The sequence below is a fragment of the Melanotaenia boesemani genome, chromosome 19 (assembly GCF_017639745.1).
Source record: "Melanotaenia boesemani isolate fMelBoe1 chromosome 19, fMelBoe1.pri, whole genome shotgun sequence".
NCBI lineage: Eukaryota > Metazoa > Chordata > Actinopteri > Atheriniformes > Melanotaeniidae > Melanotaenia > Melanotaenia boesemani.
Genome location: NC_055700.1, coordinates 24,980,049 through 25,051,465, shown reverse-complemented (window position 1 = coordinate 25,051,465; position 71,417 = coordinate 24,980,049). Strand labels below are relative to the sequence as shown.

General features: G+C 39.6%; 4 protein-coding genes across 9 annotated transcripts in view; 2 read left to right on the top strand and 2 right to left on the bottom strand.

Annotated features, from left to right (window-relative positions):
- tjp2a (tight junction protein 2a (zona occludens 2)) overlaps window positions 1-8,764 on the top strand; it is a 47,579-nt gene extending 38,815 nt beyond the window's left edge. For 3 of the 5 annotated variants that reach the window (XM_041969969.1, XM_041969971.1, XM_041969968.1), the window contains 8 exons: window positions 50-260; window positions 1,149-1,249; window positions 1,333-1,557; window positions 1,674-1,778; window positions 3,414-3,626; window positions 3,987-4,064; window positions 5,892-5,977; window positions 6,081-8,764. In XM_041969969.1, the coding sequence (XP_041825903.1) occupies window positions 50-260; window positions 1,149-1,249; window positions 1,333-1,557; window positions 1,674-1,778; window positions 3,414-3,626; window positions 3,987-4,064; window positions 5,892-5,977; window positions 6,081-6,237 (1,176 nt within the window). In that variant the 3' untranslated portion in view covers window positions 6,238-8,764. Of the gene's footprint in view, window positions 1-49; window positions 261-1,148; window positions 1,250-1,332; window positions 1,558-1,673; window positions 1,779-3,413; window positions 3,627-3,781; window positions 3,797-3,986; window positions 4,065-5,891; window positions 5,978-6,080 lie in introns of all 5 variants that reach the window. The other 2 variants (XM_041969967.1, XM_041969966.1) reach the window with 1 other exon arrangement.
- A 1,906-nt stretch (window positions 8,765-10,670) lies between these two features.
- Window positions 10,671-41,489, bottom strand: LOC121629980 (amyloid-beta A4 precursor protein-binding family A member 1-like). 2 transcript variants are annotated; one of them, XM_041969972.1, is made up of 13 exons: window positions 41,197-41,489; window positions 30,572-32,448; window positions 30,155-30,469; window positions 29,943-29,982; window positions 28,915-29,060; window positions 18,776-18,808; window positions 18,504-18,590; window positions 18,161-18,361; window positions 14,980-15,159; window positions 14,427-14,639; window positions 14,210-14,329; window positions 13,988-14,128; window positions 10,671-11,195 (listed from the first exon to the last, which is right to left on the bottom strand). In XM_041969972.1, the coding sequence occupies exons 2-13, from the start codon at window positions 32,375-32,377 to the stop codon at window positions 11,124-11,126; spliced, it is 3,354 nt and encodes a 1,117-aa protein (XP_041825906.1). In that variant the 5' UTR covers window positions 32,378-32,448; window positions 41,197-41,489; the 3' UTR covers window positions 10,671-11,123. The 2 variants fall into 2 exon arrangements, with proteins under 2 accessions (XP_041825906.1, XP_041825907.1); XM_041969973.1 differs by lacking the exon at window positions 41,197-41,489 and adding an exon at window positions 41,022-41,153.
- An 11,986-nt stretch (window positions 41,490-53,475) lies between these two features.
- Window positions 53,476-67,499, top strand: LOC121629982 (MAM domain-containing protein 2-like). The gene is made up of 15 exons (XM_041969976.1): window positions 53,476-53,678; window positions 53,828-53,938; window positions 56,718-57,007; window positions 58,963-59,047; window positions 59,271-59,408; window positions 60,330-60,607; window positions 61,370-61,463; window positions 61,658-61,804; window positions 62,107-62,226; window positions 62,324-62,469; window positions 62,771-62,867; window positions 62,955-63,113; window positions 64,542-64,795; window positions 67,018-67,102; window positions 67,176-67,499. Exons 1-15 carry the CDS (start codon window positions 53,648-53,650, stop codon window positions 67,220-67,222), a joined length of 2,082 nt encoding a protein of 693 aa, XP_041825910.1. The 5' UTR covers window positions 53,476-53,647; the 3' UTR covers window positions 67,223-67,499.
- Window positions 67,500-67,557: 58 nt separating this feature from the next.
- The window catches only part of slc30a5 (solute carrier family 30 member 5), an 11,902-nt gene continuing 8,042 nt past the window's right edge, over window positions 67,558-71,417 (bottom strand). The window contains exons 13-16 of the mRNA XM_041969974.1: window positions 70,475-70,703; window positions 70,171-70,397; window positions 69,920-70,048; window positions 67,558-67,841 (exon numbers count right to left, since the gene is read on the bottom strand). Coding sequence (XP_041825908.1) covers window positions 67,671-67,841; window positions 69,920-70,048; window positions 70,171-70,397; window positions 70,475-70,703 — 756 coding nt within the window. The 3' untranslated portion in view covers window positions 67,558-67,670. The remainder of the gene's footprint in view (window positions 67,842-69,919; window positions 70,049-70,170; window positions 70,398-70,474; window positions 70,704-71,417) is intronic.

The following is a 71,417-nucleotide window of genomic DNA, read 5'->3' as shown; positions in this document are numbered from 1 at the left end:
GATACCGTCACCTCGTCTAACATTTATCATCCTCCCGCTGCTCCTCCAGCACCGCCATGCTCTGCTGGATGTGACTCCCAAAGCCGTAGACACCCTGAACTACACCCAGTGGTATCCCATAGTCATATTCCTGAACCCTGACAGCAAACAAGGGGTCAAGACCATGAGGACCCGCCTCGTTCCAGGATCCACCCGAAGCGCACGCAAGCTGTACGAGCAGGCCGTCAAGCTGAGGAAGACCTGCTCTCACCTTTTCACAGGTAGATGAAGGTTATCGTTGATTCAGATTCAGAGTATAATGAAGCAGAAATAATCTGCCAGTGCAGTAAGATAAGATTTCCAGAAATAAGAAAAATTTCCAGGCTTTAGATAAGTGAGAAAAATCTTAAAACAATTCGTAAAACACTAATTCCAAGTCATTTATCAAATGAGAAAATACTCAAACCCAACCTGGTAATATTTCTAGTAGTTACACTTCATTCCTCAATTTGAGAGGTAGATGAATTCAGGGTTGCTATACTATAAAACATTAACAATGGATTAGATTTATACAGCCCTTTTCAAGACACCCAAAGCACCTTTTTTTTTTACTTTAAATCCATTTTTCATTAACTCTGAGGAGGTTTAACAAGGAGAGACGAGCAATTCTTAAATTTATGTTTAGCTTCTCTGGTTTTTTTTTTTTATTTATTTATAAAAGGACTTGAAATGTTTCACAGTTTTTAAAGATGTTTCTCACTTGTCTAAAGTCTCCATAGTTTTATTTCAGAAAGTGTAATTATCTTCCTGCACTGGCAGATTATTTTACTTAATTATAGTCTGAATTTTCTGTTTGTGTTTAATTCTTTTTCCTCATTTTAAGATTCCTCATTTTTGCCGTGGTTTAAATTAATACCCGAAGGTCTTGGAAGTTGTGTGTAAAAGATGGTGTGTGTCAGTGAGATAATTTACCTTAATATGCATGTAAAATAACCAATTATTAGGTTTTAGTAAATAAGTAAGAAATGAAAGACGTACTCTCAAAACATCATTAATTTACCAAAAAGACTTTTTGGCTGGAAATGAGATTGTAAGACTTGGTTATTTACCTTTTTTGCAGTGTTTCTGTGTTGGGTTATGGCTTATTTTTTGTTTTTGTTTACATCTAGCAACCATCGATCTGAATTCGGCCAATGACGCGTGGTATGGCAGCGTGAAAGAGTCGATCCAGGAGCAGCAGGGCAGAGCTGTGTGGGTGTCTGAGGGCAAGGTGAGTCCATCAACATTCCCGTCAGACTGAAGGAAAAGGATCCGGTTTTGTTTGTACACTTCAGATTTCTTTCCTCCCCTCAGGTGGACGGCTCAGAGGAGGACTTGGATCTCCAAGATGACCACATGTCTTACCTGTCTGCAATGAGTGCCGACTACCTCAGCATGGACAGCCGTCTGACCAGCGACTACGAGGACACGGCGGACGAGGGCGGGGCATACACTGACAACGAGCTGGATGAGACGCTGGACGAGCCTCAGCCGGTATCAGCCATTAGTCGATCATCGGAGCCCGTGATGCCGGACGAGGTGGGCATCTACGCCGATTCAACACACCGCCTTTTCTGTTCTAACATTCCTCACCTGCCGTAGCTGTGTGTGATTTCTTAACCCCTCCCCCCTCCTTTGTCTGTGTGTTGTTGTAGAGGTCCCACCCTGTACCCCAGGTTCGTATAAGGAGGTCAGGGAGCAGAGAGATGCTCAACAGAGAGCCCAGCCCTCCCCCTTCTTTTGTCCCTGAACCCCCAAAGGTGAGAACCTTCCTCTCCTTTCCCCGAACTTTAACAACACTCTGTAGGGCTGGTTTACACTTGCACAAAGGCAGCCATCTTCTTTGATTCTTGCATATCAAATCAGTACAGATGAGGGAACGTTTCATATATGTCATGTGCTGAAGGCTGTAAAGGATAAAGGTCTGATGTTCAGACAACAGCTGCAATTGATAACCTTTTCTAAAACTAACGGGCCAATTATGTCTCCAAAACAACCAAGAATCACCTGCACCTCCGGTTGTTTTACGTGTTTCTGCCCCAAAGTGGCAACAAAATGCAATACCAGGAAAACGTGCATCTTACAGCATCAAGCCATGAAAGTGTTACGATGTTGTGTTTGTAGCCTAGCAACGGCTTAGCTAGCAATGTCACAGACTGCATCTGTGGTGGTACCAGTTATAATATAAACCACTACCAGAATAATACGTTAAAAACTCTCTGGGTAGATAATATGCACGAAAACTCACATCTAACAGGACAATGGCCCTTTACAGAGATATGTCCAGGATGACACCGTCAGCTGTTGACAAGCACAACAATACCTACACCTTTTAGCTTTCTGCTAACTTAAAATAAGAACACTTTTTCTCTTTTAACGGCGCCTCACAAAGATATTTATATCGCCATAGTCAATAACAGGAATAAAGGTTGCTTCCACCAATTTCTGTTTCACATAAAAAGAAAACAAGACTTATTTCTATAGTAAAATCCTACTAAAACTTTCAGCATTTTTCACAACATACTGAATGTGCTCCTTAAAAGACAAGTGGTCATCAATGAAAAATCCTAAATATTTAAAAGTAGATACCAACTTAATATGTTGACTATTTCTTGTTAAAATTTTCTCAGTGTTGATCTTGCAGTTCTTGAAGTGTTAATGAACATACATTTTGCTTTGTCTGCATTTAAAACCAGTTGCAGATGACAAAGTTGTTCTTGTACTTTCTCAAACGCAAGTTGTAAATACTGAAAGGCCTCAGCAGGAGTGGGTGCTGTGTAGTATATGATCATCAGCATAGAAATAAAAAGTTGAATTCGGAATATTCTATTCAAGATTTTTTATGTAAATAATGAATAATAATGGGCCCAGTACTGAACCTTGAGAGTCGCCCTTTTCACTTGCAATACCTCTGAGGATGAACCCTCAATCTTAACAGCTTTCTGTTTGTAAGATAATTTGCAATCAATCCAACTGCTTGCTGAGAAAAGCCAAAAGCTGAAAGACATTTGATTAAAGTAATATGATCAACAGTATCCTTTGAAAAGTCAGAAAAAAGGGACAAACAGCACTACTTTATGTTTATATATATATATATATATATATATATATATATATATATATATATGAGAGAGAGAGAGAGAGAGAGAGATTGTTATATTATTTAAGACCTTCATGGCAGCAGTAATAATACTGAGATTTTTGTCAAAAACCTGACATTAAAGAGTTGGTGGCCAGAAAGTCTTTTACCAAACTGATCTGAAATTTCTCTCTGTGCCGCTCAGTTCAAACTCCTCCACTTTGAGGTGATTTAAAGCTTTTTGTTGTCACCAAAAACCACAAAACGGCTAAATGTAGGTCCAGAAATGGTTTTGAAAAGTCCTTTCCTGTTGCAGGTGCGCGCTCAGACTCGGACTGACTCAACAAGGAGCTATGAGTCGCACTCCAGCAGCACCATCAGCAGCGACGCAGCAGGCGGAAACAAGCCTCTTCCCCCACCAGTAGCCATGAAGCCCGCCATCACCCGTCTGGCCCAGTCATCAGATGACCACAGCCCAGGGAAGGAGGGCGAGGAAGACGACCCCGCTAACAAATCCTTCCTGGGCAAGGTTGGTGTCGGACCAATTAAAACAATATTATGCAACAGATTTTTCTTTTTGTCTGGCTCTTTTTCTCCTGCATTTACATCTCTTTATTCTTTGTTTCACTTGGTGAATTATTTCTATTCCTTTTTCTTTTTCTTTCTTTGCCTAATACGAACTAGAGAATGGGTAATCAGGTAAATGTCTGAATCACCTTGTGTGTTTGCAACCCTCCTTTAAAAACCCATAACAGCTCTTCATCAGTTTTAAGTGTTCTGGCATCTCGTGTCACTTTCATATGAACCGTACCATATGGATGTGCAGCATGTGTTCATTTGTTTTCATCTGAAGTGGAGCATTAATTAACACAGACCTGTCCTCTCCCAGATTAAAGCGTTCGAGAAGATGGACCACCTGGCGCGAGCTCAGAGGCTGCTGGAGCTGCAGGAGGCTGAAAATGCTCGAGTCAGTGATGGTTTTTTATTTTTATGTTTTTTTTCAGCAGTAAAATCAAAACTACTGTCACAGTGTTGTAGTGTTCACCTGAAAACTTCGCTGTAATTAGAAGATGTAAACAAACCGAAAACCTGATGCCAGCAACACATACTGCGAAAGAAACGTTTTTACCATTGCTAACAGCCTGGATGTTGTTTCTCATCACGTCAAAGCAGACATCATTTTTACCAAAAGCTGCTAAAACTTTGGCTGTTTACAAATACCTTCTGCTACATAGTTTGCATATTAGGAAGTACACACATTGTACAGTACATACAGCATATTACATTTGTTACTAGCATGTACTAAGCAGCCTTATTAAGTGCATGTTTAGCCAATTTCTGGTTTAGAAATTCAGAAGTAAACGGTGGTGTAACTTTTTTAATTTTTTTGTTTAATGCTCCTATAAGTAATGTTAAAATACTGTTATATTTATTGCCTATATTTACTACCTGACAGAGCTAGTAAATATATGCATTAGTCACAAGAATAAAAAAATAAACAGACACGGTCAGATTTATGTGATTTAGCTGCAAAACAATAAAACAATTCTTAAATTAAAACCATTTTTCCAGTTTTGAGACTTATGTGGAGCATTGTAAATGGGTTACAGTATACAACATAGGTTGGAAAATTATGTTTTAAATTGGTACACTTTATGGGCACTATATGTTACAGTAGTTTACATATTGTTAGGTACACTTTTCTTTTATGAAATATTTAATTAAGTTCAACCTCATTTGTACAGTGCCAATTCACAACAATCTAGGCACTTTAACAATCCAATTCATTGTTGTCAAATTATAATACCATTAAATCAAATCCATTATATGATCAACATTAGTCAGATTTATAATAACCATGTTCATATAAACCAGTTTATTAAACATTACGTAGCTAAGTAAACCAACAAATTGCACCAAATCTTCTCTTTGATTTAATCCTCCATCCTGAGTTGCACAAGGCGACATTGGGGAGGGAAAACTCCTTTTTAACAAGAAGAAAATCTCCACCAAAATCAGGAGGGTGGTACATCTGTCCCAAACAAGTTGGTGGTGGAGAGCACAGGAAAGAGGGGCCAACAAGCACTATAACTCTGCTACTGATTCCTGCGAAGTACATATTCAGTAGAATCAGTACTTACTGCTTGTGTAATGCTCAGTTTCAAAAGAAAAAGTATTAAAAAAGAAAGTCCTTTTTGAAGGCTGGTGCTTTTATACCCAATCCTGACACCCTCACCTGATATTTTCTGTAGTTTTTCAAAGTGCTTTGCCTCTCTTCCAGCTTTTTGTTGGGTGTGTGGCATCTAAATTTCTAATTATATTGATATAGTGGATTATTATAATAAATGACTAAAAATCATGTCTTTGGATTTGTCTGTTAAATAAATTATCCAAATTACAAGGTCACATTTTTACTGCATTTTATAAACTTCCTAACTTATAAGTGGTCGAGGTTTCTAACAGAAAATGTAGAAGCATCAATGAGGTAGTCACGAAAACTGTTAGAGCAGCACAACTTGCTGCGGAGTTTTTTTCACTTTCTTTTGACCTGAAAAAGGAAGCGATCTTCTCGCCAGCACCTCAGAAAAGGAGCTGGACTACAAGCAGCCTATAACTTGCTTGACGTGCGAGTAAATGCAGACAGGTCATGTTTGAAGGTAGATGGACTGAGCTGCCAACACAAATCTCTCCTATTAGTTGTTCCTATAAGTCAGAATGTCATGCAGTGCTTTGTTTTTCCTTTTCCGAATGTATTAACTGTGACATATCTGGGTCCATTCCTTTCTCTGTGTAGCTGGAAATTGCCCAGAAGCATCCAGACATCTACGCCGTCCCAGTAAAACTGCCAAAACCCAACCTCAACCGCCCTCAGCCAATCGGGTGAGAGCCTCGGTCTCTTCTCTGAAGTTAAACTGTAGAAGATGCTAACTTTCTGTTGGTGCGGCGTTTAACTGCTGCATTGCTGCTGCTTGTGTGTTATCAGTTCAAGCTCCAACGCCGAGCCACAGACTATGTCCAGGCCGCTGTACTCGGAGACGAGAGGACAGGAGGACAGCGAGGCCGATTACCGCCGCCAGCTGGCAGAACAGACCAAGAGAGGATACTACAACCCTCAGAAATACAAAGATACTGAGCTGTAAAGCTCCCAAACCAGGAAGTGATGGCATCACCCTCATTCTCCTGTAATGTTGTTACAAGCAGACAGTGCCCATCACCATGGTTACAGCTTTGGCTGCTTTTGGGTTAATGTTAAACCCTCAGAACTCTTGATTTGTTCTCACATTTCCTGCCATGGCGTCAGTTTCAACTCTGATTTCACACTTTTCAAACTGTCGTCTTACTTAATATTGTATAGACACACACACAAACAGCTATGTCCTAAAGGAAAAATAGCTGATTTCTCTTCCAGATGTTCTTTTTTTTTTATTACTATTATTTAACACAAGTGACGTTCCGATGTACATATTCTGTTTTTGTCTCTGAGGTTTTAGTTTTCCTCCATTACACTTCGGGCCACGTTTGACCCTCATGCATTACCATTAAAATTAAAGAGGGGGGCATCCATCAAAACCTCTCTTAATAAGCCCAACGGTGTTGTTGGGAAGCACATTGTTTAGGTTTAAATGTATTTCCAGAACCCAAAAAGATAAATTTCATCCTCTAAGTTCGTTTTAAGACATTTCTTAACTCAGTAGCATCTAAGTTCGTGCTGGACTGACGGCTTTCCAGGTGGCTCATCCTGTCCGCATCATCTTGACAAATCAAAGCTACATATGTAGTCTTATTCTATTTATTATAGGTCAACCAGGGGAATCTGTACCATTTTTTTTTTTTTTTTTTGCTATTGTTGGCCAAAAACTCCAACTAAACTACTTTTCAATCAAAGTCATTAAGCAATTTGAAGTAGAAAAGACATTTGACCTTCACTCTTGAGTCCTTTTAACTTTCTCAGTCACAGCTCACCCGTAACTTCGGGTCATGATTACGAGTATTCACCAGTTATGGTCACCGAAAGCATATGATAATAATGAAATCCCAGTATGAACACAAAAACCTACGACCAAACTAATTCATCTTTTGAGTTATGATCAAAGTAGGCTAACTCAGGTCTCCACTCAGTAATGATTTTATCAGCTGAGATAAAATAACATTATTAGTGTGTATGCAAGTGGCACGTTATCAGTATTTAATTTGAGTATTCTGATTATTGCCAATCAGCGATATAATGTGACAAAACTGCAAACATGATAAAATGTCAAGTCTCCAATAAATAATGTTTAAATTTATCAGCTGAAATAACGATGATATTGCGATTAACTTGATATCAATATATTTTATTTACCTTCGCAATTATCGTTTATATATCATTAATATATTGTGACAAAACTGCTGTATGATAAAATGTTATATTACCACTCAGTAATATTTAGATCTTACCAGCTGAGATTAAATGATGATATTATTGCACATGCCTTCAACACGATAGTTATTCTTAGTTTACTGTCGTGATTATCGTAGCCGCTGATATATCGTGAGAAAGTTGTAAAGATTCTTTTCCTGTAAGATTAAATGTCAGGTTTCCACTCAGCTGAGAACAAAAAACACCTGCAGTCAGCACAATATTGAAATTTAATTTAATACTGTGATAATCATTGATGCTGATATATTGTGACAAAACTGAGGTTTTGTATAAGTTAAGTTGTGGTTTAGCTACAGTTACCATGACAACAGGCAGTAAAAAGATCCCAGCTAAAAGCTGGCTGCCACAGCTCGGGCAGATTCAGCTCCATGCTCACAAGACGTATGAAGAACGTTTATTAATTCAGATTTCTATAACCGTTTTAAATTCTAAATATCCCAATAAATATAATGATTCCCAGTGTTTGGGAAACTCCTCCGAAAATGCTCTGCCCCCTCATCAAAATATAATAAAGGTCGAAACTGATGCTACTTTCTAACACCTGAATCACGTAGAAATGTTTTGCGTCGGGAGTTAACCAACTCCTGTCTCTGAAATACGACACGCCTCCACATTCCACACCAGACAACCCGAATCCACAGTGCACTGTTTATATAAAAGATGTGTGTTATCTGGGAAACAGCGTATTGTCAAGTGCCTTGTAGCGCTCATATCAGCTTAGGATACAAGACGCGGCTTATCTAAAAGATCCGAAGCTAACTGGAAAACGGTTTTGTAAACAAACCAAACGTTGGGTAATAACTAAGAATGCTAATTTTTGCTGTTACTTTTCTTTTGAGTTCATGATATTGGAGTTTAAAGACAACGTTCTTCCAAAAAACTCCAACTAACTACAAAGTCTTAAGCATCTCTAAATTAAAGTCATGATTTCCTGAAAAGTTATAAATGGGAGGAGGATTTTGCAGTGTGAGTTTTGAGGTGGATTTAAATGGTGCAGCACAGTATGCTTGTCTGTATTAGCTGCTTTCAACCAGAGACAATCACATTTTTATTGCTTATATTTTTATACTGAACACACCCACTTTAGTCAGGTCTTTGTACACCAGAGTTTTGGGAATGTGGTGACAATCATGTTGGTTTGTCTGTCTTAATATCTAGTAGTTTGTGATTTCTATTTTTTAGTTTGTGATCTGAGTGTTTCACAGCTCACTGTTGGAAAATTCTAATAAATCTCTTTTTACACTCTGTGTTCTTCGTTGTGTCAGTTTCTGCTTTAGTCCTCTTATTTTCTTCAGCGGAAGTCGTCTAAATACATGTAGTGCTAACATCACAGCTGAACGAGCTCCTTGAAGTGACGATGAGGAAGGTGATGATGCTGAAGATGTGCTGTACATGTCTGAAGCCCAATGACATCTTGAAGTTAAATAAATGGGTTTTCAAAGGCTGCAAATAGAAAGTTTTAGTTTTTTTCCCTTGTTGATCTCAAAATAACAATTGCAGCAAGGTATTGTGGGAAATGGAGGCAGTTCCATGTGCAAACCTGTAAAATCTGAAAGCTCATTTGGTTTGTCATTATTCTCATGGGCATGGATTTTAATGATCTTTGTTGCCACTTGTTCTTATACTAATGGATTCTTCTATACATGTTTATTCAATGCCAGAATAAACTAAAGTTTTTTTGTGGATGGAAATAAACAAGACAAGAAAAGTGGCCGGGGATCTTGGAAGATTGTGGAAGGTATGTTAGAGACAAGAGGAAGACCCCGTAATACAAAAAGTGATAGGTTTCTTGAAAAACTCTTCAGGCACAATAGTCCATCTGACTCCTGCTGTATGTTTGTTAGGGGACAGATCCCAAACATTGAATGTAAAAAAAAAAAAACAAAACAAAAAAACTTTGTGTTATTATGATTGGTCTAGTTACAGCCTCCTGGATTTTTTTAAGACATGGAAATCAGTTCTGCCCCCGAACTTTAAAGAACAGACAGATGCCACGTGTGGATTATGTGGATTACAGGACATTTCACTGTTGTGGACTAGATCTTCACTCTTGCTTGTCCTAACAGGGGTGCCACTCCTGTCAGCTAAGAACTGGAAACTGAGGCTACAATTCACACAGACTCACCAGAACTGGACAATAGAAGATGGAGAAACGTTGCTGGTCTGATGAGTCTCCATTTCAGCTCCACATTCAGATGCTGGGCTCAGAATTTGGTGGAAACATCATGAAATCAGATCCATCCTGCCTTGGATCAACAGCTCAGGCTGCTGCTGGTGTAATGGTGTGGGGAATATTTTCTTGGCCCACTTTAGTACGTTAGTACAAAAGTGGCCTGGTTTAACCACCACAGCCTACCTGAGTATTGTTGCTGACCATGTCCATCCCTTTATAACCACAGTGGAGCATCTTCTGATGCTACTTCCAGCAGGATAATGCACCATGTCACAAAGCTCAAATCATCTCCACCTGCTTTCTAGAACATGACGATGAGTTCACTGGACTCCAACGGCCTCCACAGTCACCAGATCTCAGTCCAGTAGAGCAGCTTTGGGATGTGGTGGAACGAGAGATTCTCATCATGGATGCAGCCGACAAACCTGCAGCAACTGTGTGATGCTGTCATGTCAATATGGAGCAAAACCTCTGAGGAAGGTTTCCTACACCCTGTTGAATCTATGTCACAAAGAATTAAGACAGTTCTGAAGAAAAAGGGGTCCAACCTGGTAAATTTGGGATTTCATTTGTTAAGCTGTTAAACAATTACAGCCATCCTGTCAATAAAGTTGCATTATGCGATAAATAAAGTCAAGTACAACCTTGTATTTGTAGACATTTGCCTCAAAAAACATCTAACAGCTTCTAAATTGAAGTCATCTTGTGTCCTTGTCCTAGATTGTCTTTGAGGCGACTAGAGGATCCGCAGTAAGGAGCGACATCGCAGTTCTGAATGAAAAAGGAAGGTTAGACCTGATAAAGTGGCAGGTTAATCTACACAGCCTTGCTTTATTAGCTGAACTGTAGATTGTAAATAGTGAAATGTTTCTTACATACCTCAATTCATTTTTTTTTAATTAGCACTGAACCTGTTTCATTATTTTTTGATTTCTCAGATGAAAACTTCTCATTGGAAAAAAACCACAAACCACAGTTTCGCTGCCTTTTCTTCTTTTATTCAGCAGAATAATACATGCATTCCTCTTTACCTTCCCTGCTCCCATTCAAAGGTCTTTATCACTCGAGCCACCCTGACATTTTATAGGTCCATCATGATTAGAGTACATTCAGATATTACAGCTATTTAACCAAAGCTAATATTGACTCTGTTTGCAACCTAAATATGCACAAGAAAAAACCCACAAAAGTCTCTTTGGTCAAACATAAAATGTCACATTAACACTCGGCCTAGTGAGATGATCTGCCTTCAGCTGTCAGACTGGAGATGTACATGTTCACACGACAGTCACCTGTACAGATTTAAGGCAAGTCAAGTGATATCAAAGAGGGCACAGAGAGGAGGAGGAAGAGGGGATTTAAAACAACTGGGGGGGGGGGAGTAGGAGAGACCAACTGAGTGACGAGATGGGAGGAGCGACAACAGTGTGTGTTTAGATGTAGACGGGCTGTTCCTGCGCGGTCAGCAGACGGTACATGGCTGCAGGCATCGTCTTCATGTGGATCTGCAGCAGAAAGAAACAAAGATGTTTTTTTTCTGGACTCATATCCACGTTTATGGTGAGAATTTAGCCGAGTACGGAAGCCCAGAGAGGCCATGTCTACAGTTATTTATTTTTTATACCGTAATCAAGAGTTAATTTTCTTTAAGTCTCGCGGTTCAGACGATTCGTCAACTTTTCTCATTATCTCACAAAATCTATAACCACCGGGTGTAGCTGGTTAGCACGAGATTACCAGCTTCGTTTGCTTGAGATGATCGAGATGAGATGAAGAAAATAAGTGGTAGTTGTAGTTTGTATAGCACAAAGTTAAAACCGTTACCAAAACCATTTTCTTTTCTTGAGATAGTGACATAGTTGTTTTTTTTATACATAAACTTTTTTACATTTTTACAGCTCTATTTTTGGGAAATAACCCAGTCATTTTATAACATATAACATACGTAAAGTAAAAGAATAAAGAAAAAGAAAGAAAAATAAATCTTGTACATACATTATTTTATTAAAGCCTATGGGAATTAGTTTAAAAAAAATCATAGTTAATTCCATCCTTTCTTTGTTTTATATGAAAACCATTTTCCCCAAGTCTTTTCAAAAACTTCTTCTTTCAAATTCAATTTATAGGTCAATTTCTCCATGTTCACAATTTCATCTACAATATTCCTCCATTGTCCACATGTTGGGATTTCAACCTTAAGCCAGTTCTTAGTTATTACTTTTTTTGCTGACACTCGGAGAATTTTTATCATATTTACATCATTTACTTGTACAATACTTTTTGGTATCTCATGTTCATACTGATTGTTGAGCGGATCCCAGAACGGTTGTATTTTCTCACAACTCCAAAAAATATGTGTTTGATTTGAATTCATATGATTGCAGAGTCTCCAGCATAGTTGTTGAATTCTCATTTGTTTAGATTTCATTTGGGGTGTTATAAAATTTCTAAGTTGTTTTTTCCAAGCAAATTCTCCCCATTTCAGTGATTTTGTTGTGGTTTGCTGAACTTCCATCAGTCCATCGTGTATCATCCATATTTCTTCTGGGATGTCCCCACCCAGCTCTCTTTCCTACTTTACTTTAACATACAGAGATGAATTTATTTTTGATTCCATAAGGCATTTATAGAATTTTGACACCATCTTAGGCATAACTTTATCGTAGGCCAATGCGAATATCTTTATTATAGGGTGTATATTTTTTTGTTACCTGTCTTGATTCGCTTCTCATAATACTCACACATTTGTAAATACCTAAATAAGTCTTGATTTGTTAAATCATATGTATCCTCAAGATCTTGGAAACTTCTCATTTCTCCATTATTGATCAAATTGATCAAATGGCTGTTATACTTTTCTCTGTCCATTGTTTAAATCTTAAGTGAAATTAGCCCGGTTGGAATTTATCACCATAGGCCACCACTTCAGGGTTCCAAGTTCTTTTCCCAGTTTCAATTGCTTTACGATCAGCTTTACCACAGTTTGTGGGTGTTTACAGCATTCAGTCGGGTTTCATGCTCGACCTTTATGAACCCAAGAATTTCACCAGAAAGGCTTGGAAGATGAAAGCGCACATCTTCTTAAAATGATGTAATTCTTCTTATAAACATGAGATTTAGGAGTGAGGCAGTAAAAACAGGCTGTAGCAGTTAGTACAAACTACCAGATGTAAGTCCTGAAACCCTGAAGGTCGGGAATACCTTTTATCCTTCTAATATTAAGTTCAGTCTATGAGGAACAAACAACATCTGTAAGAACAAACACTGAACTTCACTGCCTTTCAACAAGTAGTGAAAACATGTCGAACAATAGATTTAAACAAATCATAAAGAATAACCTAATTCAAAGATATGAAAGAATCAGTGAGGTTTACTGAAAACAATGTGTATTTTGTATGACTTATTATAGTTGAATATTATTATAATTGTGTATTATGGTTTGTGATGTTAAATCTAAAGATGAAATGCTGTGAAAGTTTCAGTATCTAAGTTATTATGTACAAAATGCCCTTTATTATCCAATTATTATTATTATTATTAGTAGTAGTAGTAGTAGTAGTAGTAGTAGTAGTAGTAGTATTGTTGCATCAATACATTCAAACCATCCTATATCTGGTTTTTTTACAACATCAAAGAGAAACTGGGAGCATTTCAGATGTGAAGCTGTCAGCAGCTCCTGGTTTCCTGCTGTTTTATGTCATCATGAATCCCTGAAGGATGACGTCTCTGTCCTTTTTACCTTTCTAACAACATTACATATGTACTCATTTCTTTAAAAAACATTTGGTTACTTAAAACTCAAGTTAAGTCAACCAGCTAGTTAGTAAATGGAGAAACTGTAACCAGTAATCCTGATACTTGGATCAATAGATGTTAGCTTCAGTCTCAGATCTGCACCTCCATCCATCCCTGAGTTATTTACAGAGCATAAAGGTTAGAAAAAGGTCCTTGGATCTGTGGTCACAGGTCACCTGCAGCGCTGCTGTCACCTTCCCTTCAAACCTCACGTCTGAAACTCAGTTTTTGTTTGACATACAGAAAAGCAGAGATAGAATGTTTTCATCTGATGAAAAAATATATATTTATCTGTAATTTATGAAGTCTTTAAATTTGACAATATCAGAAAATCCTTCAACATCAGTGGTACGAGTAGTTTGAGAACTACGGATCTTCAGGAAGAAGATGCTCCATAAAAAAACAGAAGCTTCACTTTTAACTGGAAATTTACAATAAATTATATTAAGAGATGAAAACTAGGAGGCCAGTTAAGGATAAAGTCTACAGAGTCTCCCCTTACCTCCCCCATGGCGTTAGACAGGATCTGAACGATCTTCTCATGAGGCGTTGCCACGACACTCTGACTGTTGATCTCAATGATGCGGTGGCCGACGCGGACGCCTCCTCTCTCGGCGATGCCTCCTCTCATCAGGCTGCAGATCTGCACAGTTACAAAGACGAGAAGATGAACGCTTATCTGAGGAGAAGGATGCTTCATCTGAGAAACCAGCGCTGGACTCACTATGCCGTTCTGGACGCTGAAGCCCAGCTGGTAACGGAGGTCTGGCCTGCGGATAAGCACCATGGTAACGGGAGGACATCTGACAATGTTCATCTTGATTCTGGATTGAGACTTCAGACCCTGAGGTGACAGGAATCACATTTCAGTCTAAAGATTGTCTCATAAATAAATGATTTGTTTCTTAAACATCCAACAGAACGAGTTTATTGCCGCTCACCTTAATGATGCTCTGGCAGGTGCTGAGAGGTAAACCCACCAGACTCGTCCCGTTTACGGTCATGATTTGATCTCCGATGTTGAGTCGGCCGGACTTCTCGGCCGGGCCGGCGTGCATCATGCTGGCGATGATGACGGTGGGGAGGATGGAGCCCCAGCCCGACTCCACTATCACCACGCCCAGGATCTCGCCTTTCTGCTTCTCGATGTAAACCTGCGCAGAGACGAAGACTGAAATCAGATGGATGCTGAGAGATTTTTCATGGAGAACAAATCCAGATGTGTATAGAGCAGCAGGCAGAGGGAGAGAAGAAGAGGAGGAAGGTCTGGGGTAAGACCAGGGTGAGCGTAATAAATTCACCTTCAAGCTGAAGTTAGAAAGGTTGCTTTTTCTAAGCCGGTCACACAGCTGTAACTGCTAACCAGCTGTTCATTTAAAACAGCTGGAAGGTAAAGTACAACTGACCCGAACAGAGAGGGGCTGCAGTCAAGGTCTATAAATAGAAAAAGTAAATGAAATCCTCCTGCATGCTGCCACCTGCTGGCTGACTTACGTCTCTACAGTTCTCTGACTTGGAGAAGTGGATGAGGTCGTCGTTGTACATGTCCTGAGTGTTGAGCAGGTCGCTGTACTCCCTCTGGCTCAGATCTTCTGGGTCGATGCCGTTGGCCCTGAGGAACTCCTGGTAGGCGACGCTGAAGGACTGACCGATGGACTGAGCGATGAGCTGGGCCTGAGAAAGGGACACAATTGCGAAAATCTAACTTAAAAATGATTACATTTTGAAATGCACCACTAGGTGCAACTATAGCAGGTCTGATCATTTGTTAAATATGCTTTACTTTTTCTTATCTACTGTCAAGCAATTTTAAGAGATATTTTTTCATCTCGTTTGGAGACTGTGATGATCCAAATTGGACACTGTTATAGTGAGTATCCATGGCAACGGAAAAACTGTTTGACAGCAGTATCAACTGACTAAGCTCCCTGACACCAAATTAGTGAGCAAAATAACTAAATCCTACAGGAGTTGAAGAGGATGCAGGTCAGGAGCAAGGCAGAGAGAAGAGAGGATTCAAAATATTTCTTCCAATCTCACAAACCAATTATTCCATTTCTTCTACAAGTCTGTTGTGGAAAGCGCAGTCAGCTTTGCAGCATCTGCAAATTGATGCAGAAGGCTGGTTCTGTACTGGGGATAACTCTGGAACTGCTGGAGCTCATTGGCCAGAGAAGAAAAATACACAAGCTGCTGAAAATAATGTACTATTCTTCACATCCTCTGCACAACACACTGAAGAAACAACAGTGTTCAGACAGAGGCTTCTTCAGGTGAGCACATAAAGTTACAGGAGATCATTCCTGTTATTGCTCTCCAGAATAAGACGTTGACTGAAAATTCATTATGATCATTTTTTTCTGGAAAAAAAACTAAACAATTATATTATCACAATTTCTCTCTGGGATTAATAACAAATTAGTCATCCAATGTGGTTTAATTTCAACCATTCTGATGAGACACATGGGAATGTTAGCTAACAAAATGGACAGGCGCCAAGCTAACAAGTACACAGAAGGAATGCAGAGGATGCAGTATTATATCCTTCACTGTCACATAGCTGGAGGAACATAACCTGGACTCTAATGTGTCTGTACAAGGAGGTCCCACAGTGCTTTTTTTAACTTGGATATGTCCCAGGAAAGGGATATTGAACTCTTAGCTGTAAGTTTACACTTTTGTCTTTTAAGATTAAGATCAAAATCGATAAGGTTCCTAGATAGCAAACATACGTTTGGCCCAAATATGGCCCACATCTGGAGTTTTGTTTGGCCCATATTTGGCCTTGACTTATGGTTTTGGCTCCATGTGATTGTGGCTGCAAAAACTCAGCAACATGACCAACACATGAGGCCCACTAGGAAAATTACCATAACCCAAGTCCAGGCTGGGAACTGACATCTGGACCAAGCAACACTTGCCAGTGCCATAACTGAGTCATAAGTAGCCCAGATTAAGCCCATCTGTGTCTGCTATCTGGGCTGGCTTTGTGTTGGGGACAGGAGCTTCTGGAGCTGAGTGTCCAGAGAAGAACACTGAACATAATAGACAATTCTTCATATCCTCTACGCAACCCAGTGAGGAAACAACATTGTGTTCAGTCAGAGGCTTCTTCATGTAGCTGCAAGACAGAAAGACTTTATTCACAAGGCTTTTTAAAGCCAAACATCCTGGCTAGAAATCTTTTTCAGCTTTCCCTATCACAAGAAAACTTCACATCAAAAGACATTTAAAACTCTTCTAACAGCTTTGCTGAACAGTGGAAGAGTTTTTTAAAATTTTATTTTCACCCTCCTGATAATGCAATTTGAAGAAAGATATTAAAGTCCTAAAAAGCATCCAGTAATGAGCTCATTTGACTTCACTACAGTCTTTTTTTTTACGTCACCAGTAGTTCTCATTAACCATAAAGTCAGACGAATTCTCACTCGAAAGCACCTTCAGATAAGTCACAGCTTAGCAATGCTTGACAACAGCCACAGTAGTCGAGAATCATCCTGTAGGGCTCACAGGACTGAAATCTTCCCCCTGTGAAACAGTGGGACAGTAAAACAACTAAACTCAGAGGGGTGGATGGATTTAAAAGATATGGATGCTTCATATAGGTTATCAGACCCAGATTTTTACATCTGGCAGGTGAGGATACTAACTGTTGCAGTTTTTCCCGATAAGTTTGTGTCTGTTATTCCTGGGTACATAATTCCAGCTTATCAACAGACCATGAGCGAAGGCTACTCCTCATTATTTAGTTTTAATAGGAGTTTATTCTGAACTGCAGGCTGGACAGTGAAGTCATGCTTAATAAAGTCTGGCATTTTCCTGCTACAAACAACTGACCTGACGGTAGCATATGGCGTCTTTCTTGTGTAATACAGTTTCAGGTTTACATTTCTGGATGCGTCAGTGGGCTGTAATTAATTAAAATAATTTTCCTGAGTCCATCTGATTATTCTACAGGTGACTCATTATTGCTTGAGACTATGCTGGATGCTCCTTTTATACTTAATCATGACACCCTCACCAGTTAGAAACTTTCAGAAAACTGTAAATTTTCTCAAATCTTTTTTCATTGTTTCGTTTCTGATATTTTTGGAGTGTGTTTCTGGCATAAAATGATTATTTTCCCTCTTTTCTTTTTTCCATACAATGAAGGTGGTCAGTGAAAAGGCTCAAACAGGTTAACAAATTACAGATTTAAATTTGTTTTTTGTATTTGAGACAACTTCCCAACTTCTCAGAAAACAGCTGTAACATACCAGAAATGAAAAATGCGACCTGGATATTTTCGGTTAAGAACAATTTCCAGTGACAGTTAATTTTCCTACTTTTATGTAGGTTTGTCTTACCATTGCCAGCCAGGCCCCGGACATACCTCAAGCAGTGGTTCAAAGTTTTGCTTACTTTTGGTTTAAGGTTTATTATTAGATTTCTAGCAGAGGGTAAGCTAGTCCTCCTACTTTATGTATTTGTGATAAGTTCAGCTGCGCATCCTTAACTTCTCTCCAAACCGAATGCAGAGATGAAATACTGATATTCCTCTAAGAACACAGCGACCAACCTATTTCCCAAGAAGTTTTAATACCATCAACCAACCTTCAAAATATGAAGGTTTTAAAGCATTTCTTGTACCAGATGAGGTTATGACTGAACTCTAACATGAAAACCTAAAACTCACGTCCTCGGACTCGAAGACGTGGCAGATCATCCTGTACAGCCTTCGGTCATCGTTGGACATGGTGGTCTGCTCGTCCGTCTGGTCCAGGTTTTCCTGTGCGCTGCGGGACCGGACCATTTTGCCCCTCGCCATGAGAACCACCATGTTACCAATGTCAGCGATGTAGGATATGGTCCTCAGGGGCAGGTCCATCAGAGACTCCTGGTGGTCAGAAACACGAGGTACTCTAAATGGACCAGTTTCCTACATAATCCTGAGAATTATTTGCTTTGTGTTTTGCTGAAGAAGAAATTTCTGACTGTGTATTCTGCCCTTACGTGGACGGATGGCACTATTTTTATACCTGAGTGTCGGCATTGAGGACTTTGATCCTCTGCGTGGACATGAACAGGTCGACCTCGGCGGTGGACGGAGCTTCACCGTCGGGGCTCTGCACAGCCGGAGGGAACAAGAAAGAAGAAGCAACATATCAAGATTTGATGAATCTATAGGCTATTTTGGGTTGTGCATTGCCATTTTCCTCCTACATCATCATTTAACCACAAATGTCGGCACAGACGAGTCAGCTTTGACATGATTCATGCAATCGCAGAGAAACACAATGAATCAGCTCACCTTTTTCCTGTTCTTCGCCTGCTTCTGAGCCGCCTGCAGGGTTTAAAAACAGAACACAATCTTAGAAAAAGCAAAATCGAGGCAGTGCTTTGAGACACAGCTTGTTCACTGCAGACTGTCTCCAAATGCCAAAGAAAGGACAAAAGACCCATATAGGTGTATGTATGTTATGTGTTTGTGTGTATGAGTGTATTTGTGGGAGGACAGTGATGTTGCTGTCTATCACATCTGACATCAGCAGGAAGCCGGAGGCCTCGGCAGCAAACATTATCAGAAGTTTCCTCGTCATCAATGTGACACGAAGCTCCCTGAAGACAGAAAAGGGACCTCATGTGTTTCAGGCTTGTGCCACCATTAGCTCTCCGAATTCATACCTTTCTGTTGAGCATCACGATCAGAAGGACCACATCTTTTCTCATGATTTTAAATCATGACTTATGTCCAAATTCAACCCTAAAACTACAAGCCATATTTGCTGCTTTTGATCCACCTTTTTCTAATGTAAAAATCCATTAATAGCCCAACCCTTTGATCCCAGTCAACACACAGACATTATTTTTTCAGGACAGCCTCAGTTGTCACATTATGAGGCTAAAATGATGTAAAATTAATGTATCAATAGATATAGCACCATAAAGACCGACCAAGACAACAAACAGACAACAAAACTGAATTTACTACTAACAGAACTTTGTAGAAATAACACACAGATCAACAGTGACCTTCTACACATCATTCTCTCAAGTCTTGGCTTTCAGGAGAAAAAATACTGACATTGAAACAAACAGAACAGATACTATTTTTACTATTTACTGTTATTTATGCTAATATTTATCTACTATCCCCACAAAACCAACTCCATCTCAGCTTGGTTTTGCATCAAAAACATCTTCTTGGCTTTTTTCCAGCCAAAAAAGACCATTATTGCTCTTTTCAGACACACTTTATTTACACTTGTTGATCTTTGGCTGCTCCTGATTGGACATTACCATCATTTTAAGCTTTCTGATTGGTGGAAAGTTTGACAGGAAGTGGCTTCATCATCATTTTCAGGTCACATTAGAGGTCTCTTGGCAACATAGGAGTGATAGTGATCTTTTTTGTGATGATAATGTGATAAATAATGTTATCATGGATCATTGTGGATTTACCAGATAGAGTCTCTAAATAAATTATAATTAGTGGCTGAATTGTAAACCTCCTGGGTGGGATATAAATTCCTGGAAAACTTTCTTAGATCAGGGATCTATCCATCACAATTTACCCCACAGAGTTACACACTAAAGCTCCTGAGACATTGTTGACAATATAAGTGAAAGCATTCAGGGATCTAGTGGAGTTTTAAGGGTTGGTGTACAAGGCTCTGATCTGCTGTCGTACGAGCCACAAGTTTACTGTCCATCACGAGAGTTAAAACTAAACATTTAGTTTTTATGCTCCTAACATCTGGATGAAACTACCAGAACACCTGAAGTCTGATTCAAAGCTCAGCTCTTTTAAATCAGGTCTTAAAAAATTTATTTGCTACAAAGACATTTTGAATATATTTTCTTGCATTTCTGAACTGACGTGATGATGATGATGATGATGATGATGATGTATTTCCCACTGAAGTCTATCTGTATCATATGTCTCACTGTTTCTCTTCAACAGCCTTGTGTATGAGATGTGCTACAACTACAATTTCCTTGCCTTCCTTGTTTGTGTGAGCTGAACAACATGCGTCAGGGTAGTTGGTTTTTGCTGTGAAGGCATTTACGTCTCCATGCACACAAACTGCATCAAAAATGCAAAAAAAATCGTTTTATGTGAGTCTGACGAGAAAAACCTGGTCCATTTCTTCCATTCTAACACTGAAATACAGGCATTAAACATCCCAACGGTTTATTTATCTTTTCTAAACCTGCTATTATTAAATTACAAACAACTGTACACTAAAAATAAGTGCTTTAAATCAACCTGAAACTAGCTACAACACTAATTAGCTACCGTTGCACATATACAACAGTTATTTGTGTTTCTGTACAACAACAATACCGAGAAAACTGCATGTTGTTGTTTGAAAGGGGAGTTGTTCTTTTAGTAATTTACACTGTAGCTGAGACAAACGAGTCATGGGAGAAAAGTAATCCATGCTAACAAATCTAACTGTGCTTCTATGACCAGAGCTTGTAAAATGTATCTTAAATAAGAAGAAAAAAGACTAAATGATGAGGAAAATAACAAGAAGATATAAGAAAATATAAAACAATTTAATCAATAATAATCAAAATATAATATTTTCTTCCAGTCTGTCTGATTTTGGACATATCATAGACACTTTAAGGAAGAATGTGTAGCATTTACTGACATCTGCTGGTCACATTAATAGCAACCTAACCTGACTACCGAGCCCAAAAGAGGAAAAAGGAAATCAATAAATCCCTCCACAGTTGTTTGATTAAACGCGGAGCCGTCAGTGGTGGAGGAAACAGCCGTCTAGATCTGCAGCCGTCTTTTGAAAAGTCAAATCCAACCCAGTTAGACCTCAGCATTGTCAAAGTCAGTACAGAAACCATCTATCAGTGTTTTCATCTAAAATTTAGGCTGCATTTGTACCGGCCCTGCTGATCAGGGTTTAAGTCCACAGCCTGGATGGTTTAATATCGCAAACCTGTAAGTCAACATTGTGCAAGCAAAGATGGTTTAAACCAGAGCCACACATGAAAGGATAAAAAACTCCTCTGTTCTCTGTGGAAAAGCTTCTTTAAATTTTTATAGTGGCTGATTTTATTGGAGGATTACGGTGTGTGTACTGTGTGATGTTGGATGTGAGAGGAGTTGTAATGTTTTCTTCTTGAGAACCTGTCTGTAAACTGTCTCCCATCAGGGACGATAAAATGACTGAACCGATATTACAGCGGATACTTGTCCGAGTCATTATACTGTCAGAAAACTGTGTGTGTGTGTGTGTTTCAGCCTTTGTTTCCTAACAACACCTCTGCTGTTGCGGGAACTGTGCAGTGAGTGAATGTGTGAGGTTTTGGCCCAAATCTGCAGGAGGTTGTTGTTTCTTTCTGTTTCCTTATGAAACTGGAAGGTTTTTAGTCAGATGCATGCTTTCCTGGTTTTTGTGTCCCACAGCAGCTTAAACATCAGGTGTGTTTGGAGCGAGGTTGGAACTGAACCTCCTGACGAAGTAACCTATGCTTGTTTATTAAGAGCGACTGAATAACAAGCTTGGTCATGATGGATCTTTTCCTGGTTCCTAGAAGTTCTAAAAGTAAAATGGGAGGCAGCACGCCAGTAATCGAGCCCCTCTCTGAAGAACAAGCTCCCAATTTGAGTTCAGGAAGCAGATATCCTCTTTACCTTCAGGATTAGGACCTACTCATGGACTAATTTTCCATAAATGTCAGAAACAATGTGGAAAAAAATTCAGAAAACAATCCAACTTGTGAAATGTCCTAATGAAGTGAACAGAGATGGTTTTACTGAGTCGCTCTAAATATTATTAAAGTTCAGATCTAGATAAAATGGTGTTGTTAGTAAGAATGTTGGGTCCATTTCAAGCCGTTCAATGACGGTAGATTCAGCTTGTTGATGGACACCCGTGCTCCCATCTTCACCTCCCTGGGAGACTATAAACAATGTTCTGTCTGATCTTCAGGTGGATGAAGCCACATGTTGTCCTACATACAGTCTGTCTGCTGCTGGTAACACCTGCGTGTTCACACGTTAGCGTGTGCGGCTTCAGGGCGGAACTGAGCATGTGCAAATCAGAAATCATGTAGGGAGAAATGAGGAGCTGGAGTTCTAAACCAGATAAACAGCATCAGACTGTTTAGTTTTTACTAAAAGAAGAGGAAATATAAGCTTCAAGCTTCAATGGTTTAGCAGCAGGTTGCATCTTGCTGTTAAATCACAACATGGTGAATTTCTTTTCCATGTCGTTCGGGCCTAATTTAGGGCAAACCTTCCTCTTATTTAGAGTCTAACCAAATATTTAGAAAAGATTAGAGCTTAGTTATAATAACCAAGGTAGTCTGACTTTATCATAGTTACACACTTTCGGATAGCTGCATTGAAAGTTTGGCTGTAGAACAAAAATGTAAACATTCAATGTGTTTTCTCTTAGAAAAGAATACTGTATTAATGTTTGATCAATATTTTTTATTTGGATTGCTGATCATTGAGCTGAAGTATTGTTACAGCTGTTTTACTTTTAAATAAGTACTCCTACATCTCTGATTCCTGATGTTCTGCTTCTACATGTGTCTTAAAGTGGTAATATGTCCGTTTTCCAGTGTTTGAGCGGACGTATGGATATCTGATATTTAAACTGTTTTAGTTCGAGCTCCCAGACACACACGGTATATCTGCCTGCCGCCATGTTTGACTCCTGACCTCTGGTGGATGCCACAGCGCATCTCTGTTACGAGCAGTCGCGTCACCGTGGTAACAGCTTACACTGTTTGACTCATCTGTCATAACATATTTGTTATGTTGTTTGTTTTCTGCCCGTTTCATCATGTGGCCGCTGTGCGTGCACGGATGGAAATTAGGATTCTCTGGACAGAAAACAGAGCGGACATGCTGCGAGCTTAGATGTCGAGCTACTTTCAGAAATTCATTTAACGATGTCTGCTTGTTTTTAAACAACAACTTAAATTAGGTTTAAAATGTTTAAAATCAGGCCATGTAATCAGACTGAGTTACTCAACGTCTCACATCTCTCGCACTCAGATCCACGTTTGAATGCTTCTTAGGCCGTTTCAGCCTACGGTAGCATGCAAAGGTTTGGGCACCCCTGGTCAACATTTCTGATTCCAACAACAGTTCAGTAAGTACAAGATAAAAAGGTATAAAGTTAGGTGACATATTCCCAATCTTTTACATTCCTGCTATGACAGAAAAGGAACCCAAGGCGAAGGTTGAGGAACCTGCTTGTTAGTGTCTAGTTTCATGATATTATTTAGATGATATTGTAGCCAGCCAAGAGTTTTTCTGTTTTACTTTGAGGGAGTTTCCCTCGTTCTTCTTGTCTTCCACTTTGGTCGTCTTGCTTACTAGGGTTGGGCGATTGAACGAATGTATCGACCATCGACGATAGGCTGAGCCATTCGACGATCGTTTATATAAGAGCGATATTAAGAGAGATATATATATGTATGTATGTACATGAGCCAACACGTTTAGTTAGCTACAACGCAGGCGCACGCTGTGGCTCGTGCAGCAGGTGTCGGGAGTTTTTTTTTTTTTTTTCCATCATCCAGCCTCTCTCCATACCTGGTGCTGCCTTCTTTCAGAAGTCTCGTGCACACGCGCACACACTAAAGGACCGTGCATAACCTCCCACCCCGCGTGTGACCTGCCTCCAATTGCAGCACCAATTTAGGCTACTCAAACTTAACAGAAAGAAAAAATGACAGAAGTAGGCTACTCGGAAATTAATTACGTTTATTTAATCAATAACCACAATGGTGGGAATCAAAGACCAACTTCTTTATTTTCACCTATAACTGTAGCCTATTTATGGGGTCTTTACAGTGATTCAATTTTTCAAACTCGGCCAAGTGAATGAAACAATAGATTAACCTAAAACAATAGAAAATAAAATTAACTCCTTGGGCTGGGAGCATGTGCGCTTCCATTAAAACAATAAATAACCACAGTGGTGCAAAAAAGATTCTGGCTTCTTTTTTCGTTTAACCTAGTAGCCAACTGCATTTACAAGATTTCTGTCTTAAACTCAGTCCAATGAATTTTTGTCTTCTAAATTGCTTCAACAGGTGTTCAGCGCGCAAAAAAGTTCTGACGTCACGTCTGCGAATATATCGCCTATCGCCATTTGCTGGACTGGCGATAGGCGATTGAAAAAAATTTACATATCGCCCAACCCTATTGCTTACACGTCTCTTTGAGGTCGATCCACAGATTTTCAATGATGTTTAGGTCATGAGACTGTGAGAGCTGTGGTAAAACCTTCAGCTTGTGCTTTTTCAGGTGTGTTTAGGCAGGGGTGTCCAAACTCTGTCCTTGAGAGCTGCTGTCCTGCATATTTTGGATGTCTCCTGCTGCAGCACACCTTAATCAGACAAACAGGTCAACATGCTTAGACAGGACTAAACATAAAGGTGTTGAGGTGAGCCATTTAATGTGATAAGGTGGGTTGGAGCAGGGAAACATCTAAAACTTGCAGGACTGCAGCACTCGAAGACCAGAGCTTGACACCATGGTTTAGAGCAGGGGTCTGCAACCTGCGGCTCTGGAACCACAAGTGGCCCTCTGGACCTTCCACAACGGCTTGTAAATTAGGGCTGGGCTAAAAATAAAACCTCTGATTTTTTATAACCAAATCCAATTTCCGATTTTAATAGATTTTTTTTCTTTTCTTTTACAAAACATAAACTTATTAAAAACATTTATTTGTTTATATAAATGAATGCCAGCAAAAATAAAGCATATAATGTCATAGCTTTTCCACCATATAAACGACTTCATATCTTACATAGAAATATGCAACACAATGCATCTGTGATCTCTTTCCATCTGAATCCTTATCATACAGGATCCACTGCTGAAATAATTCCCCTGATTAAGGTTGTCTTTTAACGAGGGTTTGTGGGCTAAGTTGACTTTGCATCGCATAGAGAGCAGCATTTCTCTTTGCAGTTATACGCACATCTAAATCCCAGGCTTGAGTGAAGGGTCACTGTCAGAATCTGTCAGACAAACACCGTTCTGGTGTGGATGGAGGGCTAAGTCTGCTGCTAACTAACTATGGAAAAAAATCCAGATTTTCATAAAAATAAATCTCCAGAAATGGAAAATTGGATTTATCAATTTTATCGATTAATCACCCAGCCCTACTTTTAATACATGGCTAAAAATGTTAAAGAACTAAATAATGTTTTTAAATATAGATATAATAACAAATGCCATTTTTAAGAGATTCTTCAGTTTTTTGAATGGAATAATTGAATTGAATTTCCACAACATAAGACACTAAAAGTGCCAGTAATATAATTTCTTATCTATTTTTCTTTTGGACGTTTTTTACATAATTTTTCACAAATATCAACATCCCATAGAAGAAAGTCTGTCTATCCTCTTTTTTAGTTTAGTTTTATGTTTTTCTTTATTTTAAAGCAGAGGTCACTAACAAGCGGACTGTGGTCTGCATCTGGACCCAGGCCACATGGACTGTCCCACATGGGCGCTTTTAGTTTAACTGGGGCAACTTTTGTAGTCTTCACGGCCGTGGTCAGGAAACACGCAGACCTACTGCATGTGAGTTAAGCCATCCCACATGATACACTCAGCCAGTTAAGTCTGTGAGGCTCCCGGCAGCAAACTTTGCAGCACAGGGCAGACAGACGGGAGTTTAAGAGGCAGGTAACAAGACGGTAGAAGGAAAAGGAAAGCTAGCTAGATATAACAAAGGCAGAGGTACAGACGACGGCGCATTTTGGGCTTGTTTTTCTGTCGCTTGCAAACATCATCAGTCGTGTGTTTTGGGCTTATTTTCCTGAGTGTAGTTGCTTATTTGGGCTTGTCCTGCTTCTGTTATGAAGCTCCTGATTCTCTCCCAGCTGTCCACAATGAAGCAGTAACCCATTGATGGGGAACAGGAAACGTGAATGCTGCATTCCTTTTTTTCATGAAGTAGCATAAACAGCCCTGTTTCCTTGGTTACCGCAGCGGTCAGAACCGGCATGCTCCTACCCACAAGCATGCACAACTTCACTTGACAAAGCAACAGTGACAATGGGCACTAATAAATAGGAAATATGTAAAATCTATATATAATAAAGAGTATGAAAGAGAGGGTGTTGGAGGGCGAATCATGCAGCCTCTCAAAGACCTTCAGTTTTACGGTCTCAGAGCAACATGAGGAGACAGTTTTTATTTGTTTTACATCTTTTTAAGATGAGCAATGTCTTATCCCTAACTGGACCTATTTAAATGTCACTTGTATACCCCTGTTTTAAAAACTAGAAACAGAAATAAATGTGGTTCTTCAAAAATTTCCTTTAGTAGATTTTCTCAGAAATTATAAGCTGCCTTTTCTAAACAAGGTCTCATAACATCTGTGGATCTAAACAAGTTTGATTTAGCTGGCTGAGGGAAAAATGGCTCTTTGGATTGGTTTAGGATCTTTATCCTTTTGTAAAAGCCATCTTCTTTTCTACTTCACCTCCTTTACTCTTTGGGCTTCTTTGGAATTTTTCCGTACTTCCTTCTACCTACGAAATGCTCCGTGTGCCATTGGCTGCAACACAACTCCGAAGCATGATTGCTCCCCCTCCGTGCTTAATGCTTGAACAGGTGCCCCTTTTTCTCCGAACATGCAATTGCTTATTGTGGCCAAACGTTTCTTTTTCACCTTGTTTGCAATAAAAACAAAAATAATAGTGCTTCACCTTTAACTTTATGCCTTTTGAAGGTCTTTTCATCAACTTATTTGTTAACAGTAACAGAAATGTTGACCAGGATGCCCGAATCTTTGCCTTTCAGCTGTTTACATTCAGCTGTTCGTGAGGTGTATTTAATGTAATCTCTGCTACTCCTTCTTATGTAAAAAACACCATAAATCCCTTTAGATTCAACTCTACCGTCTCTCTGATACACCCCATTTGATCCCAGAGAATGAAAGTTAAAACCATCTCCCCTCTTGTGATGTGTGTTTGACATCATCCACTGTGACTGCAGGAGAGAGCGAGGTCTGGAGTCCCCGCCGCCCTGCAGCTCTGAACAGCAGTTTATATAAGATCCAGTGGAGCTGAGGAGACGTTGCTGTAAGACTCTGGATCAGAGGCAGTGATCCGAAGATGACGCATTGTACTCAGAACTGGAGACGTTTCGCCCGCTGGCTGCGTTGCCTGCTGAGGGGTTTGGGACTTGAAAAGAGCAATGTGAAGCGAACCTTGGCTACATCCATGAATAATGGGGTCTGAAAGCAAATAAAAGGAGCTGTGACATTTAACATCCAAGCTTGTTTATTCTAAGTGCAGTTATTATTGATATTATGAGCCTATATTGTGCATCTTCACCTCTAATAAAAACTAAGACGAAAGCCATAATTACATGTCCTTGTTAAATATTAACAGACAGTGTAATTAGGGATGCACCGATCTGATATTGGCGTCAGAAATTTCAGTATCAGAGGGTCTGATACAGAGGCGTGGATCTATTTAGTGTAATTCGTGTAATTCTATGCTGTGCACTTTGAGTGACGTTGTGCACTAACGATGCACCACGCGGAGGCTCACGTTTGTTTTCAAAGTGGAGCGAGTATAAGGATCAGCCATACAGAACTTTTTCACACTTCCTTAGCCAACACATTCAATGGATACGTGCTTCTAAGAAGCCTGAAAAACCTGCATGAGCAGGTCACCGACACTGAGTGGTATGTGTGTGAAAAAGCTCGACAAGCTGGGACTATCCGATTTTTTAAGCTATTGTTTTATTCAGCAGCTTTTGTAATGGATGTTTAATTAAAGGGCTTAAAGTATTCCGGCACCGTCCCGGATCTCCGGCTTGCAAAGTGTTTGTGCCAAAAAGAAGGCGGAGACAAAGTTTAATAAGTTGATGTGTGCTAATGTGGAAGCGCTGCGAGATGAACGCAGCTTTGCTCTAAAACACATTAATAACCGATCAGAAGTTTATTTTAAATGTCTACCAACCAAGCTAGTGGTGCTATTGTTTTGTTTTTTTACCCTGAATTTCAGCTATTTTATTACATATTTTAATCCAGGTAGTCAAGACGTTGTTTGTTATTATTATTTTGCACTGGGTGTTATATCCTACTGGCTCTGACTGAACAAGGAGACGTTTTGTTCTATTTTTACATGTTTGATCAAGCTTGTGAAGCTTATTTAAGATTGTTAAAGTTGATTTAAGATTGCTGTACTGGTGCAAAGTTGTTAACTAAATAGGTAATCCAGTACATTTATATCTATTTGTTATGTAATGTGTTGTTGTTTATCGGTTTTATTTATCTCATTTTAAGATCTGACGAGGGACCGATGATTTAAACTTGGAAAGAGGATTTCTTTCTTTCTTATACTTAGTACTTCCTTCCTTCCTTCCTTCCCTCCACAGATTACGAAGGTCCATCATGACACAAACAGAATGAATGTTTCATCTGTTCTCACCCGGACTCTGCTCATGGCCTCCTGGGCCTGCTGCATGCGGGCGCTTTTTGTGGGCGTCCTCTCTGACAGCAGGTGAGTGCAGCCAAGGTAGGTCGCCGCGAAGATGATGCCATCAATTAGGTCTTCAGGGTCACACGGTCCTGGGACTGTACGAACCACATGTGGTTGTTAAACACACACACAGACGTGTACTAGAGCAGGGATGGGCAACTTCAGTCTACATCATACAACTTTAAGGTGCATGCCTTCTTCAACACACTTGAATCAAATGGCTGAATTCCCTCATTCACGTCATTCAGCTCTGCAGAGGCTAACGAGCCATTCATTTGATTCAGGTGTGCTGGAGAAGGGATCCATCCATCCATCCATTCATCCACCCATCCATCCATCCATTCATCCACCCATCCAGCCATCCTCTCTCATTCTGCTATTCTTCCATCCTCCCTCCCTCTCCTTTACTCACTCATCCAACCATCCTTCCTCCATCCCTGCACGGCTATTCATCCTTCCCACTTAAATTCCTTCCATCCTCCCTCCCTGCACCTCACCCATCTGTCCTCCCCCCTATTCTTCCCTTCCTCTCCCTTACCCCTTTGACCCTCCTCCTCCTCTCTCATTTACCCCCTCTCTCTCTCTCACCCACTCATCCCTCCATCATACCTCCATCCTTCCATCTTCCCTTTCCGCCCCTATCTCGTCCATCATTCCCTTTACCCTTCTATCCTCCTCTCTCCCTTATCCAACCATTATTCACTTCATCTCTCATTTACCACATCACATACTTGTTTCTTTGTTTCAGCCGCTATCTGATGTCTGATGTGTGTGGGGGGCTAAATCACATACACACACACACACACACACACACATGGATAGTCTTCCTTGCAACCTTGAAACGTACTTTCATTGAACCAGCAAACCCCTCACTGGTGAACATCACATCTGCTAATAACGAGTCTCCTCATTGATCCCCTCAGATTAAAAGAACAGGGACAGATCTGAGGATGAAAGTCGGATTTTTATAGACTCACCGTCAACAAATGTGGGAAAGGGAGGAAGAGCTCTGCGAATCTGAGAAAAAGAAAAAAAACAGATCCTTCTTATGTCTGCTCAAACACTGCATCACTCTCCAAACACTTTCAAATTCAGAAGGAATCAAATATTAGTTTGCCTCCTGTCAGCTCCTAATGAACTCCCTCTAAAGTTTCTAGTATTCAGGAGTGTTGATTCCAGGCAAACTAACCTCCTGGACAGACGGTTTCTGCTGGGGTGACTGGGGCTGGGCTTGAGTTTGCGACTGCTGAGGCTGTTGCTGCTGATGCTGACACGGCTGGTGCTGAGTCAGCGTTGGCGGTGCGTACTGTTGTGGCTGTGCGTACGTTCTAGTGCCGTCCCTCTGCTGGGACTGGTGGCCTTGGTGGTGGTGATGGTGGTAGTGCTGCGGGTTTAGGCTCCGGGAAGACTCGGCTCTCAGAGGACTGGTGTGATCCCGAAGAGGAACTGAGGCATAACGGGATGGAGACTCCGAAGCGGACTGAGAGGGAGAGTGAGGAGAAGACTGAGAAAGAGAAGAAACGCCCCATTAGCTGCAACAAACAAGCCATCAGGAGTGTAGAAAATACTCAAAAGTGAAACTGAAGTGATGTGAAGTCGTACTAACATGACCGGTTGTAGCTTGCAGAGGGTATGCATCCTCCGTGGGGCTGATCTCCTGTCTCATCACCCAGATCGGCTCCATGGGCTGGTCCGGCGTGTAGGGGGAGCGCACTGTCTTAGTCTTCACTCCCTCAATCGCCTCCTTGATGTCTTTAATTGCCAAGCTGATGGCGTCTCCGGAGCCCTTTGGAGGTTCCCCTGATGGATTTCCCACCGCGCTCCGGTCATTGTAGGTCTCACCCGAGCTCATCTGCCCGGATGACGAGGTCTTGGTTTGGGTTTGTGGTTGTCTGGGTGCCTGTTTGCCACTTTTAGCAAGAGGGCTTTTATCTGCGCTGTCTCCCTCACCATCAGACTGCCCGTCGTAATGGTGCAGGCGGCAGCCAACGGAGCGATCCGGAGGGGATTGGCGGGAACAGCGATCTCGACCCTGCCTTATAGGCGAGGACGGGGCCCCTTTCTGTACGTTATCCAGTCTGTGGCTAAAGGGCTCTGGGCGAGTCTCCTGCTGGGCCTTGTTAGGCTCCGTCCTACGGCTGGATTGCCGACGAGGCTCCCTGTGTAACTCAGGGTAAGAGGCCTTTAGGGGCTCGGGAAAGGAATTAGGATGGGATTTGGGCTCGGAGTACGATTCATAGACGGGCTCTGCGTAAGATTTTTGGTGGGATTCTGTGTAAAAGTCTGCATAGGTTTTTGGGTAAGACTCAGAACAGGAGGTTGAGTGAGACAGCGAACACGACTCGGAGCAATCCTCTTCCTCTTCTTCAGGCAGAGGGTCATTGTCTGGCAGAGAGCTCATACTGATGTCCTCACTGAAGTGGTCCACCTGGGGGAATGGTGGAACTTCAGGAGAGGAGGGAGGAGTTGGGGACTGGAGCGGTGGCGGGCTGTGGAGGGGTCCATCCATACTGAGCGAGGCGGCGCTCTCCGTATCCGAGCAGAGATCTGTGATTTCACTTCCCTGAGCTGCAGGATCCTCCTCTGCATTGTCCATCACGTCTTCTTGGTCCTCCTCCACCCTTTCAGCTTGTTCTGCATTGTCATGGCTGCCACTGGAGGAGGCTGCGATTAAGTCTTTTTGTTCTCTGTCACCATCTTTCACGTTCTTTGATTCCTCTTCTTGCTCAGCCTCATGCTCATGGAGATCCTCTTCTGCTTTAGGAGGAGCATTTTCAGGTTGAAGATGCTCATTTTGAGCAGCAGGACCAGTTAAGAGATTGGTCGGGGTAACCACGGCGACAGGAGTCTGGTGAGAAGCGCTGTCCTGCAGTTGATGCGTTGCAGGGTCGACTGATGAGCACGGCTGCTCCGGTACCTCTGCTGAAACACCTCTTTCCTCCACCCCAGCTGTAGAATCCTGGATCTCACTGAAGTGCTGCTTCTGTCTGTGGTTTCTGAGTCTGGGGTTAGGGTCGCCATGACGACGGTAGCGGGTAACAGCAGGACGGAACTGCTGTACAGGACGTGGCTCGGCGTCCTGACTCTCAGAAGGACCTCCAGGCGAGGTCACACCAGGACTCTGAGCTTGGCCCTGGCTCTGGCCTTGTCCAGATGGAGGTCGCCGGCGGTGACGAGGGGGTCCACGACCTGCAGGGTGGTGGTGATGACGATGAGGATGATGATGAGAATGGTGATGGTGAGGGTTCATTTCTCCATCCTGGTTGAGCATCTGACATGGCCTCCAGGACCGACGTGCATGGTGTTCGCCAGTGGTCCCGTTAGACTGCCTGCTCCTGGGAGGGGCCGAGGCCGCCGGGGGCTCCTCCTCGCCTGCCTCCCCCGCCGTGTCTCCCTGATATTTGTGGCTCATTAGTGAAGTGTGGTTTGACTCCAGGCTTCAGAACACACTCATCTTCAAAGAAACACCACTCATAACACAACCTGGGAAACAGAGAAAGAAAAATAAGAAATTTAATTGATGAGCAACACAAATATCTAATCAGTCAATCACATGGCAGACATGTGTATTGTTAGCAGAGTGTATGTAGTCATGTAGACATGGTCCCCATCTCTGAACACAGAACACGCCCAACCTTTAAGCAGATGGGTTACAGCAGTAGAAGACCACACCGGGTGTCTCCTGTCAGCTAAGAACAGGAAACTGAGGCTTCAATTCACACAGACTCACCAACACTGGACAATAGAAGATGGAGAAACGTTGCTGTTCTGATGAGTCTCCATTTCAGCTCCACATTCAGATGATAGTGTCAGAATTTAGCGTAAGCAACGTGAAAGCATGGATCCATCCAGCCTTGTATCAACCTTTCAGGCTGCTGGTGGTGTAATGGTGTGGAGGATATTTTCTTGGCCCACTTTGACCCCCTTAGTAGGGGGGACTGGGGTCAGTTGCAACAGGGGACGGTTGCAACAAGTCTTATTCCTCCAATCAGAAACATGCCAGAGTGATAACACTCATACTGCATGCTCAAGTAGACCCTCCCCCCACCAGAAACACAGATGTCACATTTAACATCTGCTGCTTCATTTTATGGAAAAAACTTGTTTTGGAGGTATGAAAGTAATCTTTTTCATCTGCTATGTTTTTGTCATACTGTCCTGGCCTTTTGTATGAATTAAACAGAATCAGAATCAGAAATACTTTATTAATCCCTTGCAGGGAAATTCATGTTTTCAGTACAACCCATCCAAGACTAGACAAAACAACATATAACACAACAGGAACTGGCAGACTGACGGAGCAGCCGTTTCTACAGCGCTCCTTGACTTAGATATAGGTGAAAGGTAACATTAGGGGAGTAAGATGAAGCTGGAGAGGATAAAAAAGGCATCTCCACACTGGGCCTAAGGGCCCATTATTGAGATACAAAAACACTCCTCAGTACATAAAGAACAAAACTCATACAATCACAACATCAGCTCATTAATCAAAACTTAATTAGGTTGAATCATTGTTTTGTTGACTTCTAAGTCACATTGTTAGCATGCGTCAAGGACAGTGTGTCTAGCTAGCAAATGATGTTCTGTCACAGTTGTCAGGTAGGGTACAGTTGCAACAAGTTGTTGCAACTGTCCCCTACCTAAGCAGCCATATCGAAACAGACCACACAACAGTATTTTTTAAAATATAATAATATATTTAATAATTTATAATAGTATATTATAATAATTATAATAATAAATAATCATTTTAAATGTATTATGTTGGTATTCAGTATGCCACGAGTGAGGAAGAGGGTTACTGAAAGAGGGGTTCCCCTCAGTATTTTGGAAGAAGCATCAAACATCATCAGCAGAAGTAAAAAAAAAGAGTCGGAGAAAAGAAAACCACAAAGACAAGTGTAAAGAAAACAAAAGATCAGCCAAAAAGAAAGAGAGAAGAGTCAGACTCTGCATGTCTGCATTGTGTGCCTGGAAAGCTACTCGAAATCCAGGGAAGTGTGGCTGCAATGCTGGATGTGCAAGTCCTGGGCACATAAAGATTGCACAGGTGGAGGTGATTTTTACACATACCATAACTGTGACTCAGAATGAACCAGTTAAAAAATCATTGAGCCAGCAGAAATGTTGGGGGAATGAGGGTTGGTTATTGCTTAAAAGCTGTGTCATTTTGGGGTATCTGTTCACCTTTTAGGAAACCCAAGGTTCAAAAATCGGTTTTTATACAGTTGCAGTTTTGTACAATAGATATATGTTCAATAAAAGTTGCATTGCAAATTGTTCTCTTCTTCCTGTCTAACAATTAAATATGGCGAGATTGAATAGCATCTGTAACATCTGCACATTGACCCAAGGTAGGCCTTTGTTCCACACATAAACAAACATAACTCCACTAATATTTGATTAATCTTATAAAGTATCATCATAAAACAATATTATAAAACCATACATAATTTCAAAATACGAAACTAAAGTTAATTTACTGTATTTTTAAAATGTTGCAACCGTCCCTGATTGGTGTTGCAACCGTCCCCATGGTTGGGGTCAGTTGCAACATCTGACTTATTCCATTCAAATAAATACTGTGACCGATATGTCATATGTACTCGTCTTTAAATGGTATGGGATAATAGTAGACAGATGTAAGTTCAACATATAAAAAGTTGGCACGTCTAATCCAAATGGTCTCTGATTAACTGAGAGAAATTAAAAAATTGTTGCAACTGTCCCCAGTCTCCCCTACCAACATGGCCTGGTTTAACCAGCACAGCCTACCTGAGTATTGTTGCTGACCATGTCCATCCCTTTATGACCACAGTGGAGCATCTTCTGATGCTACTTCCAGCAGGATAATGCACCATGTCACAAAGCTCAAATAATCTCCACCTGTTTTTAGAACGTGACAATGAGTTGACTGGACTCCAACAGCCTCCACAGTCACCAGATCTCACCTTTGGGATGTGGTGGAACGGGAGATTCTCATCATGGATGCAGCCGACAAACCTGCAGCAACTGTGTGATGCTGTCATGTCAATATGGAGCAAAATCTACAGAGGAATGTTTTCAACACCTTCTTTAACCCATGACGGCAAGAATTAAGCCAGTTCTGAAGGAAAACGGGGGAATACTGGCAAAGTGGACCTGATGAGGTGGACTCTTATCTGATTTGACAGCCTGCACACAATCACATCCTCGTTATCCATCTCACTCCTTCCAGTAGAGAAGCGTCATTTTAAACCCACGTTATCACCTCACTTATTTAGTTACAGCTTCTCAATTTACTTATTTTTCTAAAATGAGAATTAAATCTATTTGAGACGAAGCAAATATTCACTTTTAATTCAACTTCAAGAGCAGGATTGATGTGCGGTGTCCCTTTAAGACACCCTATGGCTCCTCTAAAAAGCCTCCTGTCTCCTTGATCTTCTGTCCTCTGGGTGCATTTTAAGACATGACTCCAGAGTCAGAAATAGGAGGGTGGCGGAGATGAGAAATTAGATGATCCTAATCTTTGCTGGTATTTCACACATCTTTGTAGATGCATGTGTGCTTAGTTAAAAGAATTTGAGTAATGCAGGCTAACCTCACTGTTGTTAATCATCCTTTAGAAAATAAAGAAGCCACTGTTTTATTGTTCTGTGGTGAAATGAAAATGATTATTAGAAATAAAGTTAACCATTTCCTGATCTCCTTTTCCTGTTTCTGAGCTCTTTGTTCATCATACTTCTTCCACTTTGTGGTAAAATCTGCTGGAGTTTCTGGTCCAAGAATACGTTCAAGCAATCTGATGCTGAGCGGACGGATTTTTTTTATTTATCTCTTAATTAAACATTTTGTTAATATTTCAGTTTAGGCTATTTTAGATGTTTGTTTAGCTAAGTGTCTGTTTTTTTAGTTGTGTGAGGCATTTGATATTTATGGGTACCGTATCTATAAATATGTAAACAGGTCAAAGACCTGCATGCACCAGGGTGGGCTGATGTTTTCTTCCTTTTTTTTTTTTTTAAATCGGAGGGGGGGGAAGCAGCAGGAGGCAAGAAGTTTGTTTTTGTTTTGTTTGCTTGTAATGAAACAATAAAAAACAGTGAAACTTTATTTGCTGGGACAATTAACTCCCTTTGCTTGCCTACAGAATTTGTCCATGGTGCAGTTTTACATCTTTTTTTCTGTTTGTTTGTTTTGTTTTATCAAAAAAAATTGCCTCATCAGTATGTAGGTCAATTTCTACAATTTGTGCAAGGGTTGAATTTCCATACACTCTCACACTGTGTGCATGTAAAACTATGCAGAGATACCAGGAACTAAAACATCTCACAGCCTCTAAAAACCCCTTTGAAAAAAGTATATAACAGCTCAAAGCAGATATCAACACCTTTCTCCTTTAGACATTGTTAGACAGGCTATTACATTAAACAGATTAATGGGAAATATGTTAGCAACAACCTCACCAGCTGATTTCCAACAATTACTGAGCTATTTGATGCACATGTAATTAAATATGACTGCAAAAACAGTAAAAGGGAGGGACGAGCCCCTCTGAAAAACCCAAAGTGCTCCAATTTGTTGGCTTCTGGGGCCTAAACTGCATTAGTTTGGGCGAATTATAAAAAAAAAACAGAAGGTTTAATAGGACGCTACTTTTCATCACTTTTAAGCCACATACTGGTGTGTAGATGATCTTCAAATTTGTTTTTATAGGGACTTTAATTATATATCCTTCATTTTTATAGTGTATGGGCAACAATTGTTTGGAGCGTCTCTAGAAAAATGAATTATAATGATAATGAACATCACACTGGGCACTCCCTGTCTCTGTACCGCTAACAGCAAAAAATTTAATCCCCTGGGAAGCAATGCACTTTAATCTGCACCACATTCATCCATCCACCAGCAGCTGGCAGATGGCACAAGATGGGAGAAAAAAAGACGATGAGGATGAGGAGGATGAGGAGGAGGCAGGGCAGGAGGACAAGGAGGGATCTTTATCTGGTATCTGATAAGACCTGACGGAGAGGAACAGATAGGGCAGAATTCTCAATAATAAATGGGCTCTGTGGATGAGGAACAGCAAATCTGGTTTATATTTTTTCATACGACAATGCTAACAGGGTTTTCATCGGTTATCTCTCATCATTCCTGAGAAGGAACATCTCTGGTACGGGTACAACTCTGATTTAAGAGGAGAAGATAGTTACCAAAGACCAGCTTGAAAGGTTAAAAGCTATTACTACCACTCAATATATTTCACTCGAGCTTATTTCATAACACTCTGCTCTTTAATATTAAAATAACTTAAAAATCCTTAAAAAGTCTCCTTTAGATTCTGTCTTTCATCCCAACTATATATATATATATATATAAATATATATATATGGATGTGAAGCCAGACTAAATTAACTGATTTTAAGCCCCTTTAAAATTCAGATTATTACAAATTGACTGGTAGAAATCTTAAAAAACAAGATTAACTGGTCTGAGGAGGAGAATATAGTGTAAACTCCTTCACCTCCAACTGATTATAAAGGTAATTCTGATTTAATGTAAGGCTTCTGCAGCTCTGTATACAATTACACAAAAAGTCAGAGAAAAAAGAAGCCACATGATGGACTGAGGAGCAAAAGCTTCCATTAATGACTACAGACTTCAGCAGGACAATCTGAGGTCCCATGGATCTGATAAACATGTGCATGAGTCCATGTTTGATGTATATAAACTACACCTGCAGGATCAAAGCTCCTGTTGCAGCTGAGTCTCACTCATTTTTGTTACTGTGAGTCCAACTTCCACCTCTTGTTAACTTATCATAGAGATATCTGGCTTTTTAGATGCCAAATACTCAGTTGTGATGAGAAACTAGAGTTTTTTTTTCAAAATGAAAAGGTCCGAGAAAGGATGCTGGGGAAAAATATGATTGATCTATTTGTGAGAAAGACAGAAAAACAAAAAGGAGCTACCAAGTCACAGGAAACGGAAGTAAAACTAGTTTTATTAGAAAAAGTATTAACTGTGTGTCAGATGTCGTATGCTGATGACACACTGGTGATGATACCAAGATCCCTCATCGGATGACGACGGTCTCAGTGCTAAGATGAAACGAAGTGAAAACCACCTACCCGTATCTTTACTAAAACCTCTGTAACTTTACTCTGTTCCACTTCTGCACCATCAATCTTTGCACAGATAATGTCCACATGCTGACTCGAGTTTTCCTGGAGGTTTTTGTCCACTGCTGTGGGGTTATTTACTACAATACGCAAAAACAAATGAATAAATAAAAACAATTTAGACAAAGAGAAAATTCTTGGTTTTTTCCAGTTTCATTCTCATTTACTTTAACACAGTAGCATCTGTGGTGATGCTTCTAAAACCCACTCTCACAGCTGTTAGCTTTATTTAGCTACCAAGAGAGTTTACACAGCGTTTATATTTACGGAGAAATAATCGATTATTTTGGGTATTTCATTTTCAAGCAGACACCCCAAAAAGACCCTTTTGGCTTAACAGGTGCCAGTATGTTACATGTGAGCATTCAGATATTTTTAAGGGAAAAAAGGGGGAAATTTTTCTTTTATAAGAACTTTACTGACAGCTAATTGTTCAACAAACTGAGTCACTGACTTAGAGGCAACCTAACTAAACTAGTTAATACTAGATTAAGAGACAGCAGATGGTGCACAGATCTGCATTCATTTACGTTTTTGCTGTAGAATTGAATATTTAGATAAGCCACAGAGGGTACAGTCTCATGTTCACCCTGTAATATGAGCTTAAACCACAACTTCCCCGATGGATGGCACACAGCAGGCGTGAAAGCAGACTCCCAGGATGGCCAATGCTGCGCTCTGCCTGGGGTTAATACGAGTGGGTTACACTGATTGGGGAGTCACAGAGAAGGGGTTTGGTGGGTCACAGATGGCGGTAGCAAGGCAGCCGTCTGTGGAGCCAGGCCTGCAGAACTGGGAGCAGAGCACTGCTCTTCCATCTGTCAGGCTGCAGTGAAAGCTGCTCACTGGGGGATTTACTAGCCCATTAACTTACTGATCTTACACTGACAAACATATCCTGACAACAACTCGTGACTGCTACACACACTTGTAAGATGCTGAATTTTTAAATCCATTATCTACTATTAACAATCTTTACAATATGTCCAATATTAGAGCTAAATGGCAGAGAAAAGCTATTAGAGCATCATTTTTAACGGTGTTTAGACCGTTAAATGTCTGGAAATCGGGAAAAAAATCCCAAAAAGATTAAAAATTGTTCTGCTGTTATCTTAAAGTAAATTATTACACAGAAAAATCAATAATTGACAGACTGGTGATGGCAAAGAAAGAAAAATTAATGAATAATGTGTCCCAGTAACAAACCAAACACATGTTAAATAATCAAAAACAAGATGTTTTTAATTATCTAATTATTTAGCCAAATCAGTTCCAGATTTTTTCAAATGAACTTAGAATTAACTAATTTTTTTATTTCTTAAGGCAGCACAGAAGATAAAAAATGTATCCGTACGCTTTGCCTTGAAACAGGTGAAGCGCACATATATTAATCAATTAAAGGAAGCTCTGCAATCAACTAGCATGCACAAGTCCGGAAGTACAATCCAGCCTTTAATATGCAACAATGATTTTCTACCACAAGTTTTACTGATATCGTGCAGGCCTACTATTTAAGCAGCAGGTTCTTTGACACGGACGGCGGCCATATTGTCTTCATAAAATGTACATAGTGCTGTTCAGATGGTGATGAACGATCAGAAAGTGGAGGACTATGCTGTGATACTACTTTGTAATAAGCGTGAGGGTAGACAAATGGACATATCAAATACTGCATTTTAAAAGTGCATGTAGACGTGTCCTTATCAGATCATTACAGTAATCTGATTACTCCCAGATATCTGATTTATACTGTCATGTAAACGGGCTCAGTGTTTTGTAAAGTAGTTATCTGAGAATGTCTTTAATATTCAAGAAACATTTGTGTTACATAAAAATCTGTAAATGAATCAATATTGAATCAAATCGGATTTAATCTAGATCGTTTCAGGCTGTTGTGAATTAAATTGTTTATATTCAGGAAATTTGTGGTGGTACTAATCCCTATAATCACATGAAATCTCAAGATTACAGCATCTTAAATAAATATTTGAAGGAATGGCCGGTTTTAGCTTCCATACTGAGTCCATTTCACCTTATAGTACTACAAACAGCCATTTAATAATGACTTTAAACTTCTTCCTCATCCAGATCCAAATACTGCCTAAATCTTAGGAACTTAACATTCAAACATTAGCTGACTGCTTGAAATGAACAGGTTTTATGACAGAGTTTCAAGTTTTATACAGAACTATATCTTCTTTGAGTTTAAATTTAGATTATTTATCAAGTATATACCAATGTACACTAAATACATTTGGTGTTTGGATTGCTGTTAGGATAAAAAAAAAAGTTGAATTTCTTCACTTTTTCTTTTATTTTATTATGACCAAGTAATAGCTGCCAGACTTTGATGTCAATAATCACTAATATTACCTGAGTTCATTTAGGAAGATGCTGCAGAACTGGTGCCCTCTGTCTATTTCAGAAAGCATGATTCATCCTCTCTGTCTCTCTGCAAACACTCACCACATGATGACACACAATCACTCAGCAAGCATATGGTCCACGTAGAGATGCATCAATTAGCACAGTGCATGCATTGTGTATGTTGTGTATTCTGATGCTCTAGTGGGAGGTGATACATGCATGAGCAAGAACTGGCAAGTGTTTTCATTTTTAAGGCTTACTGGCTTCTAAACCACCACCCATGTCCTTTAACGGTTTTACTATAATAAAAAAAAGAGCAAAAAGCTTCTTATTTTGTACTATTTCTAAATCTATGATCACTCTTGCACTATATCTCAATGAAATGCGTTTATTTTCCAGGGTATGACCAGTGTTATTGTAGATATTTTGTGGTGCGTATTTGCTGTCATATATATGTCCTTCGTTGCATCCTGATTTGCAGGATCCTTTACATGTATAAAAGAAAAACAATGTACAAGCTGTCACCTGTCCATGAGCCTCCCTCTCCCTCGTGAACACGGTAAATCTCCGCAGGTGCAGGATCCGCCATCAATAAAATGACCCGAACACGTTCCCATACCGCCGCCCTTACCCTGAACCACCCTAAAACCCACGTTCCCCTTCATTTACCGACTGTCGGAAGAGACTATTGCTCTTTTACCTGCATGTCAGCGGAGGAGAGGCCCAGCTCCGGCTGCTGTAGCACACATAGCCCCCGTGTCCCTATGCGTTCTCCCCCGGCTCGGCTCGGTTTGTCCCTCCAGACAACCTGCTCGGATTAAAGCGGAAAGCTCAGCCCCTCCTTCTGCACCGTGACATCAGAGCGGATTAGCTATGCACAAAGCGCCTTTATAAACACTGCTGATGCTGTTGCTGCAGACAAACAGTTCTTTACGGCCATGAATACAGCAGCCTTATCCCTCCTACTCCATCAGCAGCCGCCTGCAAAGTGCCGCTGTGCTGCAACGCAGTCCCGCGACCCGCCGCAGGTGTCGCTGTTATCCGCATGTGGTGAAACCAGAAGAAATCCTCTTCACCGCCACAAAACATGAGCAGAACAAGGAGAAAACGTAGTTTTACACTCACTCACCGATTATTTTTGTCTATTTTACGCTAAAACTAATGATATTAGTGTGGTTACATTTAAACTTAGCTAACCTTTGCCTGTGTAAAACTAACTTTAAACAAAAAAGTAAGTGCAGACTAAATATTAAAAAGTAGCCTAAATAAATAAAGTGCATGTTTTAAAATAAATCATGTTGACATTATGTAATTTTCACTAAAATACCCAAAGACTATACAGCAGAAACACAATTATTCCAAATACTTGGAGTCCTGCAATCCAAGATGGCTGCCATCTAAAATCAACTTCCTTCAACTAAAAGAAAAGCCATTTTAATATTTTTTTTTAAATTTCCTCAGCAAAACTAAATCAAAACCCACATCTGTTTGACTTGTCAGTAATTAGAAACTTGTACAATTTAAAATGTTCACTGTCATAGGCAAAGTTGAAAAAAGCTTTAGAGAAAGTAAACATGACATCACTACTTGTCTTGTTTAGACGTAATTTTGAGTTCATTTGTCTTTTGTATGTTAAATTACATTTTAACTTAAGTAAACTGTGGCTTGCCTCCAAAACAATCGCTATCTCCAAAGGAAATACCAAGTAACACAAGAACTGATAAAGAAAAGTTATTTTTTTAGGCGGGCGCGTCCCATCTTTCTACTATCTTGAGATTAATTTCTTTCTGGATCCTCATTAGAGTTTCTAATAAGGTGAATTTGCACAGTAATAACTAGTAGTTACATACAATAAACACATTGGTGAATGGATTTATAACTATTAGACTTTGTTCACTTTGCACCAAAAGGGTTGAATGTTAATTATCATGTTGCATACTTTATTCCTTGACTCATGGACCACTCACCCACCCCACTTTTTTCCCCTCTATCTCTTCTTTTTCTTCACTAGATTAGACTATTTTTAGCCAAAGAAAATAGGATCTAACAACAAGGGTAGTAAATGGAAGCTAAATGAGAGAATTTCTTACAAGACTGTGCTTCCATCCCTACATGAAACATAGTACAAGATACATTCACAGTCTCTACTGTTAGTATCTTGTGCTTTTCAAGGGAAAAAAAAGAAAAAAAAAAAGACTGCTGAAAAGACCTTGGCTCTACTCGAAGAGATTTTTATTGCTCTTCTTACTGAGTGAAATGACCTAGAAATATCTAAGTGGCAGTGAGAATAAGAGCTGGTCAAATTCTTCAAATTCTAAGGAAAGAAGCCTCAGTGCTTTCTTTATTATTTGCTTTAGGAAAGAATACACTGGACCATCTTATAAGAAATGAAGTGGATAATTACGGCTTATATTTCCTTGTGGCTGCAACTTTCAATTTTATTTTATTTTAATCAGGTTGTTCCAGCTGGATTTCATGTAAACAGAAGTAAATACAGGAGGGTGAGTGTCCCAATAGCCATGTTGATGTGATCATTTTGTAATCAAATGCTGTCTTATAATCAAGAATGTGGTTGTATTGATGTAACACACACACACACACACACACACACACACACACAAACCCTCCAGATAAAACTCCAGATAAAGTGTGTTGGCGTTGACACTGTGGCCAGACATGTAGCTAATTACAGTTGTATCTTCTCAGTTTGGTGGCAGGTTCAGAATTATCACCAGATCCTTTGATTTTGGTTTTATATTGAATTACTGCAGCAAGGTTATGTTTAATAGGGCTACTTAACATCTCATAATAGTCTATAACTTTAAAGATACAGTGTGTAGGAATTACTGCCATCTAGTGGAAAAGATGGGCATAAAAATGAACTCAAATGTCAAGCACAGGTTTAAATGTACGGTGGCTGTGAATGGCCAAAATGACTCCAGACATAAACATGTTTTCATGTGGATACAGAGGCCTCAGGCGATAGGTAACTACTTCAACAACATGTGTACTGTCTTTTTCTATGGTCATGTTAATGCGTTTCTTATCCCAAATGATGCTCCTATTGAAGAAAGCTGGTGCTGCAGTTTTAAAGCTCAGAGGGTTCTCACTTCACACACAGAATTGTTTGTCCATTCAGAGACACCGTAGTAAAAATGGTGGCATAAATATGGCAGCAGCTATACACATAGGCCCAGGGCAACTAGATATAAATGGTTCTTTCTAAAAGAAAAAACAAACAAACAAACAAAAACAACAACAAAAAAAAAAAAAAAAAAAAAAAAAACACATCAGTTATTTTGGCAAAGTGATTAGATACCAATAGAGTCACAGTTTTTAATAATAAATTACATTTATTCGTCAGGGAGCTTTGATTTTGTTACACACGGGACCTTTAAACATCATGCATCACTTCATTTTACTTAACTGCATACAGTAATTATTTTTATTACAATTTTAAGAACATTTTTTTCTGCTTTCAGCATTTTATATGTAATTAATATTGCCATGGATATAAATGCATGCTGTACAGTTGTGATTTTCCTAAAAAGGGGCAAAAAGTATTGCTATGAAAATGTACCATGAACTAATGGTACCGAATAGAAAGGGAAAAATGTTGGTGTTGTTCATCCCTACTTCTACTAAAGTGGCGTGGAGGCAAATGAAAACCAAGAAAAAATCTGCATATTTAATCATATTTTCTCAGCTTAATAAATCATTTAATTTTTTTAAGACTCCACATTGATGATGTTTTTTTTTCTACTGGTTTTACAATGGTCTTCATGCCAGTGCCCAGTTTATCATACAGTAGGTCATATGTGACATGCATACTGTGTTGAAATACAAGTTAGCTGATTCATGTGTTGATTCTAATATATCTAAAGTTGAGCATGTAAATTTAATTCTGTTCAAATTGTTCCTGATTTGTTGTTTAAAGCAGAGTTTTTAATTGAAAAAACACCTAGCGATTTAAATTCATGAAACACATCAAGTTGTTTTCCTTGTATCATCACAGTGGATCTTCATTTTCAGCTTTGGTCTTTGTTTATAGACAGTTTTAAATCAAAATGACCCTCTTATCAGGTCATATCATGTTTTCATGCTGATTATAACACAAGAATATGTCTGCATTTATTCTAAATGGTTAAATTTAGTTGCTTAAAATCAGATTTGAAGGTAAATTTGGACGGAGCTTCTAATTTTTTGCTACATTTTTGAGTAAATATCACATACAAGTTTTTATTGGCAATAACAATACTCAAACAATACAGTAACTAATAATAGCCTATGTAGGATGGAGTGTAGAGCAAGTCATTGGAGGAGTAAAAGAGTCCTGCTGCTGCCGGTGGTGCTCTTTGTATGATCCAGTCACAACCTGGTGTCATTCAAAGCAGAACAGATCAATACAGCTTGTGTCTACACTGCTGCGCCTTCTCATCTACGTCACATGCACCTTTCATTCCTGCAACTGTTACCGTGACAACAGTATGTGATGCAGGGTGGTGTTGAGTAACCATGGCATCCAATCTGTACCATCTTTGATCCCACACAAACAGCCGGCTCAGTTTCCGACACACACGATGTGAACTTTTAGATCAAGGTGCCCCAAGATGATCAAAACACTCCAAAACATGGAGAGTAACATACAGAATCAGGCCGTCAGACAGCATCAGAGGAAACACTGTCAATCTCACAGCCTATATTTCATTCTCTGAGTTCAGGTCACTGCTGGTCTATTTGCAGAGAACACATCAATAATTTGTGTTTCTCTCTCTGCATACATGAATGAATGTATACGGGCGTGTCACACAGCCCACACTGAGCACAGACTGAAATTAACCAGTACTGAAATTAACACACATTAATGTTTCATCATGGCCCATTACTGGGTTTTTCCTCATCATGAAGATAACCAGTGGCCTCAATTTATATCCATGTTTCCCTGCCTTGAGTCCTCTGCTCTGCAGGTGGACCCTATGGGGTTGATTGTAGGAGGGTTTAGTGTTCTTTGTCCCTTGTTTATCTGGAGAAATTCCTTATTTTTGAGGAGCAGTTTTCTCACACATCCTCTTGTATGACACAAAAGTAGGCAGGTACATCATTTACAGTTTACAATTTTTGCCTTGTCTTTGCTTTTTTATTATTAATTTACAAATGAGAAAATAATGGGGCAGAGCGAGTCTGCAGAGCGATTCACTCGTCTTGGTTGACAGATAATGATAAAAAGTTGAGTTAAACAAACATTATTCTTTGCAAAAGTCTTAAGTCATCCATTATTTCTTTATATACTGCTTTCAGCTACTTTCTTGTAAACTTTTAAAATAGTCTTGTGCAATAGTTTTCCAGGCTTTCTGAAGGTCTTTAAAAGCTGTTCATTTAAACGCTGGCTGCAAACTGCAGCCAAGCAAAGAATTTTCTCTGTGGGGCACTTTGTTACAAGCAGACTGTGTCAAATACACATAATGTGTGCACATTCTCTTTTGGTGCAGTCATAAAAAAAAATACCACAAATATAACGGTTTGACAGACAGAAAATTGTATTTTTCCACCAACAAAGTGATTCTCAAAGATTTATGAGCTGAAAACGTGTCTCAGCAAAACGTACAGCTTGTCCTTCAAAATTTGGACAAAAGAAGACGTAAGACCTGAAAATTGGCTACAGCAGATGAACAGTGTCACAGTCTGAGATCTGCACAGCAGAGAGCCTACCCTGGAACGGTGTTGGTTGATTTGGGTTTCCATTCAGGCCCCTAGAGTGCGTTATCTGCCTCTCTGTTGAGCTGGCATGTGTCCTGTCTAGGAAATAAACGTGTTTTCCCCAGACCGGATCTCCATTATTGAGTTTAACTGAAGAAGTTGCATCTCCTGCCTGGTCATAAGTTACAACAAACTGGATCTGAAAGTAAAGTCCTTGAGAAATAGAAACAAATCCAGTAAAGACCTGACACAGGACCTGAAAGATGCATCTACATTTCAGCTGATCCATCTACTGTTGATCAAAGCCTACATTTTATAATATTGAGATTGACTTGCAAGTCACCGTTGTATTCAGATTAGAATATTTTGGGATGTTTTTGCCTAGCAATCTGAAATTTAACTGAATTTTTTTCTTTGATATTTCTCAATTTCTTATTTGATACAGTTTGTAATGGACCTACAGTATATGACATAACTTAAAGGTGCAGCATGTAACAAAATCAACAATCAATGACAGTAAAAAATCATGTAAGCTATCAATAAAAACTGTTTTCATTTGGACAACTTCACTAAAATAAATGTTAAGTTTTATTCTGTCAGAATGAACCATTTATATCTACTTGCTGTGGCTCCACATCTGCAACACACCTGACTCAGATTAATGGCTCATTAGCAGACTTGTGCAGAGCTTGTCAGAGATCCATTTAATATGAATGTGTTGCAGCAGGAAAACATCTAATACCTGCAGGGCAGAGTGCCTTGAGGACAAGGGTTGGGGATCGCTGCCAGAAGCCACTAGATCCACTAACAGATGAAAACGTGTTTATGGCTGGAAGAATTTTGGCCACTGACGGCCACCATCCATTCACAACTGTGCTTGTTTTTTGAAGTAACTGCTATGCCCATTTTGACCACTAGATGTCAGTACTTTTTACACACTGTACCTTTACATGAATTAAATGAAATGATAAAAAGGAAGAGTCTTAAAAAATGAGAGACGAAAAACAAAAAGTGTGGCATACATATGTATTTACCCCCTTCTGTGAAGCCCGGTAAATAAGTTCTAGTGCTTCTACTTACCTGCAGAAATCACAGAATTATTAAAATAAGACCCACTTGTGTGCAATCCAGGTATCATGACATCCCACTATATTTTCTAAAAGGCCTTTTGAGCCTGCAACACCACAAATCAAATCAAGTTTGTTTAGTAGAAATCAGAGTTAGTTGGTTAATAAAAAATAATATCGTAAAAAAATCCCTACAGAGTACCACAACAAACACGCCTGAAGACCAAAGATAAGCCCAAAAGAGCTGGAAAGCTTCACAGTAGAGACGGGTATAGAAGCACCATAAGCACTGCTCTTATACGTCCTTTGCATTGGCATGGTTGGTAGCCAATACATCCACCAGAGGGCAGTGCAGTGTTCAGAGTTCCAGAGCTTTAGACAACAGCAAACATGGTGATGGTGGAGGAGATCGGCTGCCCTGCTCAACACTGCCCCACGCTTTCTGGTGGTACTACTCAGTTTATTCCAATAAGGTACACATCCGCGAGGGCCCTGAAAATGGACGAAATTACCCACATAAACAAGACAAATGAAAGGCTACATTTCCGTCTTTTGCATAGTGCATAAATTGGCCTTACGGCTCCATGTACATGACGATGCTGAGACAGTTCAGCACAAATGTTTTGGTGAGTTTTGGCCTCTTGATTACACAGCAACAGAGTTTTGGGAAGCCGAAACCATGAAGGCTTGAGAACTCTGAACTTCTTGGGCCTTCAGAGTAATATTTTACTCAAACATAAGGCAAATCCTGTTTCTACAATCATAAACTAGAATTTTTTGGTGATGATGTCTTACATCATTTTGCACTTGCTCGGTTAGGCCCTGTTTAGACCCACGAAAACCATGAAAATAACAATAATAGCGAACCTTCATGCTCTGATTGTGCTGCTGAATCTTTACTAGTTATTTGGTTTCTTAAAGCAAAACCTGCTTCACATCCAAAATGAATGCCACTGGTGAAGAGGCATAGATTACATGCACCAGATAATCAATAACTAGTCAGAACTGAAGAAGCCTTTTGGATGAGTGGTGAAACGTCTTCAAGAACCAAGAAACAGAAGTCCATTTGTTTTTATTCAAGCTCGTAAAATCATCTTCAAGGTTGTAGGTATGTTATATAATAAAATGATTAAAGAAAACACCCATACATCATTATAATTTCAAATTGTAAGGCAATAAGGAAGGAAAAATTGCCAAGAAAGGTGATTCTGTTACCTTTAAACCCAAACAGAATCAGTATAAGTGCATCATCTGGGTCAGGTTTCCATTGACAAACATGTAATAGCATCAAAACTTCAATAACTACAATGTGGGTCCAAGTTTTCCAAGCAGCGGTGGTGGTCTGGGGTGTTCCCAGCAGAAGGGTGGAGGGCCAGAGGGGATTTCACTTGGAAATGCCTCAGGCAGTAAAACACATACTAAGGGGAGTATGCAATAACTGTTTCATCATGAAAACAATAACCTCCGCATGCACCACATGAGGCATCCTTCAGTTATTTATTGAAGCTTTTCTTGCTTACACAGGTGCAGACAGCCAGGAAATTAAACAGATAAGTGATGGATAAAGATGGAAATTTGAAGCAGTTGAAAATTAAAATGGTCTGTAAAGTGCTGGATGAATCCTTTCTAATCGATTATTTTAAGTAAGTCCTGCACTTTGTGTTCTCGAGCAATTATCACTGTTTGAATTTGCACTTTGATCTCATTATTTTGAATCATTTTTTGTCTAAAACCAGCTGAAAAGTGAGTCAGGATCTCGGTGTGATGGCTGCAGTCAGAGCGAGAATTCACCTCCCATCTGCTCTGAAACTGTTCGTCGATCCTTGTTAAAATGCTGATGACCATTGGAGAGAGGAAGGCAGAGTGCTGACCGAGTAGAAAACAACCACAGAGAAGGAGAAAAAGACAGAGGCGTATCTGACAGATGGAACACAAATGTGTGTGAGAGTCATATCTCTGAAGAATACAGCAAAGCCTGTTCTTCCATATCCAGCAAGCTCCATTTTATTCCTCCTCTGCTTTTCACTTTCATCCCTCTTTCTGCATGGAAACGGCTCTGAATGTGGTCAGGATCAGTTGTTCCATTATCGCTTGTCCAATACTTTTATTATTTTTCTTCCAACATAGGATAATCCCAGTTCTTTCCTTGCATTTGAGTCAGATTTTTAAGAACAGGATATTTCCATATGGTTGCTTTGTGTGTCACCCTTTCCAACTGGGAGGCCCGTTTGCCAGAACCAGGCTGCATCTGTAATAAAAAACACAACCAGGACTATTTTTAAAGGATTGCCAAGCACATAACATTCACTGAAGAGCTTATCCAATACCTCTTGAATCAAACAGATGTCGTATTTGTTTTGATAGGTTCTGTTATATTACAGTTTTAATCAAGTGATGGTATTTATTAGTTTTTACTACTGAACATCTATCCTTTAATAGACAGGATTAAATCACACGAGGACATCTGTGTGCAGTGACTGCAGAATTTCTTTCCTGTTCTCAAACATACAAAGCTTACAAGCTGTTCAAAGCTGAAGCCAGTGCAAATATTTTACAGGGTTGCAAAATGTTTTTGCTCTGTTGGTTAATGAAATATGCTTTAGTTCTGTTGTGTATTCAGGCCTCACCTTAAACACTAGAGCCCCAACAATCCACAGGGGGTCTTAAATATGTGTTTTTATTCAACTCTTGCCCTCCATTTCTAATATGTGGACACTTAGCAAACGTATGGATCTAAAAATGATATTTGAAAAGAATGAGTATAAACAAAACTTTAATTCTGTGGTAGATTTGCTGCAAGTTGACTGATTTTCACCAGTCCACAAGGAAAAACCTACTACCTTTGAAAAGCCACAACGTTAAGCATTCACACCAGCCGTTCTTAATCAGAACCTGGTTAATTTCCTCGAAAAGTGCCTCGAAATGTGTTGAAGGAGGTGTGAATAAACCTTCAGTAATTGGTGCAGCGCCACCCCTGGTGCAGGGGGGAATAAGTTATTCACAAGGTTGTTTCCTGTGACAACGGGTGCATTCACACCAGGATAGTCCACTAGACTTGGTACGATTAGGGGCTCGGTTCAGTTGGGGGGGGGGGCTGTAACATTCTTCTGGACTGAGTTTGCGTTCATGCTGCACTACTGAAACAAATCGGACATTTTGATTAACATATTCCCCTCTTTGCCATTTGTTTACCCACAATGCCATGCGCTGCACCCACCATGCACTATGCTTTGTAGTCCGCTTCTCGTATTTGGTCCACTTGAAGATTAGAGATTCACATTTGTTAGTGGACCGAGTCCGCTTCTTTGATCGCATTGAGAGTTTCTTTACACATTACAATTTCCCAAAAGAGGCAGACTTTCCGAGCAAACTAGGATTCTAATTAAAAAGCCCACTATCTCCAAGCTGAACCAAGTCACCAATCATGCAGAGTCTCACGGACTATTAGGTGTGAAAATGCCCTAAAATCACACCATCTGATGTTGAGTTGGTCCCCTTTGGCCCTGCGATGGACTGGTGACCTGTTCAAGGTGTACCCTGTCTCTCATCTGCTCAAATGCTGGGATAGGCTCCAGCTTACCCGTGACCCATAATGGACTAAGAGGTACAGATAATGAATGAATGAATGAATGAATGAATGAATGAATGAATGAATGATATTGAGTTGGCCCCCCTTTGATCCTTTGGCCCCTCTGAGTTGTGGAAACCCTCTCTCAAAGATCTGATTCTTTCAGATTGTTATCCAAGCACACTCAAAAAAATGATCATGCCAAAAACGTAGACTTTAAGTATTTTAATTACATGTAGTTTTTCCATGCAATTTTATTACATAAATTCAATGTGAATGTCCCATTTACTTCAGTGTGTTTCTATCATACCATGCCAATGTGAATAAATCAAATAACTTGTCCAGATCTGATTAAACTTAATGCAAACTTATGCATAAACTTTATGTGTTTATTCAGTTATCTATATACATTTTATGTGAACTTTTCACATAAACTCTATGTTGTAGTGATGCCACATCACTACAACATAGAGTTTATGCATAAGTTTGCATTAAGTTTAATCAGATCTGGACAAGTTATTTGATTTATTCACATTGGCATGGTATGATAGAAACACACTGAAGTAAATGGGACATTCATATTGAATTTATGTAATAAAATTGCATGGAAAAACTACATGTAATTAAAATACTTAAAGTCTATGTTTTTGGCATGATCATTTTTTTGAGTGCAGATGAAACACTTTTTAATCGTGTTATTTGAGCCTTTTCTAAGCAGTTACCATGGGAACCACCACGTTGTGTTGGAGTTATAAGGGAGTGATGTTGCCGTGTAAGGACAGCTCAGATGAGGTCCCCAAAATGGCTATTTTGGCACCATGTGTTCTCAAAGTCCCCGAACAGGGGACCTCAGTTTTTTAGAAGCTTACAAGATTTCTTAAAATTTGCAAAAGGAAACCTGAATACTGATATGCCTGTCTGGGCAAGTCTGAATTTATACCTTAAAATCTTTAAATCCACCATCTCCTATTGTTACCTCTTTCTAATGTGATCCAATTTCTTTGATCTCCACTTACAGTCCAGTTTCCATACATATGGTCACCATGTTTTCTTTTCCACCAGGAAAGCTGTGAATGGAGTGAAGTTCAAGACTTAATTTACTGTTACTGTAAAAGATATTGTGTTAGAGAATATTATTGTCTTCATATCTCTCTTCTATATTTTTTCTCTTATCGCAGTGTGAATTAAAAGCCAGCGTGCTGATGCAGAAAATTATTAGCTTCCTAAAAGACTTACTTGGTTACTGTATGTATTCCTGATAGACTGCATTGGTAAAAGTTCACGAACACCTATTTTTTATCTTGTGCAAAAAAAATGTCCAACTAGACAGACAAAGGTCGAACTAGTGGAGGAATCTGATCTTTAATATCTAGGATGTGGAATCAAATGTTCAAAAAGTTTCAACTTTTAATAAATTTCGATGTGATGTACAGTGTATAAGTATTGAACACATCAACCTTTTTCTCAGTAAATAAATTTATTAAGGTGAAAATCTAATGTCAGAAACATTAGATTTTCACCAGATGTTGGTAATAACCAATGCAATACACACAAGTAAAGAAATAAAACCTTAGATGTTCAAAAATTAAGTTTTGTGTAATAAAACGGGGAGGGAAGAAGGGAACAATGATTGAACACATGAAGATAGGTAGGTGCAAAAAGGCACGGCCACCAAAAATGTCAAAATTGTTCAAAATTTATTTCTTTGGATGCCATGTTTGGAGGTCAAGTGGCAATGCACATCACCCCAAAAACACCATACCAACAGTGAAGTTTGGAGGTGGGAGCATCATGGTATGTGACTGCTTTTGGCAAACTTCATATAACCGAAGGAAAGATGAATGGAAAAATATATCTTAATAAAAATCTGCTGCCATCTACCAGGATGATGAAGATGAAACGAGGGTGGATATTTCAGCAAACACACAGCCGTGGTAGCTGTCACTTGGTTTCAGAGAAAGGGTTATTTCTCTGGCCCAGCTAATCACCGGACTTGAATCCAATAGAAAATCTGTGGAAAGAACTAAAGATCAGAGTTCACAGAGGAGGCCCAAGCATCATTTAAGATTTAAAGGTTGTTTGTGTGAAAGAACAGGCCAAAATGACACCTGAGCAATGCATTGACTAGTTTCTCTAAACACGAGGCGTCTTGAAGCTGATATTACCAACACATTCTTTTCTACCAAGTATTAAGTAAATTCGTTGGTGAAAATTTCATGTCAATAGCACCTTTAAAATATATTTTCTGAGAAAAATGGCGACATGTTTAATACTTATTTTACCTGCTGTGTGTGGTACGTTATGGCGAGTTACTTTTTGCTGTTTTATCTCTTTAACTTGCTTTATCTTATGTCCTGTGCCTCTTATGACTGTTATCTGTGGCTTTTATTTGAATATTCTGAAGAGCACTTTGCTCCAGGGTGGTTGTTTTAAATAAAGCTTTATTGGTTGGTCTACAACTTTCTCCTTTTCAAACACACCTCTTCCTCCTTTCTCTCCCCACTCCTCCTTTTCTGTCTTTCCCCTGAGTCCTCACTGGCTTCCCATCAGCTCATTCACCTTCTTTTCTCCTCCTCTTCCTCTCCAACCTCTCGCTCTCTTTCTCCTCCTCCTCCTCCTCCCTGCTCTCCCCACAGAGTGTCTGCAGTGTGCTGCCAGTCTGTGAGCTGGAGAGACACTCAGGCAACAAACACGAGAAGTTTTCAAAAACAAACTTTATTTGCAACTTTTCGAATTTTTTCTTCTCTGTGGATGCAAGAGTTACTTTTTAATTTTCCCTTATTTCCTTTGAGATTGTTTTTTAACTACAGAAAGCTGCAATGCTGCCATTCTACCTCTTAATGTTTGTTGGTGAGTACATAGCAACGGTTGTGCCTGTGCTGGTGCATGAGAGCTTTTTTTTTTCTCTTATTTTATTTTTATGGCAGTTGCGGTGATTCATACTAACCACTGCCTCTCTGTAATGTCTCTTCTCTCTTTTTCTCTTCCTGCACTCAAAGCCAGCATCCAAGCCCACGACCAGCTGCTGCCAGGCTCATGCAACTTTGAATCCAGCACCTGCGGATATATGTCGGATCCAGACTTTACAAGCTGGACCCTGCACTCAGATGGTACTTAATAAATGCTTAACTTCATCTTTATTAATCAGATGTTTAAAAAAACATTTTAGATTTTATTTTTGTACTGAATGAAGATTCAAGGCTCTTTTAGTGACATTTTTGTGCTTCTTTTGGCTCTATCACTAAACAACTCTGGTAAAAAAAGAATCCCATCTGGTCTGCATTGATTCCTGCATCCCTGAACATCTGGAGTCAGTGAAATAACACATTTAGGCATTCCCGAAGGGGTTGGTACTGCAGCTGATATGAATGAGTGCTTTACACACCCATATCAAAGCAATGTCGTAGCCTGATCAAAACCAACAGCTGCATCATTAGCGCAGAACATGATTTTTATTACTGTTATTACTCTGCTGCAGAAACTGTCATTTGTTGTGCAAGTCAAATACGGACATAAACTTCTGTGCTGGAAGTGAAGTCTATGCAAAGTGTACTGAGATGGATCAAGCTTCAAATGTCTGGAGACCTATCCCTCTTGGTGAACCAGTAAACAGGATCTCGTCATGTTGATTGAATGCTTCAAGGGGTTAAGGTTATGTTTATGTTGGAACATGTATAGTATTCCACCTAAGCTCATGTAAAACTATCCTGAAATTTAACCACTTTTCATTTAATATACGGGAGAACATACAGGAGAACAACCCTTACATTTTTATGAAAAGTATGATTACAGATGTTAACACTGGCCAAAATGATAGAAAAGTGCTGCATAAGTGCAGTCCGTTAACCAAAAGTGCTGTATGAATGGATGCATTTTTCTTTTATTGCAATCCAAACCCACAAAGTTCTATATATAATTTTGTCATGTGACAATGTAAATAATAACAATAATAATAATAATATTTCAACTTCTGAGTGTATTTTTGTAGCCTTAAAGAGAGCCAGCCAAGCTAGGGTAACTTAGCAAAACCTAGCTGTTGCTGAGCTAAGCTGCTCACCTTTATGTATAAACAACAGACTCTTTAGAGTACTTTAAATGATATAGTGGAAAAGAAAAAGCATGATCATATCCTCAAATTAAAATGCTAAAACATACTTTAAAAGTAGTTAATCTTTAACAGAGACAAACATATATGACCACATTCGCTCCAAGTGTCAATTAACAAACATGACGAGCTGCATCCAAACAACATGCATGTGTTTGGACTGCTGGAGGAGAGAACCTCCTGAACATTAACTCAAAGAACATACAAATTCCATACAAAGAGGTTGCAGCCAAGACTCAAACTAGGAATCTTCATGCAATAAGGTGGCAATGCTAACCACCACACCACCATGCAGTCCTGAAAAAAGGCCGACTCTGAAAATGTGAAGACTGATATAACACTTTTAGTCTTTTGTAAAATTCCATGTATTATGCTCCAAGAAACATGCCCATGTTTATAATTGTAAAGTTTTACTAGTTCTCATGACAAGTTTGCAGATCCCTAAAACTATCCCGATCACAGCATAACTAGAAGAAAGAAGATAAATACAACAATACAGAACCACCTTTTAAAGTATTGCGAAAAAAGTAGATTATTATCACTCATATAGAAACATTATACGTTTGTGGTTGGTTGAGATGCTGCTCAGTTTGGTCTATCTTGTATTCAGCTGTAAATAATGTGTAGTTACTATGCTGCATTATTATACTGATTATTTTTCTATCAATAATTCATTTTTTGGTTTGTAACTAATGACCTTTTTGAAAATTTATGACTAATTAGATTTCATGGAATGGAATTAAAAGGGGAGCAACAACAGGAATCTAAGTGAAGTACAAGTACAATTACAAGTACTTCACTAAACTGTATAAACTGGCAGCTGTCTGCATCTCTATAGCATTGAAAATCTGACCCAGTTTAGGTCTGTTTAAGACTTTTCCCTGGCATAATTCTTGCCCATAGTTGTCTGAGTATTGCCCTACTGTTGCAGCATGTCTCGTCCATCAACTTAATTTCTCCTTTCCTGTTTCCATCCTTGTTGCTATTGCTGCAGGCTTGTTAAAAGGTCAGGCTAGTTGGTGCAGTTGTGGTGCACTCGGTTCGCCTTGTTTTTTCTCTCTTAGTCTTTATTTCCAATTCTGTGGTTTGTGCAGCAGAGAGGTGATGTCATGTCAAGGCACTTTTAAGCTCTTACTTATTTTCCTAAATCTGTGGAGAACCATAACACGGATCCAAATTAAGATAGGATGATAGTTTGATGCATACAAATAATGTACAAATGACTGCAGCTTATTGGCAAAGAGGAGAAAAGCACATTTAGATTTCTTCCAAATTGAAGGGGAAATGAGCAGTGTGAATGTTTGTGAATGTTTGTCAGGATATACTGTGGGGAGCCCCTGGGCAGCAGAGCATTCCACAGGGACAAATAATAAATGACAGACCAGTATGGAGAGCTCAAAAGCCCTGAAGCTGAGAAGACTTGTGAAGGAGGATTTTATCTTGAACCAAGTCTGAGATTTTTACTTTGTTATAAATCCTGATCTGAAATCTTGCTTCAAATATTGATACAGCATTTTGTTTTTATCACATTTATGTTCTGCATTGTTCAAAGCAATGAGAAGCCTGTACCATATTTTGTTTATATTTTATTTAGGTCTAACAAGGGACTTAGCATATGCATTTTTTAGCTATTTACTTTCTGTGTTGGACCAAGAATTCCCTTGACAAAGTAAACATGGAGCCATATTTTTGGGAGGAAAGTATTATGCATTAAGAAACTGAAATTTTGGAGTTTCGTATAAAATCCGCAACTTCTTTTTCTTTTATTTCTTTTTATTTTTTAGGTCATTTTCTTGCAGTGGATGCAGCCATAAATGAAGAACAGTATGATAGCACAGGTTCGGGTACTGGGCCAAAGAGAGAGATAGCAGGAATTCTGCTGAGTCCGGTTTTAGAGCATGAAGACTGGAGTTGCCTGAGGCTTGTCTACCAGATCACAGAGTCAGGAAGTGTGGAGGTCCTGCAGCGTACCAAAGGAAAGAGCTTTGACAAGCCTCTGTGGAGCAGCCAGGCGCCCTCCGACAGCTGGGTCATCTCAAGCATGGATCTGCCGAACAGCACTGAACCGTTCAGGGTAAAAAGCTTAGATATCATCTTTGTTTCACTAGGAGACCAGCCTGATACAAACAAAGTGACATTTAGCTCAAGGGGTACTAAAAGTGAAATGCTTGTCATGAGCAAATAAATAAATAAATAAATAAATAGAAAAAGATTATCGTCTGAGGAGACTGAATTGATTATTAGCTTTTACATTGTGTAAGAGGATTTTTGGGCTTGACGGTGCAGAAAAACAGCAAGCATTCATAATGATAATCTGAAAATAAAGCAATTATTTTTATCCTACCAGTCAAAAGTTTTCCTATTAAATCTAACAGGAAAGTGTGCCCAAACTTTTGACTTATATTTGCACCATGCTCATTTATTTTGTTACTAACTAATCTTAACAACGTAATTAATGAATATAATTGGAAATAAACAGAGTTGAAATGGAAAATATTCCATTTTGTTGTTGAAAAGATAGATATAGGTTGACATTACACATGCATGCTAAATTGAGCTCATTATAAAGTGGGTTATCATTATCTAAACACTTTGGGAACAGTGCAGCACATGTTTATATTATATCCTGTGGCAGAACAGACTCTGACAGGACTGCAACCTACATGATGGTGCCAGAGCTGTGCAATGTGCACAGGGGCCCCTCAGCACATAAACATTTTGCAGTGTGGCCCAAGGTGAAAAAATTAATGTGTCAGCAGTACAAACTTAACACCAGCTGCCAAAGGGCTCTGCCTTTTAATTTCTGTCAACACCAGAAATTCATACATCCTTTAAATCTCACAAAAATCTACTTTTTTTTTGCCTAAAAAGAACTGACTTCAAAAGAACTGACTGCTAAAGTTTGTTCAAAACTAGACTTTAACACAGAAAGAGAAGCAATTCTTTGCTTTTTCAAGAGTTGCAGGGCAGCTGGAGTCTTTGGACACAGATAGCTTAGCTTGGTTTAGCAAAGCTTAGCTAAGCTGTTTGTCTGGACAAACATAGCTTAGCGTAGCTTAGCTAAATATCTGTCTGAACATAGCTAGCTTAGCTTTGCTTAGGATAGCTTAACATAGCTATCTGTTTGAGCAAAAATAAATTTTACTTAACTTTTGACTATTAGACAACTGAAAGAAATTGTTACAATTTTATTTATTTTTCTATTAATTTTGGTGTATGGGTTAAACAAGTCAAAGTTATTACTGGTTAATCAACTTTAAAAACACTTATGCATTTAATAGCACTAGTAAAGATAGCTGAACTTGTTTTCTGTCATTTACAGCTTTTAATTAAAGTCTGCTAAGGCTACCGTAGTGAAAATTTACATAAACAGCCCGTATAACTTGATTTTTGTCCAAAGTGACGCACAACAGTTAGAAAAGTTGGAGTGTTTAGCAGAAGTATGTGTTCTGTTAAGCTCCGACGTGCTCACACAAGCTCAAACACATGCTAAAAACAAGCATATCACAAAGCTAGAACAAAAAGCTCTTGAATTCAAAATTACTTGAAAAAATAAAATCATTTTTAGCTATTAAAATGTAATGGAAATCTCAGTGAATTAAACTACAATTTTATCTGACACAAAGAATCTTATCTTGTTTTCGGGTCTAAGACTCAGAGCAAAACAGATTTAGCTTATATGTCACTCTGCATGTAGTTTTTTTCTTTACTTTTAGTTTATATTTTTAGTTTGACTCCCCCATTTACTGTTTGTGTCAATCTTCATTCTCATCAGCCTATTACCAGCAGCAAAATGAATGTTTTGAGATAATATTTTTTTATGAGCTCTCTCCGTTTGTCCAAACGTATAAAGGCGTGACCTTTTATTTTAACAAGTTTTACGGCCAGTCTGCTTCTCAGCAGAGCTTTGAACACTACCTCACTTTTCCGCATATTGTGCTCAACCTTTTTAACCTTTTGGTCTGTCATTCTCGTGTCAGTCGTTATAGATGGTTATGAGGTATTAACTGAACATGTGTTTTTGACTAGGTTGTCATAGAAGGTAAACCTGGAATGATTGCTGAGAGCAGCGTGGCCATCTATGAGATCCACATCAGCCCTGGATACTGCCTGGGTTGGTGACTTCATACAGATGTTTCTCACACACATCTTTCCTGAGAGGAAAATGTCATCCACATATGGGCCTATGTTTTGATAGAGACCATCTGCTCCCTGTTCCTAAAACACCCAGATTCACTTGACACACTTTAAAGTTACAACACCACAAAAACCTTTTTTCTTACAAATACTTTATGGCAGATCTGTTACTTACGTCTTTTTAATTTGTCTGCCTCCAGAGTGTGATTTTGAGAAGACTCACCTGTGTGGATACAATAACCAGTGGAATGTAAATGTAAACTGGTATGTGGGAGGAGGCCGGATCCAGCACCTCCACAACGATATGCCAGATGATCACACATACCACAACAAGACAGGTGAGTTAGACCATCCCTGTTTCATACAGAGGTGTTTTTAATCACTTCATTTAAGCTCAACAGGCACTTTATTAGGTACACCTGTTTAATCGCTTATTATCACAAATAGCTAATCAATCAGTCAATCACATGGCAGCAACTCAGTGAATTCAGTCATGTTGACATGGTTAAGATGACTTGGGCAAGTTTAAACTGAGAATCTGAATGAAAAGGGAATTTACGTGACTTTAATGTGGCAGTATGTCCAGCCTTGAACCAGATGGCCTACAGCGGCAGGTCACCCCACATCAGCTAAGAACAGGAAACTGAGGCTACAATTCACACAGACTCACTAAAACTGGAGAAGGTGGAGAAGCTCTGGTCTGGTGAGTCTCTATATTCAGCTCCACATTCAGATGGTAGGTCCGAATTAGGTGGAAACAACATTAAAGCATGGATCCATCCTGCCTTTTATTACTCGTTCAGGCAGCTGGTGGTGTATGGTGTGGTGGATATTTTCTAGGCTCAATTTGGGTCCCTTTAAAGCAACTGAACATGGTTTAAACAAAGCCTACCTGAGTATTGTTGCTGACCATGTCCATCCCTTTATGACCACAGTGGAGCATCTTCTGATGCTACTTCCAGCAGGATGATCTGGACAACATCATTCAAACTGCAACCAGAAGGTTTTCTTTTTTCAGACTTGGATAGACAAACCTACACATTATAGTAGATTTCAGAGCTGCAAACATGTAATTAGGAGCATCTTCAGTTTGAATTATAGTCATTTAAAAGCATTGGGAGCCATCACATGGGACAAAGCCAGTCTGAATCTGTGATGCTCTGTTCCCAGGTTAACCTTTGAATCAACAAGTAACTCCTTGCAGGTTATGAGTAACCCCAGAAACTCTCAGATCAGTGACATTCTGGAGTTTTTCCCAGGTCACTTCATGTACGCGGACTCCGGCTACACCAAGACTTCCAAAGAGGTGGCCAAACTTGCCTCTCCCATGACAACGGTGCCGATGTCTGGGTGCTTGAGTTTTCAGTACCAGCGCAGCGAGGGCCGAGGAAACCTGTTCTCTGTGTTCACCCGGGACCGCCTGGGCCAGTACCAGGAGCTATGGAAGGCTGAGTCAGAAGACCAGAACAACTGGGGCGAAACTCTTGGAGAATGGATACCTGTACAGGTGGACCTGAAGGCACCATATTCAGTACAGGTCAGTATGTGTGATGACTCTGAAGCACCAATTCTCTATTTATACACTACATAGTTGCTTTCTTAGCTATAAAGCATTCCTGGGTTTAGAAATTGATCACTTTGTTGTCAATTATATGTTTTAGCATTAATGCCATGTGTAAGTTTGCATGTATATAAGTATGGAGGAAAGGGAAAAGAGAAACCCGAGTATAAACAAAAACAAAATAAAATCTTCCTGTGTAGACAATTTTGCAAACTTATTGGCTCCCACATTACCACAGCTAACACTAAGATTGTGGGGGCCTCATATTCAACAAAGACCAGAAATAGCAGGAAATTTGAGTCTTACGTCACCACATACGTAGGTACTCAGAAATAAATTTGATAATTGACTGGAAATGTAGACCAGGGTTTTCTAACATTGCGTTTCTTAAATGCATGTTGATCCAATTATTACAATTATCTGATCAAACCCAGAAACATGACAGAAAAAATCATTACTTTGACTTCATATACTAAAAGCTGGCTCTACAAGCTGTTTAATCCTGTTCTGTGTTTAGTATTTCACACAGTTATATGTCATCTGTTGCAATTAATTTCCTATGTCCTGTTAAAAGCTTGAGAAGGACTGAGGGAGAGTTCGAATTGTCTGTTTTAATAAAATATACAACTGAGTTTACAGAAGAAAAAAAGCTGAAATGTACATGTGTGTGCATCTGTGTGCACGGTGTGCAGCTTCCTTTATGAGTGTGGGTCTCCATGTGTCTGTCTGAGCCTTTAGGTGGTCTTTGAAGTGGCTTTTAACAGTCCAAGTGGTGGACATGTTGCACTTGATGACATTTCCTTTTCTTCAGAGTTTTGTAGCACAGACACAGGTGAGCTGCAGACACAGACACTCATCACTCCCATGCATATATCACCAAGAAAAATGTCTTATGTGTTGTAATTCTGGCTGAAAATCCAAACACCGATGGGATGAAATAGAAGGTAAATGCTGGGTCTTAATGCAAGACAAGATGAGCTGCTAAAATGTTTGTGAACATGTTGATTTCATTGATTTTTTCCACAGAGCCGACCTTTGACCCCTCCATCGCCAACTGTGATTTTGATTCAGGCCTTTGCCTTTATACTCAAGACCAGGGGGTGGGGTCGTCATGGAGGAGAGTGTCTGTGAAGCCCAACATATTTAGGAATGGAGACCACACCACAGGGTCAGGTGGGAATACTGAAAGGGATTTGGTGATTTTGACCTGGATAGACCACCTTAGAGTCCTGTTATAGATCCTGAAGAGTTGTATATGAAGTGATTTATGCAAAAAAAGTTGAACTCAAACACAAATCTAGATTTTTAAACTGGTCACAATCATTATTTTGATGTCAAAGACAGCCACATAAAGGGAACTTTGCAGCAAAACAGTAACAAACTACAAGCAGGTGCAAGCAGCGATGGAACTATTCATTGGTAAGCAGAAGAAGAGAAAAATTTGCAAGAAAATAAATGCTGTCTTCTCCCTCCAGGATCTTTCCTGTTGGCTCACTCCCGACTGGGCCCACGCTCCGGCTACGTTAGTCACATAACTGGTCCAACTCTGCCTGGGAACATGAAGTACTGCCTGAGATTTTACTTTTCTCTGAGGGGTGAGCAGCATCTTAAAAGTCCTGGACGTGTGAGCGAATCTTCAACTTGGATCTTTGTGACTGACTGACTGATCATAAATATCTCTGGAAATTGCAGGATTCAACCAGACGGAGCAGGCTTTGACTGTTTATCTGCTGCAGCAGCAGAGCGGCAGCCAAGAGAAGATCTGGACTCTCGGGGAGAAGTCCAGAGGAATCTGGATCGCGGCAGATGTCACTTTCCAGACGTCACAGCCTTCCAAGGTGAGAGGGGAAGAAACGGGAATGTTGACATCAGAAAACACAGAGAAAAGGAAGGAGGAAGTGTAACATTAAAGACTGAAGGAAGAGAGATTTTAAGGGAGTGATGAAGGAAAATGGAAAATAACTGATTATGTAAAAAGAAATAACTAAAAAAAAGAGGTTGAAGGATCTCACAAACAGGTCAGAACAGATATGAATAACATCCAGAGCAAACTCCTTCTAGAGATTAAAATTTTGTTGTTGCCAACAATGGAAACACTGATGAGACGGCCGCTGCTCACTGTCAGCCTTTGCTGTTCAGGTGGCTTTTGTCAGCACCTGCAGTAGCTTCTGGGAATGTGGTTCTGTGGCTCTGGACGACATCAGCGTGAGCCTCGGAGACTGCGAGCTTACAGCAGGTAACAACTGTAATGTTTGTGTTTTTAAAAACACAGCGAGAGGCAGAATAATTTGCTTAGTAAACAAAGTTTAATTTTTCCTCTCAGGTTTGTTGTCGTCTCCTCTCTCCGGAAACTGCGACTTTGAGACAGGGCTGTGTGGTTACGCTCAGACTAAACAGGGCGATACTGCCGACTGGGAGCTGAGGAGAGGATCCACCCCAACCTCATACACCGGACCCAGAGGGGACCACACCACTGGTCTTGGTGAGGATACCATCCATATTATCTCCCCAGTTTTAATTCTGTAACCCAAAATTATAACAAGTCCAAAAAAGTTGTCATGCTTTAGAAATTATGAATAAAATTATGAATTTTACTGTTTCATGAAAAGTGACAAAAATAGCCACAAGGCTGAAATAGCAAATGGCCCTAAAATGAAACAATTAGAGGGTCATGTTGCAACTAATTAGGTTCAATTAAAACAAGTCAGTAAAATGACACAAAAAAAACAAAAACAAAACAAAAGAAAACAAACAAACAAAAAAAAAACTATGTTTTATAATTTTGAAACAATTTCATAATATTGTTCCTTTGTTGTAAAATTAATAAGAATTTCTAAATATTACTAAATACTACTAAACATTTCATCATATAAAGTAGATAATATTAAAAGATTCAAAATACATGGAGACCTCGCTGTGGACCAGGGACATGGCGGTTCTGAAAAAAAAACAAAAAAAAAACAACAACAATAACAACTAGAGGAGCATGTTGTAGAAATGATGTTAATTAACAACAATTCAGTAAAATAATTAGTGTGAAAAGAGCACCTTAGAGAGGTAGTGTCTCAGAAATAAAGACAATCTGGAAAACAATCTGGGAAAAAAACTTCAAAATATGAGCAATTTCATAATATTGTTTCTTAATGTAAAAGTCTTTGAATGTTACATCATATAAATTATTTTAAAAGATTAAAATATTAGAAGGCATCCCTGTATGCATGGGACACAGCTAAAAATCAATTCGGGATAATAATAACTTGATTGTTTAAAATTAACTTAGGTGAAGTTTAAAAAATAAATAAATAAACACTTTTCTGCTTGAATTTGTTGTTGTTGTTGTTGGTGGTGGTGGTGGTGGTGTGTTGGTGCAGGGATACATGGAAAACCTGCTGGATTGCGGCCCTCGTAGGACCGAATTGAGTAGCCCTGCTTTAGAGCAACATATGCCCCCATCAAGATGACGTGTCTTTTAGGGAAGATCTAACATATTTCTGAAAACAATGCAGAACCACATAGTCACCCAGAACAGCATGACCTTATGGTAGAATATGTTGGGTGCTGAGCTGACTTGCCTAAAGTTCACCCATCCAAGATGGCGAGGCATCGTCCAGACGCCGTGTGGACTGCATTTCACGGCCATCTTGCATTCCCATGTGACAAATAAACAACTTGAAACTTGAAACCTGTTAAAGCTTTTCAGTGCATCATGATCATCCTGTTTGATCATCCTATATCAAACACAAATTGAACATTGCTTTTCTAAAGGTCCAGAAACTGGTCTCTTCAGTTCCAAGATATTTACTGACTGAAATACTGAAATGTCTTTCTTTAAATATTTGATATGCTTTCTGTTTAAAAATAAAAATAAAAATCAATAAAAAGATTAACATCTTTTTTTACCGTTTGCCAGGTTACTACCTGTACATGGAGGCATCGTCAATGCTTCCCAGCCACAACGTCCGGCTGCTGTCCCGCCCTTTCAGGGGAGCCAGGGGGCCTCAGTGTCTGCGCTTCTACTACCACATGTATGGCTCAGGCACCGGCAAGCTGAGAGTTTTCATTAACCAGGATGGAGAGGATATGTTGCTGTGGCAACGGAGCGGCGAGCAGAGCTTCGCCTGGCTGAAGGCCCAAGTCGAGTTCAAGAGTGACAGACAGCATCAGGCAAGACTGGAAAAAAGCTCCTCCCCCCACATTTTTTAATAGAAAAGTTCATATTTAGTTATTTTAGAGAAGATTGAAAAATACAAATTATGTAACTTTTATTGAATGAATGAATGTTTTACTCTAAGCAACAACTTTCATTGTCTGATCAGGTCAGCTGATCAGTCACAAGCAAGACTCTTCCTCTCTCTAAGCTCTCTCAGGAGGCTTGTCTCCCTTTGTTTTTAAATGAGCAAAACTATGTTTCCAGGTCATCTGCTAGACCAACCAGGAGAGAGATGCAGGCTGGGAAAAAGAAAGATTTTACCCTCATTATGCTGCTTATGTTAGCAAACCTGACTGAGTTTCCTGACTGAAAAATTAACATTATCTGGGATCAACAGAAAAAAAAACTATTAATTTCTATTAATTTTTACTCATATGTTATCAGTGCTGCCATGAACAGATTTTCCCAAATCTTTCATTGTGTTAAACCTAAATGTTTCCTTGAATTGGGCTAAACTTTAAGCCTTTACTAGTATATATATTATAGCGTGTAATGGCCATTTTATTAGGTACATCTGTTCAATTTGCTTGTTTAACACAAATATCTAATTAGCTAATCACGTGGCAGCAATTCTGTACATTTAGTCATGAAGACACGGTGAAGACGACTTGCTGAAGTTCAAACTGAGTATAAGAACGAGGGAGAAAGGAGATTTGAGTGACTTTAAACGTGGCATGATTGCTGGTGCTAGACAGGTACGTCTGAATATGTCAGAAACTGCAGAAAAGCGTCTCTGAACACACAAAACGTCCAGCCTTGAAGCAGATGGGCTACATCAGCAGAAGACCACGCTGGGTGCCTGCTGCCGGCTAAGAACAGGAAACTGAGGCTACAATTCACACACACTTACCAACACTGGACAATAGAAGATGGAGAAACGTTGCTGGTCTGATGAGTCTCCATTTCAGCAGCAACATTCAGATGAAAGCTTCAGGCTGCTGGTGGTGTGGGGAATATTTTCTTGGCAGAAATTGGACCCCTTAGAACCAACATGGTTTAACCACCACAGCCTACCTGAGTATTGCTGCTGACCATGTCCATCCCTTTATGACCACAGTGTTACACCTCCTGATGCTACTTCCAGCAGGATAATGCACCATGTCACAAAGCTCAAATCATCTCCAGCTGTTTTCAAGAGCATGACAATGAGTTCACTGGACTCCAACTTTTTAAATATTCTAATGATATGGCATTATTGAGCCTTTTTAATAATACTGCACCTCTCTGCTAATTATTGTTAAACCGAAGAGCTAAGCTTAAATCAAACAGCCCCCCTCACTGACACTCAGACCAGACTGTAGATACAATCCAATGTTTAAAATGATCTGGGTACACACAGAGATGATAAGCTGGGCTTCACTAACAACACAGATTAAATATGTAAGCAATCCAGCCAGAGGCTAAGAGAGTTTGAATTCACTACTAATGTTTACCAAAGGTATATGCGAGTCTTATTCGGAGCATCCTTATTTGTAACATTTCTGTGTGGTTTAGACATTTGATAGTAATAAACAGGAACACATTGAACAGGGTGGTGAAGACGGTGGGAAAGCTAGTTGGCTGTCAACAAAAGACTTTAACTGTACAGCTCTGCCATCCAAAGGAAAGCTCCATAAGATTTAGACTTTTTTTTTTATTCCCAATGCGGTTACTGTAGTCAATAAATTACTAATACATTTAATTAGCTAATACATACATAGCGTGCTGGCTGCATGTAGATGGCTGATTGTGTTTCTGTGTCTGATGTGTTTGCAATGATTAACATTTGTATTGTAGTGTGTATGAAGGAAGAATTTCCTGCCTTGGTGGAACAATGAAGTACTTTAGTTCAACTCAACGGCCTCCACACTCACCAGATCTCAGCCCAATAGAGCAGCTTTGGGATGTGGTGGAACGGGAGATTCTTATCATGGACAAACTAGCAGCAACTGTGTGATGCTGTCATGTCAATATGAAGCAAAACCTCTGAGGGATGTTTCCAGCAGCTGATTAAATCTATGACACCAAGAATCAAGGCAGTTCTGAAGGAAAAAGGGGTCCACCCTGGAATATTTGGGTTTTCAGTTGTTAAGCTGTTGTATTATGGGAAAAGTAACATCAAGTACAAACTTGTATTTGTAGACATTTGCCTCTAATCAAACAGCTTTTAAATTGAAGTCATCTTGTGTCCGTCTAGATTGTCTTTGAGGCAACCAGAGGATCCTCAGTAAGGAGCGACATCGCCATAGATGACATTGTTTTGGAAGGGGGACCTTGCCCAGGTAGGCCACTTACATAAGATATTTAGATAATAAATCAGGGATTCTGCTACTGATGCATTCATTTCCTCTGCAGAGACGGAGATCAGGGCCACCGTGGGAACCTCCAATGAGATTGAATAGGAGACAAACGGCTGCGTAGGATGCATGACTTCTCCACATTTCTCACTTGTTTTTTTTGCACATTTCAGACGACCCCCAACTTCTGTCAGTCCGAGCGTGTGGACGAAGGAAACCTTTCATGTATTTCTGTTTTCATGGGGCAACACATATCAGTTGTGTCACAGTCAGCATGTCTCTCTGCACTGTAGCAACAGAGGGTGTTAAACTGTGTTTTCCTTCACATTTATATGCATTAGATTAATGCTCATTGCTTAAATAAAGCCAGAATGTTCTTTGAGATATATCTTTCCTCTTTCCACTGAGAACTGTTGAAATAACGTACGACTGACAAGAAATCAAAACCAATATATTCAGATTTATTTAAAACACACATACACTGTACATTTCCATGAAAAACGTGATGGTCGCACCAGAAAAAAAAGTTTCATTTGGTCCAGCTAAACGGACGTCACATGATGCACGTCCCATCGTTTAGGTATTTCATGGACTCCATCTGCTGCGTCATTGCCAGGACTTCGTTAAATCCGGTGCTGAGCCCGGACATGTGCTGGAAGTACGCCTCCTTCTCCACCTGGACCGACAGGTTATTCACTCCTGCATCCTTCAAAATGGACGTTACCTAAAGAGGAAGAGATTTGCAGTCAGAGGTTTTCATGAGTTCACGCAGGATCTGCTTTTCTTTCCACTTCAGACAGAATTGCTTCGACGTAGGCCAGATCAGCTGCTTATCGTAGTGATAATGACACAGAGGCGGGACACACAACTCCCTGTTGGTCTATCTGGTGTCACTACTGCTTTGAGTGAGTTTACAGCAGGTTTTTAGGAATGAAGAGTGTTTGTAAACATGTTATTGCTTCCAAAAGAAAATCAGAGCTCATTTCAGGTTAGTAGAAAGAAAAAAAAAACTAAAGTGCCTTATGTAACTCAACAACCTGTTAATAAACATGCTGATTGCTGCACAATTCATGAACAGGAGCCATTTTTGAAGTCCATGCCTACAGATAGATGAGTCTTTCTGACCAGTCAGAGCTCTGCTGTAACTCCAATTCATCTTATGGTGTCACCACTCTTTCAGGATGTTGATTCAGGTGTTTTGTTCCCTTAAAAACATTAAACAAATTGCACATGACCCCAAACATATTCATCACATAACAGCTAACGATGTTCTTTTCTTTTATTTTCTTAACCTTTAAAAACCTGACGTCTCCAAATTTGGGGGCATTGAGAACTGCTTCTTTGTTCTGCATCACATGATCAGTGGCTGCGTTTCCATTACAGTTTTCCTTTCTTTAAATTACTGCGATTTGCAGGTGTTTCCATTGAACGGTGTTTAGCGCGTTAGCAGTAATTCTCGTAAAAACTCATCCTGCGAGACTCCATTTTGAGGAGGAAAGAAATTTCTGATTCCTGCTTTCGCCATTGTTTGCTGTTAAAGATGATGATTATATTTTTTCTCTTTAATTATCTGTAAAAAGATGTCAGTCTTCTCCATCCAGACGTACTGCGCCATCTTTACTTAAAATGAACTAGTCACACGACCCCCTACGTCACGTCTGGTGACATGTAAATGAGGAAAAGTGTTTCATAAACACTTTTGCTTCATACTTCTATATCGACACGTCTAAACAACCACGTCATGAGAGCGTAAAAATGTTTTAGCGATATTTGAGAATTTTTTCAAAATGTAGGCGTTTCCATTACCAGTTTTTTATTGCGATATTTAGGTTTGGCTCAATTTTAGGGATAATGGAAAAGAAACTATTGTTGGCCTTTGCAAAGATAATGTTCAAATATTGTACTATGATTTTATAGAGATTTACAGCTACAGCTGCATCATGCCAGTGATATTCAGATTCATCCTGAAAGTGTTTTTTTTTTTTCTTTTAGGCAAGCCTGAATTCTTTTAAATTTGTGCTATGTGCCATCTTCATTTATTCTTCACCAGTAACACATATACTGATATTTACACAACTAATCTCCCTTTGATACGACTCTAAAAGTATTTAAATAGATGTTGTGGTTACAGATAAACTCATTTCATCATGGGCATGCAATCTTCAAGCAGAGGCCTAAAAATAGGCTTAAAAAAGAAGAAACTAATTCTGGGATCACTGGGAGTTTGAAAAGCTCAGATTACTGTAAGGAAAACATGACCATATAAAGAGAAGTAACACTAGAAAAGACAATAAAACTCCTTTAAAGAGGCAAACAAATTTATACGACAACATGGGGTTGACGTTGAAATGACCAGAGGAGATTGCAGTGGGTATCTCTACAGTGAATTTGCAGGTGGACACCAATGTTTTGGGGATGTTTCTGATTCTGAGGTTGTTTTTCAGGATAAAGCATCTCGTCATAAACAGCGTTCAACCTTTGTGACATGTCAGCAAACTGGATTTCAGACTGATCTGTGGGAATTACAATACAAGAAAGCTGGAACCTGATCGATAGAAAGAAAGCCAGTGAAAATGCAACAAAGCGCCAACTCTATTATTTATTTATTTTCTTCATGATTCAATATTATTTTTCCCCAAAGTGTTTCCTCTACTTGATGTTGGATGAAAAAATAATAACAGCTGAATAAATATTTTCTAAGACAAGTCAGTCAATACTTCAGTGGTGTGGAGTAAAATGGAAAGGCATACAAAAATGTAAATCGATGACACTGAGTGATGGAAAATGCTTATTTGTGCCAACCTGCTGTATGATTCTTTGTTCCACCACATCTGACATCACCTGGAGGTGAATGGTCCCAGCAATCACGTTGGCTGAATGCCTCCAGAAATGAGGGTCTCTGTAGGACAGAACTCCTTCAATCTTCTCCACCTAAAAGAAGAAAACTCAGTTTAGATGTTGCTAAGATTTCCAGAGCTTAGATATGCTGCTACTCCAGTGTGTGATGAGGCCACCACCTGTTAAAGACATCTACGTCAGCAGTGACTCCTCACCTTTTCCAGCGCACTGTTCAGGTCCTTCTCCAGTTCTGGAGGAATTCTAAGGAGGAGAACCTCGCAGGCATCCTTCAGTAGAGGAATGACACTGAGAAAAATGAGCGTGGCGATGAAGAGCGAGCATATGGGATCAGCGATCAACCAGCCGAACTGACGGATGAGGATGGTGGAGATGATCACGCCAACGCTGCCTAAGGTGTCAGCCAGAACGTGGAGGAAGACACCTGAAACAAGAAAAGAAGTCGAGGGTTATTTTGTGTCTGAACTGTCCCACACGCCTGAATCTGACTCGAGCCCACACCTCTCATGTTGGCGTTCATGCCTCCACCCCCCGAGCCGTGGGAATGCCCATGTCCACTGTGTGCGCCGTGAGAGTGTCCGTGACCTCCGTGGCTGTGCTCGCTGTGGGAGTGGCCGTGGTGGGAGTGGCCGTGGTCATGTGACGAGCAGCTTTTGCTGCCGTGGGAGTGGGCGTGACTGAAAGCGCAGATGCCCACCAGGTTGACCAATAAGCCTCCAACCGAGACCGGCTGCAGACGGATATAAACAGACATGACATTAACAGAAAAGCTTTAAAAAACATTTACCAATATTGATCAAAGTAAAAAAAGTTCAATGTAAAAAAAAAAAATTCTATGCAAATATTTTTTCACATACAATGTTACAGATACAAAGATTCATATATTTTACAATGTAAAAGTAATATTTTAATTAATAACCTTGTTGAATAATGTAAAAATAACAATAATGTTTAACATTAAATAATGCAGACAGCACCCAACATCTCCGATTTATTTATAAGATGCATGTAACGGGTAAATCTAGAGAAATTTATTTTATTTATTAAAAAATATTGACTGTTAACAAAACCAGTAAATTCAGGGATTCCCTTTCATTTGACTTTAAGATGATACTTGAGATTTTTAGACTGTACTTTCAGATTTTATTGCCAATTTAGAAAAAGTTTATCATATTTAAGCTTATTATATTTTAATTTAATCCTACGTTTAAACGCATTAATATGCCACCTGGTGTTTTATTTCCTGTTAAATTAATGTTTGCCTAATAGAAGCCAAGTTTCAGGGTGATTTACTCTCATTCATTCATAACATGTTTCTCAAGATCCAAGTCCTGAACATTATTTGACTTAATAAAAGACTTGTACTTGGACAATTTTCTGTCTTTTTGCACCAAGTGCAAACTGGCTGGACGTTATGGTCACAGGGATTTACAGACATTTGCCT

Coding starts and splice junctions, on each gene's coding strand:
- LOC121629980 (XM_041969972.1), bottom strand. CDS start 32,377: ATGAGCCACAAATATCAGGGAGACACGGCGGGGGAGGCAGGCGAGGAG. Junction 30,470..30,571: donor TGCAAGCTACAACCGGTCAT/GTTAGTACGACT, acceptor TCTCTTTCTCAG/TCTTCTCCTCACTCTCCCTC. Junction 29,983..30,154: donor AGAAACCGTCTGTCCAGGAG/GTTAGTTTGCCT, acceptor TCTTTTTCTCAG/ATTCGCAGAGCTCTTCCTCC.
- LOC121629982 (XM_041969976.1), top strand. CDS start 53,648: ATGCTGCCATTCTACCTCTTAATGTTTGTTG. Junction 53,679..53,827: donor CTACCTCTTAATGTTTGTTG/GTGAGTACATAG, acceptor CTGCACTCAAAG/CCAGCATCCAAGCCCACGAC. Junction 53,939..56,717: donor CTGGACCCTGCACTCAGATG/GTACTTAATAAA, acceptor TTTATTTTTTAG/GTCATTTTCTTGCAGTGGAT.